Here is a 62860-nt window from a genome sequence, read left to right as displayed (position 1 = left end):
AAAAGATCAGGAAGGAAAAAGGGACAAAAACGGTCCAGCCGCTGATCACTTACTATGTATGACTTTTGGAATGTTCCTTCATGTGTATTTTACATATATATGTGTGCGTACGTATCTATAGGCATATGTATGTATGTGCGTATTTGTGTGCCTCTACGTGATTATGGTTGCATGTGTGTGCACATGCATGTGTATGTTGGCGTACATCTGTATGTACGCATGTGTTTATTGTCGTGTAGGCAACCTCTCTAGGATAAGCAAATCTTAGATTAAAAAAAAAAACAAAAAAAACAAAGCGGGAGACCAGTACCGGCATTAAGCTGGTCTACAGTTTGACTTGTTGCTGGCTATCTTGCTCTTGCTTGTTGCTGGATGTCAATTTTTTGAACCGAGAGAGAGATTTAGCTGTCATACAAAGTTAAACCTCTGTAACATCATCTGTGTATAGATACTCCCTCAGCCATGGAAAAGTTGTGACGCGTGTCGGCCTGAAATGCTGGAAGCATGTAATAATTGATTGGTTTTGTTTTGGCTTAACGGCATATCAACCCTTTTCAGGTTATTCAATGCCAAACTCAGGATTAAAAAAAAAAAAATTATGTATTCAAAGAACTTTATGACGTCAAGTATCAATCAATTCTGTATAGTTCAATAGTTTTGTTTGTTTTAATATCTAATGATCTTTTTTTTTTTTTTTTTTTTTTTTAAGTTTTATATATCCTCATATATTCATTCATAAGGTTTAGTTGGGTTGATTCAGAGAATGATTTATATTTTTGTAAAGATCCTTGTTACTCTTAAAAAGGATAATATTTCCTCTAGACAGTTGTTTTCGAAAAGTTTCTTCATGCTGTTGTGTTTGAGGTATTGTTTTCTATCTTTATCTAGAGCTCTACATTCCACAAAAAGATGTTTAATGGTGCAAGTTTTCTGGCAGAATGGGCATTGTGGTTGTTGTTCTTGTTTTAGAATGAAGGAGTGTGTGAGTTTTGTATGGCCAATATGTATTCTAGTTATAACGACTTGTTCTTTTCTGGATTTGGGGGGAGTTTGTCTCCATTTTTCCAGTATGGGTTTGATTTGGTATAATTTGTTATTTGTGTTGTTATTCCATTGTCGTTGCCATTTTGCATGAATTAATTGATTAATTTTGGGTTTGAAGTCAGTATATGGTATGTTTGTTGTATCTGGTTTTAAGTTTAGAGCTGATTTGGCCGCTAAGTCGGCTCTGTAATAATTGATCTGCCATCATTATATGTATATATGTATGTATAGGTGTATGTATTTTCATGTACAGGTGTATGTATATCTGTGTATATGTATGTATATGTGTATATATGTATGTGTGTGTATGTATATATGTATATATATTGTTTGTATGTATGTGTATATATGCATGTGTGTGTATGTGCATATATGCATGTGTGTGTATGTGCATATATGCATGTGTGTGTGCATATATGCATGTGTGTATGTATATGTATACATGTATGTGCATGTTTGTATGAGTGCATATTCATGTATGTGTATGTATATGTAGGTAAGTATGTATATATATGTGCATATGTGTGTGTATTTATATGTACATGCGTATGTATGCGTGTGTATGTATATGTATTATGCATTGTATATGTATATATGTGTGTATGTTTACAGATGTGTGTATGTGTATATATATATATATTTGCATTTATGTATATATGTATGTATGCCATTGACCGTCTTGTGTATGTTTATGTATGTGTATTATGTATGTATGTATGCATATATGTGTGTTATATGTATGTGTATATATGTATATATGCGTGCATGTATATATATGTATGTATACTAATGATCGTCTTCAGTGTCATGTCTGTTTGAGCGTGTGAATTTTGCCGTTTTGAGCCTACCTGCCTACTACCATTTTTTTTTTTTTGCTCAACATACACCTCCAAAAACCCAGGCAACACCGAGCACCCAGGCTAGTCTTAAATATAATGCACCACAAAAAAAATAAAATAAAAAAAAAAGAAAAAAAAAAAAAAGAAAAAAAGAAACACAAATCAAATCTATTTCTGTTTTTTTTTTTTAAGATTTATTTTATATTTATATTAAATTTTCCTTCATTCATTTATTCATTCTTGGTTATTTTGAGGTGTTTTTATTCAAGAGAAGACATCATAAAATAGTAGTCGCAGGGGAGACAACTACTACCAGTATGGCAAGTTTCCATCCTCAAAACAAATTCATTCCAGCAATCATGGAGAGATAACAACAGAAATCGAAATAGAAAAGGCAGTGAAGTTAGACAAGGCAAAAAGTAAAGAGTACATAGATTAGAAAAGAGGAAGGGCAGGGGGGAAAGCTTTATATATATATATATATTTTTTTTTTTTAATATCTTGATAGTCACATAGTTCTGTCGGGTTAGGGGTGGGGGAAAGAGAAAACTATTCTGCGAGGAAAGTAGTTGCAACTTCTGTTGTTATCTCTTCTGATAAGGGCATACAAGATGTTTAGAGAAGTTATGCAATTTGTCCACGCCACGCACCTCGTCGTCCATGAGTGGTAACTGGGTGATATGAAAGTCTTCGTATAAATCAAGAATCTGGAAGCGAAATCAGAAAACAAGTCCTTTAGATTCTTCTGAGGTGAAGACAAAAACAAAAATTAACACACCAGCATTAATTCTTAATTCATAATGTGAATAAAGATTAACATTCAAAACCTTAAAAGCAGAACAGCTTAGATGTATTAAATTTAATGTTTTTTTTAATCTTAGTCATAGGAAAACTGCAATACATGGTACTTTCTGAATGACATTCAATTATACAAGAAAAATTATGCTTATTAAAATTTTAGTCCAGAATTCCCCCTACATAAAAGGAAACAAAAACAAAAATAAAGAAAAATCTGTGATGTATGTATGTATGATGAAACAAAAAATATCATATTCCAAAAATCACGTAAATTGATCAAATAGTTTTATTTTTATAAAGGAAATCGCTTAATGGGAATTCGTAGGCATTACACTATAAATCTTGTAAGTTTATGTTGAATTATCTCCCTTTGTTTTTTTTTTTTCTTAGATTGTTTTCAAAATGGCAGATAAGATGGTTCTTCAGTTATTCATAAAATTTGATTTGAAGCCAGATGTAACAGTTCATATGCAATTTGTTGGTTGGTTGTTTGTTTTTGTTTTATGGTATATCAACCCTTTACAGGTCATTTAATGCCGAATCCAGTGATTTTGAAGAAAAATTTTTTAATAGAATATGTTTTTTTTTTTTTTCAAGTCAGTTTCTATTAAACCTAACAGGTACTACCACTCTGGGTCAGAATGGACCTGGGAGCAATGGCAATTAAAGGGTGGCTCCACACTCCCCAAAGCCTGCAAGCTGGGGCCTCATCATCAAATATAGTTTAAGGTCATATCCAGGACCGCATATGCAGTTTGAGAGAGAGGTAGAGTAGCATATACAACAGAAGAAAGGGGGGAACGTTTTTTTTTTAAGGAGAAGGTTAGAGGATTTATCTTAAGGGCAAAACTTGGTTTAACATCTTAATTTATTTAATTCTATGCAATTTAAACAATTTTCCAAGAACAAAGATATATTTATTGCTCAAGTTTGTATAGAAATAAAACTGATTAAAAATAAATAAATATAAGACACTTTGTTATTGAATAAGGAAAATTGCTTTCAGGCGCAAATGCCAACATTTGCTCATAGGCTGGTCAAAATTTATGGCTGTTACCAGCCTGTTGGCCAGAATTTACAGACTTTTATTTTACAAATAGGTAAAAATGAATCATAGCATATAAAACCATTTAGAAGAAATTGTCTTAAAAAGGATCATCATTGCAAATATTCAAACATTTTTATAGATCAACTTACTTGGTCTATATATTTGGATTGGATTTTATGGCGTGCTTTGCACATGCTACACGTCTGTTCGTCCTTCGGTACAAACAGCAGTTGGTTTACAATGATGTTATGCGTATCGATACCATAACGAGTGAGTTCCTGAACCAAGCGTTCGGTTTCATACAAAGATAAAAACTCTGCAATACAGACGCACACAAATGTCGTCTGATCCTGAAATTAAATAAAATAAAAAGATTTAGTAAAATAAAATAATAAATAAAAATAATAGGTGCTCATTTGTTATTAGAATGAAATTCAAAAACCGAAACACTGAATTTCAAGGAAAACCAATGGTATCTACTTAATTGTCATGTCACAGTAATGAAAATATCCAAAAATTACTAAAAAGGTAGAAAATTAATTATTAATAGAAAATAGTTTTCGAAAACAATTAGCAAAAATTGAATTTTGTGAAATAAAGAAAATGGAGAGTGTGAATCGTAGCAAGGGAGGTAATTATTTTCTGAAAACTGAAATCTTAGGCCAATTTAGCAAAACTCAATTTTCTCTAATTGTCTTCGAAAACTGTTTCATAAGCTCTGTCAATCGTGAAGCAAATCAGCAGAAGAAATTCAGGATAAGACACTTCATACCTAGGACAGTAGTGACCACTAATCCGACTGAATATCTTGTGCCGTGGAAAGAACGCTTCACCAATTACAAAGGTAGAGGTGGTACAACATGTACATAGTGCTTCTATTTCAGTATGGACAACTGAGGCCATCCCTGCTAACCAAACTGAAGCAATCATCTTCCGCAAAAAATTCTTGCACAAAAAGAAGAGAGTCCAGAAACTGTTCAAATTACATGTCATGTGATCGTGAAAGCATTTGCAGTTCTTTTGAAAAGGTTTCAAAAAGCTTGTGATCTCCATACATGCCTAACCAAGAGCAACTTCAATCTTTATTGCATCCTTTAACAACCAATTGTCGTATGATTCATCGATTTTGCAGCAGCCTTAGACTCCATTGCTGGCAGATAATGTTCTTGCAAAGCTTCCGTTTCTCATTCAATGCTACTACAAGTCAGCACAAGTTTGGTATGAGGATATAGCAATTAGTCAGACTTTTAAGGTTAAGAATGAACATTTGACAGGGATGTTCACTAACTTTTCAATTGACTACATCTTTGATCATGCTCTTCAGAACTATCAGGGGGTGACAGTTGGATGGGAGGTGAGCATGTTGGACCTTGCTTACTTACGCCAATAACATTGTATTACTGGAGTCTGCACTTTGCATGAGTATGTATATTAATACATCAACAACTAAGATTCTCTCTTTCTGAGTTTGGCAACTGCTATCTCTGGATGGTGTATTGGAGGACATGGAGTCATTTGTTTACCTTGTGTCCATTATTCCATCTGGACAGAGTGCGGGTCATTCAGAATTGGAGCTGCTAGATCCACTTTTGTATGCCGCCAGTGGTTTTTCTGTGGGTGTAGTGAGATTTCAATATTGAGAAAAATCTGGTCGACTTTCATTTATGGCTGTCAAACATGGCCAATCGACGGGAGCTGGGAGTCTTTAACAATGATTGTCTCCATCGCATCTTGCATTGCTGACAAGCTGATTAAGTCTGAACTGCTGTTCTCTAACAACACCTCTATCTTTGCCAGCTGTCCTGTTGCAGCAATGTCTTTGATGGTTTTGGCATGCAATTCATCACCTCGAAGAGAAACAATTTCTCTGTATAATCTTTCCTACCTTTTTGGCTGGCAGCACAAGTGTATTAGTGAACAGATGAGGACCTGAACATCAACCGTTGTGCGATCTTGCTTAGGATTTTTGTACGTGGGCAGTCATGATAATTAATGTGGTGTGGGTAAGAGGGAAATCCGACCAGGGGGAACACTGTTGTAACAAGATATACTGAAACAAAGAACTTACAGGATTTTTAAACTGGATGTTAACATTTCTGATTGTTTCAAGCATTTCATCGAGACGTTTTGTCATTTCATCTGCATTCAAATCTTGCATTCCTAACATTCCTGCGACCTAAACGAAAAAAAAAAAAAAAAAATTGAAAAGTTCAGGTGTTAAGATTTAAGGAGGTCAGTTTTAACAAATTAAAAAAAAAAACAGTTGTAAGAAAAAAAAAAATATTCAAATCAAAAAACTGCCTTGAAATTTTTTATTTTGTTTCTGATCTTTGACAGAATAATGTTAAGGATAAAAATTGTTTAAAGTATTGAAAAGTATTCAAATTTATTATGTCTTTTTAAAAATACTATGATATACATTATTTACATATTCAATACATGAAGCGTTATCAAAATTATGATACTAAAAAATTGACAAGATTTTTTATCTAGCTCATTGTTCATTTCACTTTCAACTATTTCCCATCTCCTGCTCTTTCTATTTATCTTTTATGGATCTTTTGCTCATTATTAGGATACAAAAGTCAGTGACATGCAACAGGTGAGGCCATTTACTACTGTTGGGACGATTAATTAGAATTGTGAAAAAAAAAAAAAAAAAAATCAAAACCTTTTGAGGTATTGAAATCGGTATCAGAATCGGAAAAATTTGTGCCTATTTTCTTATGCCCAAAACGATTCTTTTAAACAAGAGCAGTGAGTTTTATTATTTTTATTCCTAGATCCTCATAAGCTAAGAACTCATCTTGCTTGGAGAGGCACACAAATCCAACTGACTCTCAAATGTCTGACTCTGACCATCTCAGACTTCCAGAGAGCCGGATCTAACTAGACTCTTCTCCATTTCCTGAAATATATGTACCTTCGGTCAAAAATTTTAAACATCTGATCTTGATATCCAGCTCCATTTGACAACCTAGAGATCGATCCACTCAAAAGGACTTATCTTCACATAATTCAGGATCATTACTTTTTTCAAATGGTGGTCTCAGCAGGAACCATGGTTTAATGAAGCACAAATTGTATTTCAAAGGAAAAACAATTTCTGAGTAGTCTAACTCACAGATATTTTCAATTTCTTCTGCCCCCCCCCATCTCATCTGCTGCAAGTCTACAATTCACATGCAACACTAAACATGCAACCTAGTGCATGTTTACACTTCAGTTGTTAACCGAAATATTGATGGTTCAAACACACACAACCTTAATTTCCTTTATAATTTACTAACTATACCTAGAAAAAAATAATGAAAACACAAAAATGTGAACTCAATAATTTTGGTAAAAATGGAGCTTTTTATTTTTCAGCTTGTATTTCAAAAAAGTTACGGATGAGTTTTAGTAATTTAAAAACTAAGTCTTCAATCAATTTATATTTTTATAAATATTCTATTTTTATAGCAAAATCTAAAATGCAATTTTTTGTGGGCATAGCTAATAAAAGCCCAGGGAAACAAACAATTAGCGTCTCTCCATTAACATGCTAATTTAAAAATAAGTACCAGAGATGCTGAATTTATCCTGAATTAGTATGTTACTGGAGAGATGCTGTTTATTTCCCTAGGCTTTCATTATACATAATTACACGTAATTAAAAAACAATAATATAGATACATTTTTATGATGTACATACTCGTCATGGAACAAAGATGTCATGTTCCAAAAATCATATAAATTGATCAAGTACAGGGTGGAACGATAAAATTGTCGCCCCCTAGAAAAAAAAAACATGATTCCATTTCTGTTTGATGAAAACCGGTTTTCTTCTTTTTTTTTTTTTTTGTTGCAGACCATTTACTAGTTGGCCAATTGTGTACAAATCCCAAGAGCGATATGAACCTTCTATCATGTCTGAAAGTGATACAATGTTCGCCGAACGAGATCAGAGATGTGCTAATGTCCTCTACCGATCCAAGTTATGACAACAAGACCATTGCCAGCACCCTCAAAATGCAAATCCAGATGGTTCTACAGTTGAGGGCACAACTCAACGAAATTTCCGGCCAGAGTGTTATGGTCTTTGATGTGGTTTCAAGTGAGGGCCACATCATGCCACCTCACATCTTTGTAATAGACTTGAAAGTTAATACCAAAGTGTACCTGGATGTGCTGAAGAAGTGTGGTAATCTGGTGTAATCATTTTTTGACCCCTTGAAAACTATTTTAACTGGCTAAAGACCCATAAAAGAATGGTCGATAAAAAATCAAATCATTTGAGACCCCTAGCGCCACTCTGTGACTTTTAGTTTTGGAAGAGATAGAGTTTGAAAATATGGAGACAGACGGACAGACATATAGCCTTTTATATATTAGATTTTAATAAACTACAGGGAAAATTGTCTTTCGGTGGATTTGAACTGACAGAGCTGACAAATATTTTGCATATTCAGTTGTTCAAAGTAAATACCATTTTAACTCCCTGTAAAATAATAATTTAAAGGATAAAAACATATTCGGAAAGATTTTAATTTCTTTTCAACCAAATTTTTTAAATTGGACAAGGATAAGCAAGAAATTGCCAGTAAAACAAATTAAGATACAACTTCATCAATGTCACATAATAATGGCTGATAGGCTAGTAAGGCACACATTCACAATTTAAATCAATTAGAAAACTAATTGATGATGGCATTCGAATGATATTAATTTCAACATTTATTTCTGTTGAATAACAGAACAAAGTAGAAAAGGAAAAAAGAAGGAAGTGAAAATAAAACTTTGTGAAGAAGACAAAAAGGTTTTAAACGTACCTGGGAGATAAAAGGATTAAAGTGGCTACGGATTCGTAGTAATTTCCCCAGACCCTTTTCAACAACACTGGGGAAGGAGAGGAGGCGTAAGGTATGCCCAGTTGGAGCCGTATCAAACACAACACAGGAGAAATTCATGCCTTTTACCAACCTAAAATTAGAAAGAGGATATACATCTGAAGAAATTTATTTCTAAAAAAAAAAAAAAAAGAGCGAGGGGGGGGACAAATATTGACAACTTAAAAATTCTGGAGGAAAAAAATATCAATTTAATTTGAGAAATGTACAATTCAATTGAAAAAGAAAGGGTATACATAAATTAATACTAAAATATGATTTAAAATACAATAATTTAAAAAAGTTTTTTTTTTAAATAAAATAAAACGGTCACAAAACTGGTTTGTCTAGCTCATGAGTTGATACAAATAGATGACAGAAAGCCATTTTCAGGGTTATTACAGAACCAGGAAAATAGCAGGAATGTTCATAAATATATTTTCAAAATACTAAATAAAACATGTGGGTGCTTGTACAGATTGACACTTATGGCAGCATTTAAAATTAAAGAAAATACCGAAATGTCTGTATGATATGCGTACTAGTCAAGGGACAAGGATGAAAAAATAAAAATAAGAAGTCACATAATTTGATCAAGCAGTTTTATTTTTATTAAAGAAAATCAAACTTTACTCTGTTTCGAATGAGGATGAAAAAAAAGCATCCTATGAATCAGTGGACAAGGGCAGACAACCCTAATGTACGTAGAAAATGTTAAAACAATCATTAATTATTTTCTCTTATTATGTTCTCTTGTAAAACATAGCCTCGTCTGTCACTTATCGGTAAAAAATGGCAAATTTGTTTTTTGTACATAAAAAAAAAAGACACTTGATTTTTGAAATATAAAATCTTCATTCTGTGACAAGAAGATACAATATAAAAATTTTTCTTCATTTTTGTTTGTCATTAGTGCCAATCTGAATAAGCACCCGAATTTGTGTTTAAAAACATGAAAATGCAAAATCATGCTTTTTTTTTTTTTGTAGACTAATAATACAAAACTAAAAATTATCTATTAAACACTTCTAGCAAATATTCAAATGAAATGGATACTCTAAAAACACCAAATACCATCAGAAGACTTTCCAGAAAACTGCTGTAACACACCATCTCTAACACCCGTTTCTTAAAATTAACACACTTAGCATAATCTTAACCATATATAAAGCCATTTAAATGAAATGTTAGACATCCAACAAACACTCCGAGCCAACATATATTCAAACTCAGGATATCAACTCACAATGATTCTTGCAAATTACATTATAAGTAAGACAGCCCTATGTAGCTACACAAATACAGCATAGTAAATACAATGCGTAAAATGCAATTAATTCTACATCAATACATATACACATCAAAGAACACACAACAATTAAGATGACATGATCTCCAAGCATATCTCATCTAACTAAAAGCCATCAAAGTAAAAATACTTGCTCCTGGAAGAAACTTGGGTTACCTTAGAATTAAAGAGTCACTATTGATAAACAAACATAACCCCACAATAAATAGCAGAGCAGAATTTAATTTACTTTGTTTTTAATATGATCACATATGACAGACAAATAATAATAAACAAATTACATATATAAACATACATACACACATGTACACTCATGAACAAAAAAAATGGGCCAAGAGCGAAAAAAAGAAGAAATCAATTTTTCAATATTTTTCCATGAATTTTTGTTAATTTTAACTGAAAATTTCTATTTTGCAGATCATTATTATTATAGCATATAATAATGAGTGAAAAAATTAATCCTAAGGTTCAAAGTCGAACGCTTGGTAAAAGGGAAATCTTGATCTGGTTGCCCTAGAGCATTTACTTTGAAGGATGACCACAGGCTTAAATTAAACGTTTTGAAGGATTGAAAGAAAACTTATGTTGACCATAGCAAAGAATTTAAAACTGGCTGGAAATTCTCTTTCTAGATATACAATATCTAGACGAATGAAAGAAATGGGATTTTCTTCTAAAAGGTGTGCAAAGAAGCCATTTTTATCTAAGAAGAACATCGATGATAGAAAGAGATTTTTTTCGTGTTATGGCAAGAAAGATACAGACTGGTTCAGGAATGTTTTCTGGTTAGATCAATCAAGATTTTGTCTTGTTAGTGATGCTCCTGAAGGGGGCAATTGAAGAACTGGAGAAAGATTTTCGCCAAGTTGAATAAAAACGACAGTTAAATACGGGAATGGAGGGGTAATGGTATGGGGAACTTTTACTGCAGCAGGAGTTGGGGAACTTATTAGATGTGAGAAGTCAATCAATGCAAAGGAATACATTCGAATATTAGAAACAGGACTGTTACCAAGTATCCAGAAGCTGGGAATATCCCAGAACATTATTTTTCAACGTGATAATGTCCCTGCACACACTGCTAAAGTCACAAGAAAATGGTTTTCTCATAATTCAATTAATGTGATATTTTGGCCAGGTCAAAGCCCCAATTTAAAACCAATTGAGAATATTTGGTCCATAATATATCGTGCATTGACTGGAAGAACTTTATCGAATAATGACAAACTGTGGGAAGCTGTGCAAAGCAAATGGAATAGCACCTTCTCTCCGCAGTGTTCCACTTTGGTTTCAAACATATCTAAAAGGATTAATCTTTTAAAGAAATCAAAAGGAAAAAAAATAAAAATAAAAAAATAAAAAATATATATATACAAAAGAGAAAGCCTCAAACCACATTATCTCCTCCTAACAAGCCCCCTTACAATCATAGTTGCTTACACTGCATGAGCTCTACTCAACCCCTTTATCCAGTAACAATGAAATAACAATGTCCCTAATCCACTTTGAGGAGTGTAACTATTTAGCAGATATAACCTCTACAAACTAACCCAATAACATTAACTAACCACGCGGGGTCGCAGAAATACCTGGATTAGAACCCAGGCGCGGAGCAAACCCTCTCAGTGGTGACGGACCCAGTAGATCTTTCCAGATCATCCGTCTAGGAGAAGGAAAACTCTGAAACTAAACCAAAGAGGAGGGAGGCCTCTTCAGTCTTGGATGACAACCTTCCTAGAGCTGGTGACTCAATCAAATTACCAGTTTGCAAACCTAAAATGCTTAAGGAGTAGATAGGTCCTGCCTATCGCCCGGCTTCCATACTCCTTCTTTGCCTATTAGTCAGGCGCAGAGATACTATCACAATGATTTGACAGAAACACCCAGTGGTAGATCTTGTTTCTTGTCTAGGGCAATGAACGCCGTTTCCCCACTCCCGACACACCCCACCCCTAAAGCTGGGCACTTGAGAATGCTTGAGTACCACATATGCCTGAGCAATTAGATTGGGTTGACCTTCCTCTGATGGGTTGAGGGTACAGGATTGATAGTTATTGGCTGCTATTTCCGACTGGTAGTACAGGTGCCCTAACTCTTTGGTAGCGCTTAGAGCGGCTGCTCCATCAACAGTTGAATAATATCGGGATGTTTTCAGTGCCATGGCGCGCATGGAAAGGGACCCTGCACTCATCCCCGGTGGGCTTTCCTGAGGCCACAGTCCTAGTTGATGGAGGGTCAGCTGATGGTCTACTTGTGATGCATGTGTGATATTCTACATAACCTCCTGTTCGGCTTCCCCTAACCCAACTGAAACTCGTTAAAAAACATGATGACAGTACAATCTAAAAATAAGCTTAAACCAGGCTTAGGGTCAAACAAATCCAACTTGCCTCCTCCCTTGAGGCTTGCATTCACAAATATCCGTGGGCTTAGAACTAATTTAGCTGATGTTGAAGCATTTCTTCTAACAAATACCCCGGATATCTTAGCACTAAGTGAGACTAACCTACACTCCTCCATCCCCTCTAACTACTTTAACATGCCTGGATATCTCCCACTCTGCCGTAAGGACTCTGACAGACATATGCACGGACTTGGAGTTTACATTCGTAATACCCTTCCCATGACTAGAGAAACAAACCTAGAAACGGATGATCAAGCCTTTATGTGCTTTAGACTAATCATGCAACACAACATTAGCTACTTTTACTTCCTCTACCGCTCTCCCTCGACCCAAGACTGCACCATAATAAACAAAGTATCTGACAGCATAGACACAGCACTCTCCTTCGACACTAGCGCCCAAGTACATGTATTTGGCGACTTTAATGTCCATCACAAAAACTGGCTTGGATTCTCTACTTACACAGATGCAGCAGGCAGCGCAACTCATAGCTTCTCTGTATCTCACTCCCTATCGCAAATTGTTACTTTTCCAACCCGCTTCCGTGATCAGGAAGAACAACACGCATCACTATTAGATCTGTTTTTGACCACAGTTCCTGATGATTGTGTAACGAAAGCCGACAGCCCACTTCGGAACGCTGATCATGCGGTGATAATGGTTGAAATCGCCCTAAACTCTAGAACCAAAACTGAAGAGCCAGTGCTCAAAACAACGAGATCTTATAAAAAGGCTGACTGGGAAGCTATCAGAGATCTTATCAGAGACGTCCCATGGGGAAATATTTTTTCTCTTCCTGCTGAACAGTGTGCAACCGAGACCACTGAATGGTTCAAAACTGCAATCGAAGCGCATGTTCCCATGCGGAAATTCTATAGCAAGCCCCACTCTCCCCAATGGTTTACTTCGACTTGCGCAACTGCCATTGCTCAAAGGCAGCATGCATTCCGCAGGTTTAATCGACATAAGTCCAGTTCAAACAGACAGAAGTACATAGAAGCTAGAAGTAACGTTAAGAAAGAAATAGCGACAGCTAAGAGGGAATTTACGGAAACCACTAAAAAACGCATCGAAGCACAAAAACTAGGAACTCGTGACTTCTGGAAAATCTACAACAGTGTAGTAAATAATGGGCAATCAACAATTCCCCCACTAACCAACAATCACGAGGTTGTCTCCTCAGCAACCGACAAGGCTAACATGCTTGCCAGTCGGTTTGCCTCAAACTCCACACTGGACCCTCTAAACCACCCCCTACCTCAATTTCCTATGCGGACAGACGCCACGCTAGACGATCTGAAAATCACCCCTGCTCAGGTGCATGCTATCATAAAAAACCTTGACACTTCCAAAGCATGTGGACCCGACCTCATCCCAGCTGTGCTATTAAAAAAGTGCTCAGCCGAAGTAGCTCCAGTTCTCTCCAAACTCTACAACAAATGCCTTAATGAATCTTGCTTTCCGAGCTGTTGGAAAACTGCTTCTGTAGTACCAGTATTCAAGAATTCTGGCGAAAGAACTGACCCATTAAATTATCGCCCTATTAGCCTTCTCCCACTTTTTGCCAAAATATTTGAGACCTTAATTAACCATGCTCTAGTCCAGCACCTTACAGATGCTAAACTTCTGACCGACCATCAATATGGATTTAGACAAGCCCGTTCCACGGCAGACATCCTCACTGTAATCTCTGAACGCATATACCATTCACTGGACAAAGCGGGAGAGGGCAGAGCGGTAGCTCTAGATATATCTAAGGCTTTTGACAGGGTATGACATGAGGGTCTCCTCAGGAAGATTAGATCTTACGGTATCACTGGTAGAATACTTAACATAATTAAATCCTTCTTAGATAAGAGAAAAATCCAGGTTGTCCTCGACGGTCGTACATCTAAACAATATGGTATAAATGCGGGAGTGCCCCAGGGATCTATCCTTGGACCTCTGCTGTTCCTGATATTCATAAATGACCTCCCCGACAAAATTGCCTCTGAGATGGGTATATATGCTGATGACACCATACTCTATAACAGGCACGACAGGAAAACAAATGAACATATATCTAAAGTAATGGCAGAAACACTAGAGGATGACCTCCAATCAGTAGTGGAATGGGGACAAAAATGGATGGTAACGTTCAATGCCACCAAGACAAAACTGGTTTCATTCAATAATTACAAGAAACCTTCTCTACCACCTATAGCAATGGCCAACGACTCTTTATCTGAGAGTACGTCTCTCAAGCTCCTTGGCCTAACGTTCACAGGAAACATGAGTTGGAACAATTACATCGAGGGCATTGCCAGGGCCGCTGCAAGGAAGGTGGGCTCTCTCTACCGTGCTAGAAAACTTCTAACACCCGAAAGTATCCTGTACCTCTATAAGGCCATGTATGGAGTATTGCTGTCATATTTGGGCCGGTGCATCGGCTACTAGTCTCTCGCTCCTTGACAGGGTTCAAAAGAGAGTCGCAAATCTGATAGGCTCTAAACTGGCATCTAAACTTCAGCCTCTGTCCCATCGTCGAAACGTTGCATCCCTCTGCCTGTTCTACAAGTATTATAATGGTTAATGCTCTGAAGAACTGCAAGCACTTGTGCCCCCACGACGTGAACACCCTCGACAGACCCGACAAGCTGCAAAATCCCACCCCCACACTGTAGAGATCCCTAGATGTAAAAGATCTTTCTATTCCAGTAGTTTCTTCCCCAGAACTGCTAGACTTTGGAATTCCATTCTAGGTCACTGCTTCCCCAACTGTACTGACATGCAGAAGTTCAAGTGCAACGTGAACCAACATCTCGCTGCCCTAATCCCTACATAGTACCCCAGTAGATGTTTCCCCTGATAGTAGCCCCCTACACCAAAGTGGCAATGTGCCTTGTTTGGGGTGAAAATGTAATAAAAAAAAAATTTTTTTAAAAAATGCAATTCCATACTAAGTATTTATTAAAGTAAATGTCTTGTTCTGTGCTATTAGTCTCGTTTAAGTTTCCTTGTTCAACTGTTCTTTGTTCAATATAGCTTTTAGTGCAATAAAATGTATAAAGTTTGTGTGGCCCATTTTTTTTGTTCACGAGTGTATATACAAGTATGTATAACATACCTGGCCCATCTTTGGTCTTGTTTTGATGGAAAGCTGCAAAGAAGATTCATCCCAAGAAACCAACAAATCTTGGGTTGTATTTCAGCAACTTTATTTCAGATGTTTCCCAATTGGCACTGGGGCATGCTGAGCAACGCTGAGCCTACATTTCTAACATTTGATAGGTGTTGGACTCACAACTTCCCCAGGTTTTCAGTGTCATTATGACCAACTGGCTTGACTGTCTGTCTTCAATAACGACCAAATTAACCAAAACTGTACATCTCTCAAAATCTATCTTCCTTTCATTACGTAGCATTAAAGATCACCTGATGTTTTTACATAATTTATAATGTTTATCTAGAAATTCTTAAATTTGTTAGCTAAAATTCTTGTTTCATAACATTCCAAAGTTATTGTAAAGAAATATTTTATTATAAAATGTCTATTTTAGCTGACATTCCATTTAGACTATGAAACACGATCATAATCGACCAGCACACCTAGTGTTGCCCTGGAACCAACAATACAACATAATTACAAAGATTTTTTCACTTATTGAAGCTTTTAACTTCAGTTATACACTGCTTAAGGTGACTTTGTATTCAGTATCACACAAAACGCAATGTCCAACTAACATTCGATGACCATAATTCATGTATTAATTGAGATACAAAGATGAATTTGGTATTTTTTTAAAACATGTTGTAGCATTATAAATGTATACCTACAAAGTCTTTTGGTATCTGGGAAAAAAAAAAAAAAAAAAAAAAGAAATTCAGTTTAAGGTACTTATTCTGAAATGAGTCTTTTTCAAACCACCAAGACAATGCTTGTATTTCAACAAAATAACTTTTTCGATTGGTGACTACTTTTGATTAGGATAGACTAATCATAGTCAAAGAATATTCCATTTTGTTTTATTTTACTTCAGTCGAAGTTCTCAGAAATCAAGGGGCCCACAACCTGGGGCTAACACTTAAACTCTATATGAGATACATAGATATTCGAATGTTCCATTAAACTTCCTTATCTCTCAAACACTGAGTTAGTAAAGAAATTGAGAACATAATTTTCCTCTCCCCAATTAATCATTTTCATATATTATATCTTTTATTTTGGTCTCTTGTTCTTACTGAATTCCAGGACAAGAATTTATCTAGTCTGGTGGAGTATCCAGCTTCATGCTATTACTTGAGGTAATATCACTTGGAGAAGGTGCACCATCAGAATCATTTCTTTTGTGTATCATAAAGTGAAAGCTTTCAACTTACTTGATGACCTCTGCAAAACTCATGGCTTCATCAATGCCAGGAAATGCTCCAAGTAGTTCTTGCATCATCGTCTTACCCATACTCATCATGTCTGCTATAAGAGACAAAAACAATGTCTAATCATACAGAGGAACAATTTATACTAAAAAAAACAAGGAAGATGAAATGTGGCATTAAAATCTTGTTTTGCTCCAGAATTTTATCCTCATCAATGTTCATACTTCAGATAACAATTTAGCAATAGAGATGAAAAAATTGTAACTGCTTAAAATATCTCTATAATACCATTCACAGAAATAACTTTGATCTAGAAAAGAATATTTAAATTTAAAAAATCTGACGGAAAATAAGTTATGGCTATTTTTGTGTCTTGCACAGTTGGATATTTTTCCCTGTGTTTTGTGATTTTTTTTTTTACACTACTTTTTAGTAAAAATGTCATATCTTTGTTAAGACAGAAGATTAAGTAATGTGATTTGCCATATGAATATACTTTTGTGCAAGGAATCAGAATATTCCCTGAAAATATCCAGAGATTTATATTTTCCAAGTAATCTGCATTACCTTAAAAATTCCAGGGATCTTTTTAAAATCAAGTTGGAGAATTCAAAATTGAATTCTAATACATTTTATGTATCAGAAACTGAAATCTAATACTAAGACTGTTTAAAAATTAATATATTGCTAGATGTCTTTGGATATAATTGTAGATTAACACCTTTTGCTATCCTAACCGTCCAATATGAAATTCTACCTTTTTTTAAGGTATTATGTGTGAACATCTGAAAAACTTGACAGAAAGAAAAAAATCCAAATATTTTATAATTTAAAATGCAGGATTAGTTTCATATGTAAAATCATCTCCTATTTCTGTGTCTTTCTAGCGTTTTAGGACAATAAAGAAAAATTGCCACTTGGTTACAGCTATGTGACTATTGTTGCTTCTACTACATCCAGTTTTAAAAGACATTCCAAACTTATGGTTGATCTTCACACATGAACTGGTTTTATATAGATTGTGAACATAAATTCTTTTCACCAAGTTGACCATATAGAGGTGCAACATGCGCCACATGAGTGAAACCTGGACATTAAAATGCAATGATTCGTCGATACAATGGCGATTATTAATTATGATCCATAAATATAATCGTTCACTGCATTCGAAAACCCTCAAACGTTTAAATTTGAAGAAGAGAAAAACATTTCTGCTTTAAAATGAAATGCACTCTCAGGTAAGTTTTATTTTTGGTTTCGTTTGAAGTTATTAGCTGGAGAGAGAACACACAAATTCATACTTTCTTCAAGAGTACAAAAGTGACCCAACAGAACTCTAACACAACGGCAAATCAAGTCAGTTCAGTGCCAATAACAATGGCAATGTGGTCACTTCCACACATAACTCAACTTGAAGCACTTGCTTGTTTAGCCACACTACAGAGATGTGATGCAGTTAAACAATGAGTACGAATCGTTACATATAAGTATTACAAAACTAATCTATATTTAATGAAAACATAGAAAGTAAAACTATTTAATTCTTGATAGATTCAGTGGAATTTTGTCAATTTATATCACTCCAGTTCCTGGTATTTTTTGCTGATTGCAATAATAATACAAGTTGATGGATGACATTGTTAGGAAATTATCTATCTTTGTGCATGTGTGAGTTTGTTCTTTATAGGCTCCAAAATGGCTGGTCCATTCTTTTTGAAATTTCACACAAAGGTACTTGATCTATTTGAAAGTGTTCCTACATAGGTTTTGTATCGGAATGCGTCTTGTAAGTATCAAAAGTCGATAGTCAAAAAATTCCAATTAAAAAAAGAGAGTATGATTTTGACCAAAGTTAACACTTTTATAAAACTTATCACAAGTACATTTGAGAAGTTTTATCGCCGCACAAGCAGAAAGGCCCAGCTTATAAAATCAGCAGCAGATTCTTTCATAAAAGGCGCATTTGAAATGTTTCTTTTTAGAGCACAATTGAACCATGATACTTGACTTTTGAAACGTTTAACTTGAATTCAAGTGATTATGTAAAAATAATCTCATATCAGCAGTTGATTCTTTGATAAGACAGAGGTGCGTTTGAAATAAATGTTTCTGTTTAGAGCACAACTAACCCATGATATTTAACTTTTATTATTTTAAACTTAAATTCAAGGCAATATCATCGCACAAGCATTTTAAACTAAGTGAAGCCATTATTTGTAAATAATAATTTTATAAAATCAACAGATTCTCAGTGCAATCTAGACTACAATGAATTGTGGACTAATTCACTGCGGAGAGGCATGTGAAGCTTCTTTCTGGTACACTGCGGGGGATATATGGCATAATCACGTTGACACACCGGTTCCCATTAGATCACCTAAGTTAAGCAACGTTGAGCCTGGTTATTACTAAAATGGGTGACCGATTTGGGAATTCCAGGCACTGTATGTCGGAGAACGTTGACACCTGCCTACAAAAATTGGAAGAAAAAAAAAAACAGTCCTTAGTAACGGGGATATACATGTGACTAGGGACCGCTTGTGAATTTCATACTCCCATGAAACTTTCTCCTTTGGAGGAAACCAGTTAAACCCGAATAGGATTAATGCCGACCAACACACTGCGGAGGGGGGGGGTCCCTAAGTAAAGCAGGCAATCAATCAATTTGATTAAAAAATGGTCAATTTCACAGATTTCGATGACAAAAGTATGGAAGGGTGGAACATTTGTTGATCCTCATTCAATTCCAGACAACATCGGGTCTTCTTGCAAGTATAATTATAATGAGATGTAGTTTAAATTATTAAACATTTATACAAGTAACGCAAGATGTTGAATAGATACCTTCTTCAAAGTATTCTTCTGGTAATTCCGATAATCCTAAGTTTGGATCAATCTCCTGAAAGAAAGAAAAAAAATAAAAACAAGTGAAAATTGAATGTTTGATTCGATTAATTTGTAAGATCGAAAATATAAACACAATAATTTTTCGACACCTTTTTGTGCTAAAACTTTTGTTCATATCAACATTGATATGTCACCACAAATGAGCCCTTTGGACTTTTTCAGATATTTTTTGCTCTCTGTATTTAAATAGCGTTGCTGATCATTATTTGCACGCTAACTTTTCAACATATTTAAAGCCAATAAGTATTTTTTACAGGCAATTTTAAATTCATGAACAATCATATTTAGAGTGACATAAGCAATCAAACGATGGAGAATGGGACACAAACGTTCATATAAAAGCATTATCTTTACAGATTTATTATTTAATTATTTAGTCATTTAATTATTTAGTTATTTAGTTATTTAATTATTTAGTTATTTAATTATTTAGCTATTTAATTATTTATCTTTTCATATTGACTTCACATTCATGTGAAGTCAACTGATCATGATGCCACCGGAGTCTCCAAAGTATGACCTGTAATCCAGATTCGGCCCACCAAGGTCTTTAATCCGACCTGCAGAGTTCTTATGCAAAGCGTGAAAAAGATTAAAAGAATGAGGTTTTGGAGCACCAGTTTCATTAAAAAGCAAAACAGCATTAAACACATCCTCTTGTATCGGTACAGTGTGTCTTTTTCTTCATCTTGGCTCTCTGTTGCCGATCCTTGTTTTCATTTGTCTTTTGTGCCTGCGCATTTCATCCAAGACAAATTTCTCTTTTTAAAAAATGGTTGGGGTATACTTAATAAAGTTGATAAACCACTGTGTAACCCCCCCGTGTGTGGCTCCTCGACATCAGATCACCGACCCCCAATGTCGTGTACCGTGAATTTTTCGTTTGACTGTTCTTCTTATGGCCGGATCGTCCATTTTCCGTTGGTGACTGTCGATGAGAACACACGCAGTTCACAAAATAGAAATATGAACAAAGGAAAAACACAAACGCCAATGTTCACATATAAATTGACTGTTGGACTTGTGAGTGTGTGTGTGTGTGTCTTCCCCTGTTCTATCGATGTTACATTTGTCTATCTGTTTCACAATCAACTCTAAATGTCACACTGTAGTCGTTATCAACTCCCATCCAACGTCTAGCGCATCTAGTTGTCAACTGTCACTGTCCAACTTCCATCCGCCCCTAGCGCATCTAGATCTCAACTGTCACTGTCCAACTTCCATCCGCTGCGATGGGCATCTAGATGTCAACTGACTGTCCCCTCTATGTTGGTATCACAGGTCGCCCACCCCACCCTGGCTACCGGAAGCTGCCATTCCCTGTTTTATCAGTAGGTTTCTATTGTTATGGTTGATTGTAGGATATTTCCGATTTCTTTGTTTATTCTAAGCTATTTCCTCTTCTTTTGTCTATCCCCCCCCCCCTCTTAGCACTTAGTGGCTCAAATCCACCCCAGGGCCACTATATAGTATCACAAATGCAATAATACATTTGTGAAAGACCACCACCTCCCGCTCCACCCTTATTATGTCAGAAATGCATCAATTACATGATTATGAATTTGATACTAACGAATAATCATAAAGTTGAAATAATTTTTGAATGTTAATTTTTTTACAGAAAATTCTGTACTGATTCAAACTTGGGAAATTTAAAAATTTTTTTTTTTTTTTTTTATTACATTTTCACCCCAAACAAGACACATTGCCACTTTGGTATAGGGGCTACTATTAGGCGCAACAACTACTGGGGTACTATGTTGGGATTTGGGCAGCAAGATGTTGGTTCACGTTACACTTAAACTTCTGCATGTCAGTACAGTTGGAGAAGCAGGGACCTGGAATGGAATTACAGAATCTAGCGGTTCTGGGAAAGAAACTACTGGAGTAGAAAGATCTTTTACATCTAGGGATCTCTACTATGTGGGGGTGGGATTTAACTGCCTGTTGGGTTTGCGGAGGGTGTCTACGTCGTGGGGGCACAAGTGTCTGCAGTTCGCCAGAGCTTTCACCATTAAAATACTTGTAGAACAGGCAGAGGGATGCAACATTTCGTTGATGGGACAGTGGCTGAAGCTAAGATACCAGTTCAGGTCCTATCAGATTGGCGAAGATGCCAGTTCAGGGCCTATCAGATTTTGAACCTTGTCTAGGAGTGAGAGACTAGTAGCAGATGCACCAGCCCAAATGTGACAGTAATACTCCATACATGGGCGAATGGTGGCCTTATAGAGGTACAGGATACTTTCGAGTGTTAGTAGTTTTCTAGCACAGTAGAGAGAGCCTACCTTCTTCACAGCGGCCCTGGCAATGCTTTCAATATAATTGTTCCAACCCATGTTTCCTGTGAACGTTAGGCCAAGCAGTTTGAAAGATGTACTCTCAGATAAAGAGTCACTGGCCATTGCTATTGGTGATAGAGAAGGTTTCTTGTAATTATTGAAGGAAACCAGTTTAGTCTTGGCAGCATTGAATGTGACCATTCATTTTTGTCCCCATTCCACTACAGACTGGAGGTCATCCTCTAGTGTTTTTGCCATTTCTTTAGATATGTGTTCATTTGTTTTCCTGTCATGCCTGTTATAGAGTATGGTGTCATCAGCATATATACCCATCTCACAGACAATTTTGTCAGGGAGGTCATTAATGAATATTAGGAACAATAGAGGTCCAAGGATAGACCCCTGAGGCACTCCCGCATTTATATCATATTGTTTAGATGTACGACCGTTGAGGACAACCTGGATTTTTCTCTTATCTAAGAAGGATTTAATTATGTTAAGTATTCTACTAGTGATACCGTATGATCTAATTTTCCTGAGGAGACCCTCATGCCATACCCTGTCAAAAGCCTTAGATATATCTAGAGCTACCGCTCTGCCCTCCCCCACTTTATATAAATAAATGGCTAATCCTGTTTTATAATTATTCATTCACTGTTTATTGGTTGATTTTTTAATTCTAAAAAGTAAGCAATATGCCCTCCACCTCAACTCCCTTCAAAAACTTTGGAGACCCTTGGTCTAGCACATGTGCAGTGTTGTCTTTAAGAAAATAGATGAAGGATTAATGTGCTTCAATCAAGAGAGTTTTAGGCAAGTGCATTTGTTTAAAGATTTTGTTGTTGTTGTTGCTAGGGTAGTGGTTAAGTGTTGAGACATTATGTTGAACAAAGATGACGGTAGTAAATCAAATTGACAAAGAATCAATACAGTCACGATCTCGAGTGTTGAGTTATTCTTAACAAAGATTAAGGTGAAGACTCAATGTAGTCACGATCTGGAGTGTTAAGTAATTCTTAATAACAAAGATGGTGGCGAAGAATCAATGCAGTCACGATTTCAAGTGTTGAGTAATTTTTAATAACGAAGATGGCGGTGAAGAAGCAATGTAGTCTGGTTCAGCCGTTTCAAGGTGGCGACTGACTTCCATCCAAAATTTGATATTTTTATAAAGAGGTCGGAGGCTTCTCACTGGTTGATTGTCCTAACGTGTAGTTATAAATAAGATTGTGCAAATCATTGGAGTCATACCCTCAATATTAACCAAAAACATTTTAACAGTAGTGATCCCATTGTTATTCTCATTGCCTCTTACGAAGAAACGCAATTTAAAAATAATTTTTCTTTTCACCTTTCGGCTGCTTGTTGTGATGAGGATTCACTTAGCAAACATCTTTCTCGCTAGTGAATGCATGCCGTTGTGAGAACAAATGCACCATTTTATTACACTTAACTTTCACCGATAAATTTTACGTCCATTAGAAATGATTTTAGAAATGACAGTTGAAATTAGCTTAAAAATAAGTTTTGAATTTTTCATGGTGATTATGACAATCCTTTTTTCATCTACAACAATTAAAAGATTTATACATTAACACTTGAAAATGATTTAAATTGGCAAATAGAAAATAATTTCTGGTTAGAATGAAAGTTTATAAGTCAATGTTGAGCATTATGATTCAGTTGTATTTTTAAAACAAAAGAGAGATAGTATTTCTTGAAGGAAACACTATTTTATGGAACATTTGTTTATAGTCTATATATCTATAAAGGTGAGAATGTGTGTGTGAGGACATATATACTCAACAAATTTTTGATCTACAAGCTTGAAATTTGGTATATAGGATATTCAGACATATGGAAAACTTTTTAATCAGTTTCCATCAGGAAAAAGGGGCTAAGGGGTCAAAATTTAAAAAATGATACTTGGGGGTCATTGGATTTTTATCTGTTTGTCAACTGTTTCAGAAGCTGCCTTAATGGTTATCGTACTTGACTCACTGTCAATTTTGATCTCAACTTGAGTATTTTTTTTTTTTTAACTTACAAGAAGTGAACCGTTTTTTTTTTTTACTCACGTTCACTCCCAACAAGGCATATCACCACTTTGACATAAGGGCTACTATTTGGGGCCATGCCTAGGAAAGATTAACAAGATATTGGTTTACGTTACATTTAACCTTCTGCATATCAGTACAGCCAGGGAAGCAGGTAGCAGGAAGAAAATTCCAAAGTCTAGCTGTTCAAGGGAAGAAACTATTAGAGTAGAAAACTTTCTGGCATTTAGGGACCTAAACAGTGAAGGGGTAAGATTTTGTTGCTAAGCGCATTCCATTAAAATATTTGTAAAACAGGCACAGAGATGCAACATTGCAGCAATGGGACAGAGGTTGGAGCTTAGTTGATAAAGTGGGACATATTAGATTGGAAACTCTTATTTTGGACCCTATCCAAGAGAGAGAGACGAGTGGTAGATGCACCAACCCAGATGTGGCAACAATACTCCATGCATGGGCGAATGGTGACCTTGTAAAGGTACAGGATACTTTCAGGTATGAGTAGTCTTCTAGCTCAATAGAGGGAACTCACCTTCTTTGCAGCAGCCTTTGCAATGTCCTCAATGTATTTGTTCCAGTTCATATTGCCCGTGAATGTTAGGCCAAGGAGTTTGAAGGAAGAATTCTCAGGGAGGATGTTATTTGTCATTGATATCGGTGGTTGGAGAGGCGTCTTGTAATTGTTGAAGGAGAGCAGCTTAGTCTTACTAGCATTAAAAGTTACCATCCATTTGCGGCCCCATTCCACTATAGTCTGGAGGTCATTTTCTAACGATTCTGCCATTGTCTTGGATTTATGTACATCTGTTATTCCCTCGTGCATATTATGGAGCATTGTATCATCAGCAAATATACCCATCTCGGATATAATATTTTCATGGAAAAGTCATTTATAAATATCAGGAATAATAATGGTTCAAGGATCGACCCAAGGCATTCCCGCATTAATGTTATGCTGCTCAGATGTATGTCTATCAATGAAAACCTGGATGGTCCTATTGTCTAAGGATCTAATTGCATTTAGTGTACGTCCAGTTATACTGTACAGTTTAATTTTCATTAGCAGCCCTTCATGCCAGATTTTGTTAAAGGCTTTGGATATGTCAAGGGCTATAGCCCTGGCTTCACCCACTTTATCCAGTACATGGTATATATGTTCAGAGATGACTGCAAATATATCTGCAGTAGAATGACATTTGCCTTTAGAAAAAAACATAATACTCGCATGCACATGTTTCAGTTTCTTTCTGTTTCTTTACTTCATTTTTTTTTTTTTTAAAGGAGTTTAACATTACATTTAATACCGGGCAACACCGGGTACATCTGCTAGTTCTTTTAAAATTTTACCAAAATGTTCAACACAAAACAACTTTTTATTCCAAACATACATACTGCCTGAAAGTGTTAGTGTCATTCAATAATTTTGATATTTAAATATTTTTTTAAGTTTTTGTTTAGCCTTAAACAAAAACTTAAAAAAATATTTAAATATCAAAAAAAAAATGAAGAAAATTAATATCCCCAAAAAAGAAGAAATGAAATCATCCCCAAAAAGTAGAATCTTAAATCAAAGATGTTAGAAAAAACAAAAAAAAACTGACCATAGCAAATAAATTATCAAATCCCTGCACTTGACTTGGTATCTTGGAAAACTTCTGGTTAAAAGCATCAGAAATGTTGTGTGCTGGATCAGTAGAGATGATCAACACAGTCTCACGGACTTTGGCTAATTCTATAGCGAGGCAGCAACTGGAGGGAAAAAAGAAAATCAAACATTATAAGTTAGGATCAAATACAATTTAAAAAGCAATTCAAATACGATGTTAACCAAACTACATTTTTTTATAACAAAGTTAATTCCATCATTCCATGACATTTTATTATTAAATAAAAAGGTCATAGTAAAATGAAGAAATCAATTTACTTCATCAAAAAATAACAACTTTGCAGTTCAATAAGATGCACCCAAAGAAGGTCGGAGGTTATGCTGGCCAAAGCATGAGAATAACACCCAAGAAGAGAACAGTAGATAGAGCAATCCACATTAAGTATTTTTTAATTTTCTGGAACCTGTGTCAACTACTGTTGTGATTCCTGACCAGATTTTATTGAGCCAATATCGTTTGCCATAGGGCTGATCTATAAAAAGAACCAGGATTTAAAAAACAAAAAAAAACAAAAAAAAAAACAGACTACTTTTTGGGAATGATTACATGTAAACAGGCTGAAAAAAGTATATATATATATATATATATATATATATATATATATTAGTGTTGGGGCGATTAATCGGAATCGCAAAATTTGAGGGGTATCGGAATTGGAAAAATTGAGGCTTATTTTCCGATGCCAAACCAATTTTTTTTAATTGTATTTTTTTTTTTTTAATGTAATTTTGTCTAAAGCAAAATCTACCATTGCTGGTAATAATGATCAAATAATAAATATTTATTGATTTTAAATTACCAGCAAAGCTAAAATCGATAGATCATCCCACACAAGTGTATTTCAATGTTTAGGAAAATTTCTGTATATTTAACATGTGTTTTTATGAAAATCAGAGGAAATAACTATCTTATAGTTAAATAATTAGAGATTTATAAAAAATCGGAATCAGTAATTGTATCGGAATCAGAAAAAATATTGGAATCGTCCCATCACTTATTATATATATATATATATTTTTTTTTTTCTCAGCAATGGATATCCCATAAATATAATAAAAACTACTATTGAACGTAAAATTTCTACATTTAATAGTGTTAAACGTATTGGTCCATCACGTTGTCCTATTTATTTAAAATTACCATGGTTAGGTCCTGATGGCCTTCATATTGTTGAAAAGATTTCTTCTGCTACTCAATGTTGTTTTCCAGCTACTATGCTTAGAGTAGTTTACACAACTCAAACCTTTTTCTCTTCTTTTCGTAAAGATGTTTTGCCAACCATTCAAAAGAATTCTGTTGTTTATAAATTTGTTTGTCAGTGTGGAGCATCCCAAAGATTGGAAATGAGAATATCCCAACACATCCCTCGGGATATTCGATTACACCAGGTTTCGAGAGCATCCGGGCACTCCCAAGCTCATGAGTCCGCCATCGGTAATCATCTGATTAGTATAAATAGGTGTTCTGACCAATATTCCGATGGTTAGTTTTCTGTTTTATACAGTGCTGGGTCGAACTATCATCTCAATATCATTGAGGCGTTAGTCATTAATAACTCTCGACCTAGCCTGTGTAGACAAAAGATTTTGAAACATCAGTTGGAAATATTTACTGATTTAAAACCACCTGAACAGTGAGGATTATATATATATATATATATATATATTTTTTTTTTTTTCTCTCACTGGTTTTCCAACTGAAACCAATTTCCCTCTTTCCTCATTCGATTCTTAGCTTTTAATTTATCATTCTGACGTTTCCTCTTAGAGGGTCAGACGATAAGGCCTTAAGGAAATTTTAACAATTCCACCTGCCCGTTTTTTTTTTTTGTTTCTTTGATCTTTTTATTTAAATTAAATTATGTTTCCTCTGAAATTTCTCCTTCCATTTTGCTGTACCAAGAATTTACTTAGACACACATATATATATATATATATATATATATATATATATATATATATGAACAAATGATTAATAAGACATGTTAAAAGACATCTTGAAAAAAAATATATATATATATAATGATTGTATAAATTGGTTTCTTAGAGGTAAATTCAATGAAACCCATGTGATTATTAAAGAGTGCTCAATGGAGGACAGAGCTGGTATATAGTCTGTTTATTATACAAACATTATTGGTTACATATATACATGTTTTAGTGGAATCTTAATTCAAGGAGACCCCCTCATCAGACCAAAAAAAGGAGCGATATTGAAAAGAGAGTTAAGACTACATTTGTTTTTTTACATGGAGTTCACCACTTATCAAGGCCCAATGGCCACTCAGGGATAAGGGTTATTGTGTGTACAGTAATCAAAGGAATAGTGTAGTAATAGTATTGGAGAATTGGTAAGGTGTCATTACTTAGGGGGGTGCGGTTCATCAGGAATTTGTTTGTGTTGGACTTGAAGACATCCAGGTTGAAGTCGGGAGGGAAACCGGCAAGCGGAACAGAGTTCCACAGGCGTGCAGTTCTAAGAAAGAAGCTTTGTTCATGGTATCTACGTTTTGATTTAGGCACAAATAGGGAGCGAGGAAAATTATTGACAGTGGTTTCAGCTAGTCGGGTGTTTTTTGAGAAAGATTGGCAAGGGGGGACCAGAGAATGGAGCTCAAACGAGCACCTGCCATGGAAATAACGATAGAACAATGACAGGCTCGCTACGTCTCTTCTGTGAGAAAGAGGTTGCAGGGTAGAGAAAAGGGCATCCCCCACCAAGCCACGGAGTCTATTTTGTACCCTGTCAAGGCAGGATAGGCTGTTTTTAGCAGCCCCCACCCAGATGTGGCAGCAGTACTCCATCTTTGGACGTACTTGGCTCTTATATAGATAGAGAATTGCATCATTAGTGAGATATCTTCTGGAGCGGTAGAAGGATCCCACCATTTTCCCAGCGACCTTGGCCACAGACTTGATGTATGTGTTCCATTTAAGATCAGGTGTAAAGGTCAAACCCAGGAGCTTATCAAAGCCTGGGGCCTCCCTTAGACGAGAGCCATCCATTTCAATTGATGCCAGATGGGGATCAGAGCGTTTATGATGTAGAGATAGGAGCTTGGTCTTAGATGCATTAAAGGTAACCAGCCACCTCTTTCCCCACTGTACCACGCGTTCAAGATCAGAGGAGAGAGAGTCAGAGAAAACATCATCATTTACGGCCTTTGATGTGTTGCCATAGATGGTCGTGTCATCAGCATAGATGTCAACAAAAGATTTTAGTATGTGTTTTGGGAGATCATTGATGTAGATCAGGAAGAGAGTTGAGCCCAGTATGGACCCCTGAGGGACTCCAGCATTAATACTGTGGGCCTCTGATTTCTGCCCATTAACAACTACTCTTATGAGCCTATCTGAGAAAAATGACTTAATAATAGAGAAAACATTTCCTTCATAGGATATTCGGGTGTGGTTTCCCCTTTGGAAGAAAATGGAATGTCTACTTTGTGAATGTGAGCAGTAGGGTTTTGGAAGGAGATGTGGTGAAGAAATGGAGTAGTGGTGAGACGGGGGAGGTGAGGGAAGATGGGGGAAGTACGATTTCACATGGTCAAGTTGTAGCAGTGGGGTGGGGGATATTGGTATTATTTTAACTTGGTGGTTATTTATTGGCCTACATTTTCACTTTGATCTGAACTAATATTATGTCTCATCACTGTTAACTTCCCTATCTTTGATTTTTATGATTGCTTTCTTTTCTGGCGATGACTACATTATCTATTTTATTGTTAAGTTATATTTATTTATTTTATTCCTCGCTTTTTTTTTTTTTATTTGTTCATTTTCAAATTATTTATAAGATATATGTCCATATGATTAAATTAACAGCCAGTGAACAGATATACAAGCTTATTTATATGATTTAAATAAAGGTGATATACCAGGAGTTATATTTCCCACTACCGTGGTGTCAAAAGTAATTACAGCAGCAAAGGTTTTTAAATCTATATATAAACTTGATTTTGATGGTTGTCATTCTTTCATTTGGGTTGTTTATCTTTTCCTTAATACTAGAGTATAAATATATTTTATAGGTTTATATGCTTTGCTATAGAGATAGGTTTTCCAGGCAATATACATGCAAATGGGTACATAATAGCATTTATTTGTCAATATTGGTGGAGTATTCTGTTCCCAAGGCCCTCTAGTTAGAGTACTTAGCTATCATTTGGGATCAATTATGTGGGTTGTTTTCTTTATGCAATGTTGCTTTACGATAATACTTCCCATAGCTACGTATCAACATTCCAATTACAAGTGTGCTAGATCCTTAGATTATTTTAGTTAATCGTTTTTAGGTGTTTAATTATAAATTATGCAAAGTGCACTCACCTTTATCCATTGGTGACATATTGTGTTTCTGCTCGTTTAGCTTAGAATTAAATGGTACTACTTGAGATGATGTTGAGAGGTAACAAGTGAATGGTTCCTTCCTTAATTTAGCTGTTATTTATGCTAGCCTATTCTTCGAAGCTTTTCAGTGGGTGTAGTTATTAATTAATTAGATGTGTCGGTTTGTAGTAAGTATAGTTATTAATTTGCATTGTATCGGGAATACTTTGTATCCTTTCAACTCTCCCCTTGGTTATATTATTAATTAAGATCTTGGGAGTAAGGGGTTATGATTTGTAGTATTACTGGTATGATGAGGTCATTATTAATTTTTTTTTTACATCTTATTTAAAGTGTAACCTCTAAAGTGTTTGCAGCTTATAGTTGAATGGAAAATTCTTAGGAAAGCAAAAACATGTAGTTCATTCACTTCATCCTGTTACCTTTGTTTAGCAGAGAAATATGAGATTATTAGTTTTAAGGATATGAAAAATTATTAATATAAAAGTAGACTTGGCTACAAGCTGTAAACATTTTGCAGTAATGCACAGTTGCTCTCTTTTTTTCTTTTTTTTACACAAAATCATTGTAATTATCATATATTCTCAATCTAATATTTTCTAATTTAAAATAGGGAAAGTTAAGTGAAAACAAGAGAGATAAGTCAGTTTGTCATTCTTGGTTAAAAAATGCATTTTTCAATAAATTTTATTTTTGCTTATAATTATTTTTCTACTTGATCATTTAGATTTTTTTAAAATTAATTTTGACACAACACATGACATAATAGTGTTTTGGTTTTCCTGTAGCAGATGTCTCCCCATTCGCTCACATGTCCTATTCAAAATTCATAGCAGCAGCCCAACATCAGTGGACATTTTTTTTCTACCAAAACATTAACAATGTCTTTTTTTTTTTAATGTTTAACATTTTTCAAACGGATATAAATTATTGCACAATAAAAATAATTAAATTAAAACAAAAATCATTTTTCTTACTTCAAATTTTTTAATCAAGTAAAATTCCAATTTTATTTGATTACCAAATTTAAAAGTTATTCTTTTCATAGTATTTTCAAAATAAATTCAGTTTTTATATTTTTGTTTATTAAATTATTAGATAATTTGCTAGAATAACTTTTTAAATTTCAGTAATCAAGTAGAAAAAATTGAGTTTTTACTTGATTAAATAATTTGAAATAAAAAATTTTAATTATTTTTATTGTGTAATGTGAGAAATTTAATTTCACATCATTTATAACTACTAATAGAGAGAAATTGATACAATAAATGAAAGGCAAACATACCCGGTATGATAAAAACCAGTCATCTTTCTTTTGGGTTGCAAAATCATTGCGTCATTTTGCATCTTGGCTGAGTTTGGTAGGTGATACTTTGTAAGAAGTGTTAGTTAAATTTTTACCGAGTAGAGTTTGAATGTGCTTGGTAAATGGATCCATTTAATAATGATTCCAAAGGAAAAGGGATCGGTTAGTTCTGCCGAATAGTTAATTTCAATATCAACATTCTTAGCACATTTAAAGCAGACGATATTATGTCAAGGAATGAAACCTAATTAGTTAGGTAGAATAGTCTCACTGAGGAGAGAATAGAGGATTCCAATCACCCTTAAATTAATGAGTCCATGAATGCTTGAAGGAGAGACACAAATGTGGTCCATCCTTTGAGAAATATATAAACGAACTGAACTTTTTGGTTTGAACATCCTGCATGCAGGGTTCAAATTTAAATCAACCAATCAAAAGGCTGTAATAAAACATGACATCAAATTCTTATCAACCAATGAAAGTTTGCATTTCAAGTCATGCAATTTCTTACATACTGTCAAAGGAGGAAGGAAAGAAAAAGTAATGGGTATCCATTACTTTTTTCTAAATATTAAATACAAGGTAACTATGTTAATTAATCGACAAGTAAATAATTCTATTGGTCACAAGGACTTAACTAACCATTGTAGATTTTATTATATATATTTTATTTTATTGTCTGCTTATGGTGAATGAATTTACAACCAATAAATCTAGCTTATCTAGATTACCAATATTAATAATAATAATAAGAACGATAACTTGAACATAAGTCAAATGACATCTTAATAAATACAGAGTTTAAAGAAAGATTGCAAGGAGTTTAGGGATTTCCTTTTTCCGAACAATTCAGACTATTCCATTCCCCGAAAGTATTTTGCTGACTCATCCGAACACAGTCAAAATGGTACCAACTGTCAAAGTAGATGATCCGTTACTTGTGACGGAACAAGTCAGACAGAAAATGGGACCACCTTCTTTCATAAATTCTGTAGAAGACAGTGCTGAAACGGCCTTTAAATCCTGGGGAAATAAATGTTTTAAAGAATGAACCTGTTCGCAACCGTCCCTTAATACACAGGCCGAACAAACTTTATCATCGTTCCCATTGATGAGTCTAAGTAATTTGCCTAGACCAAAAGGATTGAGTTTTATTTACAGCTTTAATTAGCATGATTTCTCCTACCGACACCTTTTGAGGGTGATTACCCATTATATTAGCATCAGTCTTTCTCAAGAACAACAAGTAATCGTTGTGCCAAATCTTTCAAAATTTTTCGATATAGCTGTGTCTCAATTCCAGAGACTGCAAAAGTTTTGCATGACTGGGAGGATCAGGACACCAAGAAGGTCTTTGCAATGTCCAAATAAATGTGTAGGAAGACCCAACAGATTGGTGAACCTAATAAATGCTAATATAAAGGATCCAATGCTCATATCTGATAAAAGCTCTATGCAGGAGAATAACAAGACATACATTTTCACATCTTCGTCATTGTGATTTACCAAAAACTTAACAGTAAAGTCAACACCCACTCGTTGAAATGGGTGAACAAAATTTGCCTAATGAGTGGGCAGTTGAGAACCCGAGGGGGCTTTATATGGCATCAAATTATTTTTTTTGCAAATAATACAATTGCATAGAATTTTCTTCACTGATTACTTCCCTTGGGGAATCCAAAATCCAAATAACTTCACCTTTAAAAGAGTTGAATTGGTTCCTAGATGGCAACAATTTAAATGTGTCTCTTTGATTACTAATTTGGTCAAATGTTTCCCTAGAAGTATAGGGAATTTAACATCAAAAGGATGGAATTCTGAATACGATCCTTTGTTCACACCAGATCATCCTTATCGTTAAACAAGCCAAGAGCAGATACCTTTGGAAGAACAGCTTTATTAGTGGGTTGGCTCAAGTATTCCAATTCATAGGGAAATTCTTTCCTTTGCATAATCTTCAGGGAAGGCACGTAATTAGAGTGTACCCGAGCCAACTTTTCATCATACAAAGACATTCTAGCATTTTCATTGATTCCAATGGAATCAAGAGAAAGAAAATTCTCTATACTGCATTCTACTGAAGATTCTTCAAAAAATGGAGCAAGAGTGCCTAAATAAGAGGGGATAGAATTTAATATGCTTTCCACCAAATATGAAAAACAAGCAAGTAATGATTGACAAACTTGATGAAAGGGAGGCAACTCATTTTTATTTTTCTTATTTGATTTCAGCTTCAAAAAATTACTCCCCGTCCCCAAAAGGGATAATTCTATTTGAATTTTCTCGTTAAGACATTTAACTACATGGAAATTTTTTATATGCTGGAGTAAGTCTAGGCCAACGAGACCATGAAGGATGTTACCATTTAAATCCTTATATCCATGACAGACAAAAACCTACCTCAGTTATGTTAGCAGTAATCTCATCAAACTTGTCAACTTGAAATTTCAAGTTAAGGTTGTTCGTGAACAGAGTAGCGAAAAGAAAGGGTTTCTGTGAAGCCAATTTTATGGAGACATTGAGGTTGATAGACCTCGTTCATATAAATGTATTCACAGGCATTATTACAGGTCTAGATACTAATTTTTCCCTAAATTTCAGTTCCTGTAAAATAGTTTGGGAGAAAAAAAGATTTTTGACTCCCAGTGTCCAAAATGCAATGGAAAAACTCTGAGAGTCCTTTTCCTCACAAGAACACTGATAACAGGAAATATACAATTATTCCTACAAAGAACTTTGATGTCTTGGGACACATTACAGAAAAATGAAGGGATTTCCTTACTCATGCACAAATAGTGCATGGGTAAGGAAACCTTTCGCTTCCCCTTACATTTTTGTTCTGAGTGGCTACCAAGACACTTAATACATAATTGAAGCTCTTTGGTTCGTAAAACTTTTGAATCATAAGAATATTTGGAGCAGTCCTTAACAGTATGGTCAGCTAATTTACACAATTTACAAGTTTTATACTGATCACCAGTATTATTAATAAGTTTTCAGCTCCTTTTATGATTAACGGTTTTATTACTGGAGCTGGCCGCCATCTTCTGTTGAACTTCAGACAAAGAAGAAGAAAATGGCGTTTTGGTAGGGGAACTTTCCCGCTTTTTTATATTCAGAGGCGCTGCCAGTATAAAAGTAGAAATTATATTATGTCAAAAAAGTTAGACATGATAGTTAAGAATGAAGGATAACATTCTTTTGTTCATGACATTAAGTCCCTTCTAACACTAATAGTAGCATTACAAGTTGATTTTTCTTTTAGATAATTGTTATTTTATAAACTTGCATGAAAAGAGCTATGTAAAAGATGCTTAAAACCGTTTGAATTATGCAAATACCATCAGTAGTTTAAAAGTTATGAGAATTTTAAGTGCCAAAATTTAGGCTTTTCCGTGGACATTTTTCTTTAGAAAAGGTAGGCTAAATTACTGACCTCAACATTTCAAGAAATTCGGTAATTTCGCCACAATTTATTTATTTTTCAAGCTATTCTCATAAAACTTGCCACTCTCATGTAAAATTGTGTGCCCTTTCTGATTATGCAGTCAAATGTGATGTATCTCTTTACCATAGTCCATGAATTATAAATTCAGATGTACAAATTTCATTTTTTTTAAAACTGGCGCATGGTATCATACAGTGGATATCTATTCATGAACAAAACTAAGTATTATACTGGTATTTAAATATAGCTTTATTGGGAGCAGGTAATTTTCTGCCTCCTTGCTAAAGGAGAGTTTAATCTGGGGTGTAGCCATTGAATGCCTAAAAAGCATACATGGGCGGTATTTACAACTCCTCTCAAAGAAAAAAACTTGAGTAAATATAAATTAATCTCAGAAATAAATATCACAAAATTTTTCATATAGATTTTGGATTTCTGTAAAAGATGTAAATTCCCATAGTCGACCAGAACTTATGCATTTTGGGACCAGTCCAATTTTCAATTTTGTAAATCCTATCTGGCCCAAAATATACCCCTATTTTCTGAGATGCAACCATAAATCATACCCTACATGAGTCCTTGATGTAGCTTTCACAGTACAAGGATACCAGGAATTCTGATAAGCAACAACTATATATTCACCAGTTGATGATAATTTTTGCCATTTCTATTTTGTTGTTTTACTGAACATTCAACTATGTAAACAAAGAAATAAAAAGGTAATTTTTTACCTTGTTTCCACCTTAACATTTAAAATGATTGCTTTGATAGGTTTTAGGGTATGCTGAAAACGAATATCACATTTAAATTTTCTGCAAATAAGTAGTTTTTCGGATATTAAGCAATGTCATTTCTTATGTTATTGATGGTGGCCATCTTGGAATGCACGGGTGTACAAACGTAACCCCAAGAAACTATGCACAAACGCACGTACAAAGATGGTCACCAGCAATAACATAAGAAATCACATTGCTTAATATCCGGAAAGCTACTTATTTACAGAAAATGTAAATGGGATATTCGTTTTCAGCATACCCGATAACCTTAACAGAAAAATGTAATGGTGGAAACAAGGTAAAAATTTACAAAATGCATCACAATTAAATTCTTTATCAAACCGCCTAATTAATATTATTATTTAGATATCCTCAATTAAAAAAAAACGAGTTTGTTTTACAGCTTCGAAAAAATGGTCTTCACAATGAGTTAAAAATAAATTCAAGTTTCATGATATATTTTATTTAATTGGTAGGCGAAAGTACAGAATAGTTAAAACACCCTTTCTTCCCCATGTTAAGAATGGGTTTCTAAATAATAACATTATTATTTTAGCATGGTAGCATAAGTGCACAAGTACCTTTTATTTGTTATATATTTGTTTGTTTTTTTGTTTATTTGTTTTTTTTACCACTAAAAAACACAATTAAGTACACGTAAGAAGTTATAAATACAATGATAACAGAAACGCATGTACTTAGTAGATTTTGTTGTTTTTTTACGCTTTTAGTACATGTGTACTAAAAGCGTTAAAAACAGCAAAATAGTATTGTTTGGAAATCAAATTTGAAAAACTTGAAAATAATTTTTTTAAATTGACGAACTCAGAAAAAATGAAACTGATTTTTCTGCTTTCGTTTTGAAAGCAGAAAAAACAGTTTTCTATTTTTGATAGAATACAAACTAAATTCGTTAATATGCTAACTGTAGGCAGCTCAGCACATAGCGAGCTGTTTAAGCGGATTTGAATTTCTATAAAAGATAACATTTTAAAGAAATTTCCACACAATAATTATCAAATATTTACATATTATACATGAAAATAATTCTGAAACTATTATCTATATGAAAATGGATCATATATGCCGATTTATCTTATCAATTTTGAAATATTCTTCGTCAACTTTGCTCAGTCGTAACTTTGCTTTCTGTGGTCGTAAAAATATAAATCGAAGTCCAGTAGAAATGGACTTCTATGCTTATATAGCCTGTAAAATTTCAGCCATATCCAATCAAATTTAACTCCACGCACATGTATCCAAACGTAATGTATAAAATGTAAACATTGAAAAAACAATTTCCTTTTTTGTTGTCGTCATGTTTTACTGTTTTTCTTTTTTTCATTTTTAACTTGGTGCAGAAAAAACATTGAACGCATAAAAGAAATATAAATTATCATTGGAATGCTTATTCTATTCTCTTTCCAGCAATGTAATTCTTTTAAAAATTGATCCACAAATAAAAAAGATATGATTTGTTGAAGCAAATTAGATATGTAATATTGCCAATGTCCATGAAAATACAGCATACACTTGTAATGTTACTTATAGGGAATTTATGGAACAGTACATGAGCAACCATTGTGCCAGAAGTAGAGCTTTCTGTAAAAAAGTCTGTTCCGAAAGACTTATCTAATTCAGACAAGTCCAGTTTAACTTGTTCAACAAAGCTTTGGAGTTCCTCCAATTTGTTATCTGCACCGCTGGGGGAATTATTTCCTCCAATATTCAATCTTTGATAAGAGGATTCAGAAATTTCTCCCTCAAACAATCTAAGGTAACAATATAATTGTCGGGGGTGACATCCATATTAGAGATTAAGTCATAGGCCTTCCCCTTCAACTTAGAGAAGCAATTTATCCACTTTCCCGAAATTGGTTATACAGAAATCAAATCTTCTGAGGAAAGTTTTAAATCGAAACTTGTTGGCCAATGGAGACCCACTAAAACTTGGGACATCGCAAATCCAACCTTAAAGGCTGAAGAGATACAGGTTTTTCAACCTCATGACCAGACTTCAATTTATGTAATACTTTCCTAATATCGGAAGAAAATATTTCAGAATCTTGATAAAGTGTCACCCTCTCCTTCTGGGGAAATTTTAAGATAATTTGGTCAAATAAATTGTCCAATTTGTTTAACCACCTTTCTATGTCCATTACTCTCAACTCAAACGAAGTCAGTGAGAAATCTTCTTTTAGTCTTTTCACCATGTTCGAAATTCGACACTTCTTAGCCTCAATTTTGGCAAATAAGTCCTTAGCGGCTGACATTGTGAAATTAAAATCTCACGCAGGCTGAGAACAAATGCAAATTACTGATAAAAAAATTAACATAGGGAATAAAGGTAATAAAAGGACCGTTTCTAAACAAAACCCTTCGATATGCAAGACATAACGAGAAAATAAAAGACGGGAATAAAAATTAAACAAATTTAAATTTCAAATAAACAAGGCTATTAATTTATAATTGAAAAAACAACGAAAAAATTTATTTACGAGAAATCAATCCTGTTCTCTAAATATTCAATTACAGTTCTGCATTAAACGTCTGCAAAGCTAAGAATCTCTTGAAATCCAAGATGGCACGTAAATCTAAGTGGTGGAATCTAATTCCGATATTGGCTTAAAACCAAGTTTTAGCGAACATGTTTAACTTAAACACATTAGGAACATATCCTAGTCAGCAATGAGAATCGTGGTTTTAATCTGGAAATTCGCCCCTTTGGCAATATTAAATTAAGTAAATATTGCATTCAATGGAGGTTATTACATAAGTGGTGTAATAATCTGCTAAATTAACACCCACGCTTTTGTTTTGGCTACTAATAGGCAAAGTTAAAAGCAGTAATTATCTTATTTCGTTACTAAACCGAAATTAAAACTAACTAAAATTACGAATTCAGTCTACAATTTTAGTGAGCTCAAATATTTGATTTGACCAACGTTAGTAATTAACGCAACCTTGTACTCAAGGGCAAACTCAAAATAAGGTCATAAACTGCGATTTACAAATTTTGCAAAATTAAACTATTCAAGCGCAAAACCAAAATCCACAAATTATCGATTTTGCAAAAATAAACTATGTGAAAAATTTAATCTCATCTAATTTAGAACTACTGACAGAGAGAAAATGACAACAAACGGAAGGCAAACGGACCTGGTATGCTAAAAACCAGTCGTCTTTCTTCTGGGTTGCAGAATTGTTGCATCATTTTGCATTTACCCTAATAAACGAAGTCTCAGACAGCATAGATATAGCACTCTCCCTCGATACTAGCGCACAAATACATGTATTTGGTGACTTCAATGTCCACCACAGTAACTGGTTAGGATTCTCAAATCACACAGACGTAGCTGGTAGCGCAACTCATAGCTTCTCTATATCTCATTCCCTATCTCAGTTGGTTACATTTCCGACACGTTTCCCAGACCAGCACGATCAACATGCCTCACTTCTAGATCTCTTTCTGACAACGGTTCCCAATGACTGTTCAACAAATGCCCACAGCCCACTCGGGAATGCTGATCACGCTGTGATAATGGTAGAAATCAGCCTAAATTCTCGCCCTAAAACTGAAGACCCACTTCTCAAAACAACGAGGTATTACAAAAAGGCTGATTGGGAAGCCATCAGGGAGCTCATCAGAGATGCCCCATGGCAAAATATCTTTACTCTTCCAGCGGAACAGTGTGCAAATGAGACAACTGAATGGTTCAAAACTGCTATTGAAGCACATGTTCCCGCACGGAAATACTATAGCAAGCCCCACTCTCCCCAATGGTTTACTTCTGCTTGTGCAGCTGCCATTTGTCAAAGGCAGCATGCGTTCCGCAGATTCAACCGACATAAGTCCAGCTCAAATAAACAGAAGTTTATAGAAGCTAGAAATAATTGTAAGAGAGTGATAGACACAGCTAAGACAGATTACTCTGAAACCACCAGAAAGCGCATCGAAGCACAGAAATTAGAAACCCGGGATTTTTGGAAAATCTACAACAGCGTAGTTAATAATGGACAGTCAATTATTCCCCCACTAACAAACAATCATGAGGTTGCTTGCACGGCAACTGACAAGGCTAATCTGCTTGCCAGTCGGTTTGCCTCAAACTCCACACTGAACTCGGTACACCACTCACTCCCTGATTTTCCTCTGCGAACAGACGCCACACTTGACGATTTGAAAATCACCCCTTCTCAGGTACATGCTATTATAAAAAACCTAGACACCTCAAAAGCATGTGGACCAGATCTCATCCCGGCTGTGCTATTAAGAAAATGCTCTGCCGAGGTTGCTCCAGTTCTGTCCAAACTTTACAATAAATGCCTTAACGAATCTTGTTTTCCCGACTGCTGGAAAACCGCCTCTGTGGTACCAGTCTTCAAGAATTCTGGTGAAAGAACTAACCCACTAAATTATCGCCCCATTAGCCTCCTCCCGCTTTTCGCCAAAATATTTGAGTCCTTAGTTAATCAAGCCCTAGTCCAGCACCTAACAGCTGCTAAACTCCTGACTGACAAACAATATGGATTCAGGCAAGCCCGTTCAACAGCAGATATCTTAACTGTAGTTTCTGAACGTATATACCGTTCATTGGATAAAACAAGGGAGGGTAGAGCGGTGGCCCTTGATATATCTAAGGCTTTTGACAGGGTATGGCACGATGGTCTTCTAAGGAAAATTAGATCATATGGAATCACTGGAAGAATTCATAATGTAATTAAATCCTTCTTAAGTAATAGAAAAATCAAAGTTGTCCTCGACGGACATACATCCAAACAATATGACATAAATGCGGGAGTACCTCAGGGGTCCATCCTTGGACCTCTATTATTCCTGATATTCATAAACGACCTCCCTGATAATATTGTTTCGGAGATGGGTATATTTGCCGATGACACCACTCTCTATAACAGATATGAGGGGAAAACAAATGAACACATATCCAAGGAAATGGCAGAAACACTAGAGGACGACCTCCAATCCGTAGTGGAATGGGGACAAAAATGGTTGGTCACATTCAATGCTGCTAAGACTAAGCTTGTTTCCTTCAATAACTACAAGAAACCTTCTCTACCACCAATAGCAATGGCCAAGAACACATTGCCTGAAAGTACTTCTTTTAGACTCCTCGGCCTAACGTTTACAGGGAATATGAACTGGAATAGATACATTGAGAGCATTGCCAAGGCTGCTGCAAGGAAGGTTGGCTCCCTCTACCGTGCTAGAAAACTACTTACGCCTGCCAGTATCCTATACCTCTATAAGGCAACCATTCGCCCATGTATGGAGTACTGTTGTCACATCTGGGCTGGTGCATCTGCTGCTTGTCTCTCGCTTCTGGACAGGGTTCAAAAAAGAGTCGCCAACCTGATAGGTCCTGAACTGTCATCTAGGCTTCAACCTCTGTCCCATTGACGAGATGTTGCATCCCTCTGCCTGTTCTACAAATACTTTAATGGTGAATGCTCTGACGAACTGCAAACACTTGTACCTCCCCGACGTAACTAACCCCCACAAACCCGACAAGCTACTAAGTCTCATCCCTTTACAGTAGAGATCCCTAGGTGCAAGAAAGCCTTTTACTCCAATAGTTTCTTCCCCAGAACTGCGGGTCTTTGGAACTCCCTTCCGGGATTCTGCTTTCCCAACTGCAATGATATGCAGAAGCTCAAGTGTAATGTTAACAAACATCTTTCTACTCTTCTCCCTTCATAATGACCCCGCTAATTAATTCCCTAATAGTAGCCCCCTGCTTCAAAGTGGCACTGTGCCTTGTTTGGGGTGAAAATTGAATAAAAAAAAAATTTTGGCAGAGTCTGGTAGGTTATACTTTGTAAGAAGTATTAGTTAAATTTCTACCGAATAAAGTTTGGATGATCTAGGTAAATGGATCTATTTAATAATGATTCCAAAGGAAAGGGTTCGGTTAGTTACACCAAATAGTTAATTTTAATATCAACATTCTTAGCTGATTTAAAGGATACGATATTATGTCAAGGAATGAAACCTAATTAGTTAGGTAGAATAGTCTCACTGAGGAGAGAAGAGAGGGTTCCAATCGCCCTTAAATTAATGAGTCCATGAATGCTTGAAGGAGAGACACAAACATGGTCTCTCCTTTAAGAAATATATACACGAACTGAACTTTACGGTTTAAATATCCTGTGCACGCGGGGTTCAAATTTAAATCAACCAATCAAAAGGCATGGCATCAAATTCTTATCAACCAATGAAAGTTCGCATTTCAAGTCATGCAATTTCTGGCAGTACTAATTTATATTAGTTTGAAATATGTTAAGAATTTAAAAAAAAAAAAATCAAAATTAAAAAAACATGGTTAATGATCATTTTGGTAGAGAAAAAAAAAAATGTCCACTGATGTCGGCCCGCTGCTACGAATTCGGAATAGAGACATGTAAACGAGAAAAAACGAAAGTGGGATCAGGGAGACATCTGCTACGGGAGAATCAATGAAAATGCATTTTTTTTATATCCAATTATAATGCATGAACAATAAACATATTTAAAAATATGGTCACACGTTTACATTTATCAATTAACCAGGAAACTGGTGCTCATTTTGAAAGTGATACTTTTTTTCAGGTTGTTTACATCCAATCACATATAAAGAACCCGAAAAAAAAAAAAAAAAAAAAAAAAAGCAGAATCTGATTAGGGGGTGGAGGGTTAAAGTACGACGGATGTAAAAAAAAAAAAAAATACCAGAGTTGGATTATCGTGAATGGAAAAGATTAATCGAAGATTTAAAATATCTGACCTGGAAACACAACGTTATAATCGATCTTTGTCAGTTAAGATGTTTGTTTTATAATAAAAATGCTTGATAAATAAAAACTAAAAGTAAAAACATTTATTTTGTCCAAAAAATAAAGGATTAATTTTGTTATTTGAAAATATTCTCTTTTTTATAGTGGAAATTAATTTGTGAAAGATTGATAATAATTAATTTGTGTAAGATTAAAAATTAAGTTCAGTAAATTTAATTGGAACTGGATGCTTGTCCAGAATTCAACCTAAAATGGTTCTTTTAATGTGTTAATGAAATTCGCTAAACAAAAATACGGAAACATCTTTATGATGTACGTACCCGTCACCGACCGAAAATGTAATCTTATAAAAATTACGTAAATTAATCAAGTTTTTTAAACAAAAAAAAAAAAAAGCAAATTTTATGAAGAAAATGAAATGAAAGGAGATAACTCAATTCAAACTACCGAGATTAAAATCAGCCTTGTAAAAATCACTAAAAATCGTAAACGATTAAAAAAAAAAAAGAAAAGATTTTTTATATAAAAAAAAATGATCAATTTACGTAATTTTTGGAGTATGACATTTCGTTTCGTGACGGGTACGTACATCATATAGATATTTTGCATTTTTTTTTTTTAATAGAAATTAGTTTGTGAAAATTAAGATTAAAAAGTACTCTTAGTAAATTTAATTAAAAACATTGAATAATTATGAATCATAATAAATTTTAAAATCCTAAACGAAAGGTTCAACTGTACTTTAGGGACCATTTCGTACATTTCGCGTGATAGTCGTCCAAACGTTGAATACAAACGATCCTCGGAAATATTGAATTCTCTTTATTTCAAAACTAAAAAATAAACTGGAAGTTTATGTTATGTCAAAAGGTGTGTTTTGTGTTAAGAAAAAAAAAAGATTCTAAAATGGTAAAAAATGTTTGCTGGGGGGGGGGGACAAAAAAAAACGAACAAACAAACAAACAAACAAAAAAAAAACGTGATTGTCAAGCGATTAAAACATTCGATTGATTTTCGACATTAGAAAAAGGGAAATTAAAAAATGTATTTCAGAGCAACAAACAATTTTTGACCAACACTCAATTTTAGACAAAATTTGGCCGAAAAAAAAAAAAAATAAAATAAAAAGATAAATAAATAAAGATATTACAACTGTCTTTAAAGTACAATTGAACCGTATGCTATGCTTCTCGTACTATTAAGACTTAAAATCTCGACCGATTTTAAACTTTTCAACGGTGAATTAAAATAAATATTAAATTCCCTATTTACTTTTTGCGTTCTTATTTTCTGTTAAAAAAAATAATTCCGAAGGTAAGACAATTAAATTCAGATGAAACGAATTTGAAGAAATATGAAAATGTAATACAATCTTTCTCATATTTTAGAAATTTAAGAAAACCTCCCCATGTTAAGAACGGCTTTCAGTATACCCCCCCAAAAGCCATTAACATGGGGAGGTGGGGGGGTATTCCGAAATCCGTTCTTAACATGGAGAGGTTTCTGGGGCACGTCGTAAAAATTGACCCTTAAGTTTTTTTTAAATACAGACAAATCTTTATGACGTACCCATCATTAAACGGAGATGTCATACTCCAAAAATTACGTAAATTGATCAAGTCGCTTTTTTTTTTTTTAACGGTGCTAGTGCAGAGAGTGCACTGCCGCGTGCCGCGCTATTTTTTTTAAATCGTATTTCCAAGTTTAATTAAAATTTTATGATATGTTTTTTTATTCAATTGTAAGGTTGAAGTACAGAATAGGTACAAAACACCCTCCCCTCCCCATGTTAATAATGGCTTTTTAAATAATAACGTTATTATTTACGTCCGGATCATTCTCTGCACTAGTACCTTTTAAACTAAGAAAATCAAATTTTATTACAAAGCGAGGAGCTATTTTTTGATCTGCCATTATTTATAAATAAGGGGGGGATAATTCAATTCGAACTATCTTGATCAAAATCAAATCAGTCTTGTAAGGAATACAATTTGCTCTTAAAATCGTATATATATATATATATATATATATATATTATATATATAAAAATGATTGTTTATCATAAAACAAAACTAACTACTTGATCAAGTTACGTAATTTTTGGAATAGGACATCTTCGTTCCGTGCTTACATCAAAGATTTTTCCGTGTTTATTTATTTTAATAAGTGGAATTCTATATAAAAACCGAAATTTAAATTAACACATTTCATTTACTTTTGAGTTTCAAGTGTCCATATTTCACATTTTACAATAGTAAAACACATTTTTGGAAATATTTAATCTACAAAACAGCTTACGTATGTCTAATGAAAAGAAATTACTAAATGGGTAGAGGATTATTTAAAAGACAAATCTTAATTTCATCTACTTTGCTAAATATTTAAATTGTACACGTGTAGGTGTTAAAAAGTACACGTGTAGGTGTTAAAAAGTAACTACATTAGTGTGTGTGTGTGTGTGTGTGTATATATATATATGCAGTTATGAGAATCAGTAATATTGTGTTCACACACATATACAAGTAATGCATTCGATGCACGAGAAAGGTTGGGAAGATGTCGAAATGCCATTTTCGCCTACTACTACTACTAAGCAACATGGAGAAAAATGTTTCTTTTTCGCCAATACTACAACGCGTAAAAAAACAACAAAAAAAAGTAAAGATGCCTGCCAAGAATTGGGTCTAATTAGGTTTCAAACAAGTTTTATTGTCTCATTCATACTCACCTGGTTGTAGTCTTGCCGACCCCCCCTTTGCCACCAACAAAAACCCATTTCAATGACTGTTGTTCAATGATATTTCGGACAGAAGGTTCATATTCTATCTCGTCAACAGAAGTAGCCATGATTGCTGAATCGGTGTAAAAGGAAAAATAGTCCCGTCTTACAAAAAGTACCGTGGCTTTAGCGCGTTGGCGGAGGTTTTTCCCATTTGTTTCGTCTGTGGTCAGGAGAGATTGTTACAGGGGTCACTCACTAGTGATAGATCTGATAACTATGAAAGAGGCAAAGATAAAAATAGCAAAAAAAAAAAAAAAAAAAAATGACAAACGCTGGTGAACTATGTAAAAGTAAAGACCTTTTATAAAAGTAAAGATCGTTTATTACACCGATAAGAATAAAAAGAAAGACTGGAGATACTAAAGTACATGGCTGGGAATTGGATAGTAGGGTGATGTCACAGAAGCTGGACAGAAAACACAGGCAGAATGGCATGACATAGAGATTGGTGTGTACGTCCCTGAGGTATAACGAATGTGTGTCTCAGGTAGGTCCAACCCGTACAGATGTGGCCAAGAGTTGGATCAGCAGGAGGGTGTTGCCAAGGAAATAGAAAAAGCAGGTCAAGAATATTGGCGTTAACTAGCAAAGGCAATTTATCAATGGAAACTGGCAAGACGGGACGTTGATGAGAACTGTAAAAAGGAGGCCATCAATAAAATCTGGAAAGGCAAAACGTTGCCAAGGGCATGTAGACATCAGCAGAAGTTGCAGAAGATTACCACTAAGTGCAGAAGGACGCTAACAGGTGCAGGAGAACTTAAGTGGTTACAGGAGATGCAAGGGGACATCAGCAGGTGCAGAATGACGTTAACAAGAGCATCAGATGTAAAAGTGTGCCAACAAATACAAGAGATGCAGGATGATGTCAACAGGAGCAAGAGTTCGAGAGGCAGGCAGAAATCAGGAGGATGTAGAATCGCTGTAGTGGTTCAGATGCTTGTTGGAGATAACCATTCTGTAGAAACGGCCGTGTCTGTATTCATCTGACTAAACTTGCTGGAAATGGAAAAAAAAATCACTAGAATGACATATGAAAAATGTCAATATCTTTTCTGCAATTAAATCCACATTATTTAACAGATTTGTCAAAGAGCCTTTCATGGACATACAGAAACGCTCGCACCCATTTTGCCTTTTATAACATTTACATAACAATTTTTGTAACAAATTAGGTACAAGGCCAATAAATTTAGGAGGGGGATGCTGATCTATAACCAGAAAAGGTTAGTAACACAAGTACAGGTTTGGTTTGGTTTGGTTTGGTTTGGTTTGGTTTGCAGGCATTAGAGAAATGGGCTTGACTCTCATCAGTTATACTGAGAGACAATGCTGGAAATATACGTAGCTGAAACCAATGTCAATAATTTCCTCCACTCTTTATCTGTGCCTAAACCTAAACATAGATTCCATAAACAAAGCTTATTTCATAGAACTGCATGCCTGTGGAACTCTCTTCTGTTTTCCTGTTTTCCAGCTGACTTCAATTTGGTAGTCTTCAAGTCCAACGTAAACAAATTCTTGATGAATCGTCTCCTTAAGTAATCCAATTTACCAAATCCCCACTACTAACGATTAATATGACATGTTCCCCTTGACCGTTGGTCACTCTTTAACCCTTATCCTCGAGTGGCCTCCAGGCCTTGATAAGTAGTGACTCTTTTGTAAAAAAACAAACAAAAAATATGTATGTTTACATTAGCATCTTCACTGGAACTAATCATACTTGGTGGAAATGTAAAAATCTAAGCATGTGCAGAAATGTCCTAAAGGCCTGATGTTTTTCTACGTGAATTTGGATATGCCTGCTTGAGTCAACCAAACCACATGCTTATCACGACGTGGAAAATTACATATAAATACAAAAGGAAATAGATCACAATCATGTGACTGTTATAAGTGCATTTCAAGCAGCAGCAGCAGCAGCAAAGAATAAATGCTTAGACACATTCTAGTTCTGAGAAAAAGGTGCTCGAAAAAGGGCAGTTTGCTCACATTTATTTAGCTCACAGAAAGGTTTCCCTCAACAGTTTCTTTACTGCTGCTGCTGCTTGTTTGTTTATGTGTTCGTTTGTTTGTTTGTTGAACATTATTCATGATGATGATGATGATTTTTTTTGGCATTCATTTCCCCAATATCTTTTTAATAGGAATTCTTTCTTGAAGGGTATCAGGTACTTACAGGAGGGAATACGTGAAGGTTGCAAGCGTTACTAAGTGTTTCTGTGGCACAACTGGCTTTGAACTTGGCACACCAAAGTTGTTTGGCCGTATTGTTAATTACTGAGCAACCACCACTCCCCTGCTACTGCTGCTGTCTTCTGCTTCTGAACTCAACAACTAAACAAAAGGCTGGATTACTGGGAGTTTCCTAACTCCTAGTTTGAATTGATAATTGATTATATTTATTCATTACTAGCCTGGGTGCCTGGTAATTCCCGGGTGTTTGGAGGTGTGTGTTAAGCAAAAAAAAAAAAAAAAGAAAAAAAAAAAAGTGATAGTAGGTAGGCTTGAATCCATGACATGAAGGCAGAAAAGAAAGTGAAAGAAAACCTGACGTTTTATCGCTACTCCATGACGTGACTGGAACGTTGTCATTGCAGAAATGGCATTTCTTTTAAACCTCCCACGAAAGCAATTTAGACACAAGGTCATTTTTAATGCGGGGAGATAACCAGCTCCCTCAAAAAGGGAGCACTCTGGCAGTATCTTAAAAAATAGTAATTGTCTCAGTATGACGGGTTTCCCCTAATTCGTAGAAGTCAGAAGAATTTTATTTACGTAATATACTTAATATCTACAATTACCTTATGCTCGCTAGTATTAATAAAGAGGCCTTGTTTATTTCTCTATCAAACCTCTGGATATAGCTTATAATTAACTGTATTAAAATTGTAACTGAAATCTACAGTGATCTTAGCTGCGTCACTAGGACTTTCTTCTGAATAGATACAATTGTTTTGTCCTCAACCCTAACGACTGCCTATAAATATGAATTTCGAATCACGACGAAATAATTGTTTCTCTTTACCTCCAAGACGACTGCCTATGTCTAAACTGCATGCAAAATAGGGGAAAGACGGGAAGATTTTATTCCTTTCTCCCAAGCTGTAAGTTCTGTAAGTTAATAACCCCGACCCTTGAAAGCTAACAATCTGCCCCCCCTCTAGCTACCACTAAAACCCTACATTATACATACACCTTAGTAGTGGAATCCTTAGCCTCAAGCTCCTAAATCATAAAATTAAATCATACGGTATCACTGGTAGAATACTTAACATAATTAAATCCTTCTTAGATAAGAGAAAAATCCAGGTTGTCCTCAATGGTCGTACATCTAAACAGTGTGATATAAATGCGGGAGCGCCCCAGGGGTCTATCCTTGGGCCTCTATTGTTCCTAATATTTATTAATGACCACCCCGACAAAACTGCCTCTGAGATGGGTATATATGCTGATGACACCACACTCTATAACAGGCATGACAGGAAAACAAATGAACACATAACTAAAGAAATGGGAAAAACACTAGAGGATGACCTCCAGTCTGTAGTGGAATGGGGACAAAAATGGATGGTCACATTCAATGCTGCCAAGGCTAAACTGGTTTCCTTCAATAATTACAAGAAACCTTCTCTGCCACCAATAGCAATGGCCAGTGACTCCCTGTCTGAGAGTGCATCTTTCAAACTGCTTGGCCTAACATTCACAGGAAACATGAGTTGGAACAATTATATTGAAAACATTGCCAGGGCCGCTGCGAAGAAGGTAGGCTCTCTCTACCGTGCTAGAAAACTACTGACACCTGAAAGTATCCTGTACCTCTATAAGGCCACCATTCGCCCATGTATGTCACATTTGGGCTGGTGCATCTGCTACTAGTCTCTCGCTCCTAGACAAGGTTCAAAAGAGAGTCGCCAATCTGATAGGCCCTGAACTGGCTTCTAAGCTTCAGCCTCTGTTCTATCGACGAAACGTTGCATCCCTCTGCCTGTTCTACAAGTATTTTAATGGTGAATGCTCTGACGAACTGCAGACACTTGTGCCCCCCCCGACGTAGACACCCTCGACAAACCCGACAGGCAGCTAAATCCCACCCCCACACAGTAGAGATCCCTAGATGTAAAAGATCTTTCTACTCCAGTAGTTTTTTCCCCAGAACCGCTAGACTTTGGAATTCCATTTCAGGTCCCTGCTTCCCTAACTGTACTGACATGCAGAAGTTCAAGTGTAACGTGAACCAACATCTTGCTGCCCAAATCCCAACATAGTGCCCCAGCAGTTGCTGCCCCTGATAGTAGCCCCCTACACCAAAGTGGCAATGTGCCTTGTTTGGGGTGAAAATGTAATTAAAAAAAAAAAAAAATTGATCAAGGACAAATTACAGAACAGATACTACCCAGTCCGAAGGCCAGGTGGTTGCGTTCCAATAGTTTCGTTAAATTTATATGAAAAAGACAAACAAACACCGGAGATGACGGCATGATGGGAATTTTGTTTAACTCGATCAATACAAAAAAATAGAGACAATGTCCGTTTGTGAATGTGAGATATTATGATCTGGGGAGTATGCGAAAACTTCTAGCGGAATCTAACCAACGTGAGAATGTCGATGTAAAAAGCCTTTCGTGGGCATATACAAACGCTCGCACACATTTTGCCTTTTACCTATTTCATAACATTTACATAACAATTTTGTAACAAATTAGGTACAAGGCCAATAAATTTAGGAGGGAGATGCTGATCTATAATCTTCTCTTAAACTAGACACTTTTACCATAATAGCAAAAGACAAAAAGAAAAAAAAAGAAAAAAAAAGAAAACAAATAAAATGAAATAAAAAGATAGTTTAATAAGCTCCTCTGTTGCCCAATTAATTCTACTTTTAAACCTCTTACTTTTTTCTGGTTTGTCTAGCAGATAGATATGCACATGAGGATGGCATTTGAAATGGGAAGAGAAGACAAAACGAGTTTGACTGGAGAAGTGGATGGTGTCCTTCCAAGATAAAAACGATTTAGAGAGGCCAGCAGCAAAATAAATGTGTGGAGCTGACATCTTGGAGGATTTCTAATACCAGAAACAGAGATGGGATTCATTTACTCAACTAGCTAAGAATCTATTTCAAACGAGCTGGGTTTCAGGGAACATCTAACTCATATCTTCCCCCTCTTCTAATGCACAAACTTTTAATGCGAAGTTATCTTCTATAAAATTTCTAGATTACAAACTTTTTCTATCACATCCAATTTTAATCTTAAGCTGATGCTTGAAGCAGGAATTCAGATCATAATCATACAAAGATCTATTTCTATGTACTTTGTGTAGGCATGTCGTCTCTCTCATCAGTCCACCCATGCCTAGAATCTGCCAAAATATTTGTTTCTACCTTGACCATGAAAATCTTTTATTGTAGATAATGTGAGCTACATCCAAGTATACCAACTAATCAGGGATCATGCAAGTCATCATCTCATTGACATACTTCCAAAATTTATGGAGCTTGTTGTAAGTGAAGAAGCCATGCTAGACCATTTCTTTTTCTTCAGCATTTAAATCACCTTTAGACAGCATGTTATTGAAAGGAAGTACATTCTATACCAATTGCCGGTACTCAGTATTATTGAAGTATTTATAGTGAAATTTTCTCCATCGACCATCTTACTTGCTCCACAAGCAAATCTGAAGTGGAATCCACAACTAGCTCCTATACGAGGTTGCTGGACTCAGGCAGCATTTTAAGAATGGATTAACATTCTTTGAAAAACTATGATTCCTTCCTCAACCTATGCCGGCATTCAAATGGACCATAATTAATTAGCTAGTAGAACGTGAAACATGATAAGAAATTTATATTTCCTCCACAAAGTAACATATTATTCAAATAAATATTTAGACAGGAAAGCAGACCAGAAGTTCATATCCATACCTCCTTCTTCTGGTGGCCATCATGAAATCTGTAGACAAGATCGCATATAGGCGTCTTACTTACCTATCCGTTCTGATAGACCATCCAATCTGATCTATGTTGGGGTCGTGGATGGCATTCTAATCCACCATTAATGAATCTGCAAGGAACATTTCAAACTGCTGAAAAAAGGAAACCTTCTTGCCAAGCTGATGATATCATTAAATATTAACTAGTATTAATTCCTGGTGTATAGGATTATGATTTAATTTAGCTGGTGTTGGCTACCCATACTACCATTAATATCAACAAGTGTTTTTTTTTTTTTTTTTTTTTTTTTTTTTGCATGGTGAAAAAATATATTGAAAAGTCTTATTCTCGAGGGATCTGTGACTAACAAAAATTAAAAAAATCTCCTCCATTTTGAAAGGAGAAATATCAGAAGCAGTCACTTGTTTTAGAGACGTGGCTTAATGCTCATGCTTTGAAGAATAGTAACTGAAGACTTGTAAACAAGATCGCCAAGAAAAGATTTAAAGATTATTTTCAGACACAAATGGCAGTATTCCCCATGCTGAACCTTTGCCCAAAAATGATGAACTTCAGCGTATGGAAATCGAGGAAACTGAAACACTCCTTGGACATACTATATTTAGAAGACCTGATTGTCAGTATATGAGCTTTTGTGCATGCCCGTATTGATGAAGGGACTTAATGAGAGTGTCACCAAATAAGGGAAGTAATTCGGGGGTATGAACTTATAGAAATATTTCACCATCATGTTAATTAAATACACGGAAATTAAGGTAACATTGCAATGATAAAAGTTTGCTGTATGTTTGAGTGTGGTCGATATGATTAGCAGACGTGAATATCTACAGCAAGATTAAGTGTATCTGGCTATAGTAGGACGTATGTGTGACTCTCCATAGTAGCATATAAGTATGAAACGATTATGTGATTAAAAAGCAAATAAAAAAAAAGCACACTTGATGCTTGATGTTATTAAGGTGAAATACAGAAACGTACTCTCTCGTTGAAATTCTACTGGTTTAACTTTGGAATTTTGTCACATTTTATAATTTTTGTATTTTGATGAAAACATTTTTGATTGAGCTAAAAATTATTGGGAATTTCCCAACTATATATGGTAACAAAATATTGTGATATCGACAAGAAGAAAAAATGTTATAAAAACGTGTCTTTATAAGAAAGAGAGGAAATAGAAGAAAGGAAGAATATTTCCTTGCAGAAACAGTCATGTTTTGCAGAATTTATCTGTTAAGATTTGTCTTGTTAATGGTGTATGCTTCCTGTGTCGTTTTGGCTGGGTTGAGGATAAAAAAAAGGAAGCCTTGAGTTATTCTTTGCTTCAGTTGTCGAAAATCCTTGCACAGGTCAGGTGTTAAAATGACGGGGAGAGCTGACGGGGATGTGTTATTTTTGAGGGCCCAACAAGCAAAAGAACAAGGGAATTTGTAAAAAACGCTCTCGTGGGTACTGGTGAGGTTCTGAAAAGGAAGCCTGTGATTGGTTGTTTTTCATCTAATCACAGGGCACTTAGTTAATGGCTCCTTAATAATTTCAATATTCTCTCCCAAAACAAAAATGCAATATAAAATCTTGGCAACATAATTCTTTACAGAGTTGCAGGTTGTTTGTTTTTGAGGTAGAGAGCAGTTAAAACTGAAAGTTTGTAGAAAACTATCAAACGTATAGTGTTCATTTCCAAAGCAAGAATAGCCAAAGATAAAATTTTCACAGGAAAGTTTTGTTTTTTTTAAGGCAAAAATAAAACTCATTTTTTAAGCAAATACAGTCAGAAATGAGTTTATAGAAAATTTAATTTTTTTAAGGCAAAATATTAGCCAAAGATGAATATATTCAGAAAATTGATTTTTTTAAAAACTTTTAAGGCAAATATACACTATTCACGGAATATGTATATTTTTAAGGCGAAAATAGCCAAGGACGAAAAGTTCTCAGAAAATAGTTTTTTTTTTTTAAGTAAATACAGCTAAAAATGAGTTCTCAGAAAATGTAATGTCTCCCCTCCCTTTTTAAAAACTTCGAATTAGAAAGTAGAAGGGGTGGAGATTTGTTTTCACAAGCAAGTCCAAAGTTTGAAATAAGTGAGTGCCGTATTTTAATTTATATGTGAAGAAATTCTCATTTGGTGTACAAACAGAATTATAGAAATTTCATCCTTTCAATAATAAAGTAGGATATCATTAACACTTATTTTCTTTGTTCAGCAATCTGTACCCTATAAGCTAAGGTATATGAAGCCCATAAGTTTTTGATAAAACTGAATTTAGTGATATACATAAAGGTTATTGGGAGAGTTATTACTACCTTTTAAATGTTTAGTCCTCTTTCGGCGTTGTTTTATTGGGACAGATGCACTCTTAGTATCTGGTATATCATTAGAGACTTCTGATTTTGCAACATCAGTTTTCTTATCACACACTCCCTTTGAGTCTGAAATAATTCTAGGATGTTGGGCATAATAATTGCATTGAAAATCTTTATTTTGTACTTTTTTTAGAGGTACTTTGATTTTTATATAAAAAATGTTGGCTGTTACTTAACAGAGAAATGCCTGTATGAAACTCGCAAGCAGAACCCTTTATGCAATCCACCATTTTGATGTTCTTCATAAATTGAATTACATCGATGCCTAAAGACCATGAACCCTAATATCATTTTTTCCATGCAAAAAGGCTAATTTGTAATTTAATTTAAGTAAATTATGCTTAATAGATTTAAAATGATTGAATCTTAAGTTGATATTGAATTCATCATTGATAAGAACAGGTATGGGCAAGACTATCCTTATTAACTTCAATCCCCACTAAAAATTGATTCCATTTTTTTTAGACTCTAAAAAGGTCTTTATATCATATTCTACTGGAGTGAGGAAAAATCTATGGCACCCTAATCTTTCAAGAGCCTTAATATAATGCTATGAAATTTTCATAGCATTATTCTCCCAAGTTGGAGATGTATTGGAATTTATTTGTCTCCCCTTCCCCTCACTGATTAGTTGTTGCCTTGTCCCTTTAAGGCCCGTGAATTGGTTAGCAGGAATTCTGACCACTACTCCCTTAGGGGTCGCATGAGCCAGTCTATAAAAACCCTTGCATGTTGCATTTCGGGCTCTTTTTCGACCCCAGCAGGACAATGGCTGAACTTTGGTGACACAACCCTTGACGGCAGTCACAGAAAGCCATCACCTTGATCTTCGCTATTATCACATTGAACAGTGACTACTTCTCGACACAACCCCTAACGGCAGCAGAAAGATGGCCATTATTTATCCTCGAATTCCCACTTACATTGCAACTAAGGCCAAGAAGCAGAATAAATTTACATTCACACGAAAAGAGCCAGAATTGAGGGATGCACACGTGCAACCTATTACTCAAACTCTTCACCCAGATAAATTCCTGCAAAGCACGTATTCGCAAACCTAACAATCTTCCTAGTTTCTGAAGATTCACTTTTTTGGTATTATACATCATTTTTGCTCACCCAGTAAAATTGCTTTAAATATTATATGCATTTGTTGTGTTCCTTCTCACAAAAGCTGTCGCCATATTTCTATTTCAGAACTTAACCACATAATTATTACCGCATTCTCACACTTGAACTCTTTTTTCAGGGTAAAATTAATCTCAACAGAATAAACAGTTTGTTTTTATTGATTTTATTGAAAATTTTGTGTGGAGCCTCCATACTGTATACAGGCCATTTTCAAATACATTTTATTTGGACATCACAGTGTTGACATTTGGTTCCCTGTACATCACTACAGACGTTTTCATAAATGTTTACTTTATGTTCCTATTGTGGTTGCATATTAAAAAAAAACAAAACATATTGATCCAAGATGTCTCACACTACAACAAATAAACGTTCCCAGTAATGCATTTAACCATATGCAACATATCTCCTCTTTTAGATTGATACCACAAATCACTAGTTCATTGTGTGTACAACATAGCTTTTAGGGTATTGTGGCTTAGTGTACTGCCTGTATGTGGATATCTCATCATAAGCTTGTAGCAGTGATAAACATTAACATTTCTTTCCTCTCATTAAGAGCAGCTCTAGCGAGGCTGTTTGATTACACAATGATCAATCAGCCTCCTGGGCAAATTAATTTCCATTGAATCTTTGAAGGATCCAGATTCTTTATAATTTTCAGGTTGGTCTTCTCTCAGATATGACATCCACATCACCATTTAGACTGCAACCGGGATTGCAAGAAATACTAATTGTCTCGCTCTGTCCCATGTAGGCTTGACTTTGTCAATTATGTAAGATATGTTTAGTGGCAGAGGTTGCTTGAAATTAATATGAGCTGTCACTTTATTGACGTACCACAGAGCCGCCAGAGGTATATATAAAATGATGACTAACCCTAGTAATACCTAGCCTGATGAATAAGACAGTGGTACATAAAATAAAGAACAACACAGTTATCTATATAAAGCAGTATCTACTATCCTTAAGACATTTGCACACATACTCATTAGAGGGCATTTCAGACTTGTGTTATCTCCCCTTTCGTGATCGTTGGAGGGGCACTTATATTCATGCTAGAAAAAGTGCTGCACGGGAAATTCAGCCTCCTTAATCGATGTCTGGTCTGACAAATAAACCTTACCAGATCCTCTGTTTCTTTTTCACCCAGTTTGAGCTATGACTAACACACCTCACTAAACCGTCTTTTTTTCCGTCAAACTGGTCGTTGATAATCACATCACTAACACATATGTGCTTGGCAAACATGCTTAACAATATGTAAGACGTTTCCTCTCAACTTAGGCACACATATGCACACATATATATACATTCTCTTGGATAGAATTTCAAAGTGAACCCTGTTCTCAGCCAGCCAGTATTACTCACCCTAGGCAGCTTGAACCAGACTCCTCTGAAGGCAGAAGTGTCAAAGGAATATTAAATTCACAAGCAAAGTCGTCATCTCACCTTATCGGGATATAATATCCCGATAACGTGAGATGACGACTTTGGGTTTTTGCACTTCTTGCAAGAAAGTGCCGAGATCCTCCTACATACATGGTATTCCCAAATGTTCACTCATCTGGTACCAACCAGATTCAATGCTGCTAAACTTTGGTGATCTAATGAGAACTGGTGTGTCGATGTGGTTATGCCATATAACGTGCTGGGTGCATGAAGAATAATTATTTTTTATATACTTTATTGTTTCTGAATTGTTACTTTGTTTTCATTGGTAAACGTTTGTATTCAAACACATTATCGTTTTTGTAACACTCTCACATAGAATTATGAGCAAGACAATTATGCATAAAATGATGAACAACAATTAAGGTTATCGATTGTTACAATAGTTTTTATTGTTTGCATAAAGTGCATAAAAATGAAATAAAACAGTAAAACAGTTTAAATTTATACAAATTGTTAATAAATCAAAGTTATAACCTTTCTGAATTCAATCACGGTATCTTTTCATATGTACTCAGCTCATTTGATCTTCTATTGCATGCATTTTGAAGTTTGAAAATTGCAGGAATATAACGTACTCGTTGTTATAAATTAATATTACATTCATATAATAGTGCTTTAAGGTTCAAATAACATTATTTGCAATGTCTTATATTTATGATTTAAATTAACTACACAAGATATCAGAGTTAAACATTCTATATTTATGCTTCACTAAATTAATCAATTTATGACCACTCCTCTCTCTCTCTCTCTCTCTCTCTCTCTCTCTCTCTATATATATATATATATATATATATATATATATATATATATATATATATATATTTCTTGCATCAATCTATGATAATAATAAATTAAACTATTATTTGTATTTACTATTAATCGAATATTTATTGAGATAAAAATGCAATATTGTAGAATATAATGAAAATTTTCTCTTTTTTTATTTTAAAAAAATATTTAATTACGAAATTAAATCTACCAGAATATATTTCAGCTTATTTGTAAACAAGTTTGCCATTTTTTATATTTCGTTAATAGTTGCTCTTCGAAATTTGAAAGGAATTTGGAAGCATTCATACTGGCTTTAAACTTTAAAACATTGTAACTGTTGAAATTTATTTACATCCAATAATTCTATAATGATTAAACATGACCTTAACAATATTACTTATAGTTTTATAACAATTTGGTTCAATTAATAATGTACCGGACAGACGATACTGTTATAGTTAAATTTAAAATTAAAAATCCTATTAAAAATTAATAATTTGGTAAAAATAATTTGATTTAAAAAAAATTATATATATATATATATATATATATATATATATATATATATATATATATATATATATATATATATATATATAGATAGATAGATAGATAGATAGCCAGTGGGATTTTCCAACAACGGCTTTAAAAATAATGCAATAAAAATATTATTTCAATTAAAATTCAGTAGTTAATATTTACATGTATATCTAAATGGAAAATTATGTACTGAATTTTAATTATACTATAAGATATTTTGCAATTAAAATGTTGTATTATAACTCGATAATACTTACTTTTTGATTTTAAGGTACGTATGCAAAATAAGAACCATGCTATCGTCGGAATTTCCCGGCCAGTTTACGTAAAATGCTGAAAGATGTTGACCGAAAATTTTCAAACATTTTTTTTTTTTTGCATAAACGTTGGCCAATTTTTTTCAATAAAAAATATATTATTTCTGTTATTACAAAGAAAATTCAATGAAAATTGATTGAAAAATGAAAGCAATATTTTTGTTGTTGTTACAAAGAAAATACAATGAATAATTATTAGACAAGAAAAAAAGAAAAACATTCATTGTAAGGTAAGTTTCATGAATAAATATTTATAGCAAATAAAAAAGAATTTTTTATTTTTTATGAATTTTTTTTTTCAAATCCAGATAAATATTTAGGTTTTTTAATATACAATAAGCCAATGATAACAAATAAATGTTTTATTGAATCACATTAACTGTTGCAATTCCATTGTTTTACCACTTGTTGACGTTTTATTTAAACTGTTTGGAAAATTCCGATGATAGCATGATCTTCATTCCGCATGATTACCAATTTTAACATTGAATCAATTGTATTAAATAAAATAAATGATATTTATCTTCTATTAAGTGCGGTCTATTTGCATTACTATCGCATCGTGCATCAGAACTACTGCTGAATTTATGTACTCAAATCAATTTCAAAATTTGTTGCGAAAAAGAAGTAAGAAAACTACAAAATTATTCTAACCCCAGCCCTACACAATTTAAAAATTATTTGTGTTGTATTTCTAAGTGTGTCAATTATCTAATACCCAAAATTCTACTCCTTATTACTGATACTCAAATTATCATTATTATTAATATTATTATTAAACTAACCATTGTTAATATTTTTAATTATATTAGTGTCATAACATTGGAGTTGTGAGTAGAAGTGATAGTAATAGTTGTCTAAAGAAAGGTCTTCCAGTTCCAGATTCATAAATAATAGCCGATATAAACAGAAGAAAAGCATGATTATATATGCATCTCTGTATTCCAAGCATTTGGTGAGTGCCCATTGCCACCACCACCAGCAGTAGCAGCATCACATGCCGGTTCAACATGGATTGTTTGTATTTCCGGCGTGTTTTCTCCTTTTTTCTGTTTCCTCTCGTGCACCTTTTCCATTACTTTCTCCTGGTGTTGCACTTTGCTCTTGTCCAACCTATCAAAATCGAAAGAAAACTTGCATTCAATATGACATTTAAATAAGAAATTAATGGACGAAAAAAAAACCCCAAAAAACAACAACAACAACAAAAAAAAAAATGTGCTACAATCGCTTGTGTTGATATTACAAGAAAAATACAAACTTTTGTAACAGGCCAATATTTAAATTATCCAGAGATACAGCATGTATTGCAGTCAAAGCTGGTACCCATCATATCCATCAGTGGCACATGTAAACCAAGATACAGCCTAAACTGACAGAAGAAAGCAGCATCAACTGTTAGTGCATCCTGCCCCGGCCGACTACTGTATAATGATAGACAGAAACTTAGGAAAGTCCTTTTTAATAGACAGTGGGGCACAGGTGTCTGTCGTTCCTGTAACTGCAGTGACAAGAAATCTCCTCCCTGTAATCTACACCATGGGTTATAAATTGCTCATTGATACACATGTATGGGGAAAAGTCTATGGACCTTAACTTAGGTTTGCATTGATCATTTACCCACATTTTTATAGTGATGATGTAAACTGCTACTTTAGATACTGACTTTTTGCAAATGTTTGGAGTAGTTGTAGATATAACAGGTCAATATTTAAGAGATCCAGAAACGCAAATTAGAGCATGTGATGTCATCAAAGCTGGTATTCTGTTATGTTCAGCAATGGTACATGCAAACCAGGATGATATTTTCTTTAGATTTTTAAATGAATAGTCTTCAATTTCTGTCCTTTCTTTTTGTGACGAAGTATTGCCACACTCCCATAACATGCTACAGAGACAAATAGTCCATCCGTCCATAGCAAAACTAGACACTTAGTATCTAAAAAGATAATAGCTGCTAAAGCAAAATTTAAACAGATGATAAAGTTAGGAAAAGTTCTCTCTTCAAAGATCAAATAGGTTTCACCTCTTCATTTTGTGGCCAAAATACCTAACACATAGTATGCAAATGGAGGCTATAAAGCACTAAATGCTGTTACCAAACCTGATAAGTACCCCGTACCACATATTCAAGACATAACAGCAGTGATTCAAATTATTAAGTTTTTATTAAAATTGAATAGAATTTGAGTATATCACCAAATACTTGCGAAATACAGAACAAACATTCCAGAGATTTATAGAACAGACTTTGCACAATTTGCCGTTTGACTATATATATATATATATATATATATATATATATATATATAGGTAGATAGATAAATAGATGATTGCAACGTCTTGTCAGACGAGTGCCACTCCCTCAGACATTTAAAATCCATGAGCCCAAATGCCTGAGGGAGTATCTACACAAAGATGATGTTACAGAGTCTTAGCTTTGTACGACAGCTAAGTCTCTCTCTTGGTTCAAAATGTTGAGATCCAGCAACAAGCAAGAGCAAGATAGCCAGCAACAAATTAAACTGCAGACCAGCTTAATGCGGGTACTGGTCTCCCGTTTTATGCTTTTTTAAATCAGAGATTTGCTTCTCCTAGAAAGGTTGCCTTCAACACGGCTTACAGGAGCCCTCTCCACCCCATAGATAGATAGATAGATAGATAGATACATACATACATACATACATACATACATACATACCTACATACATACATACATACATAGATGATGTCCTCATTCCCAGCCAGAATATACATAAGCACATTGACCATGGACGGCAATATTTGAATGCTTGAAGCAATATGGTGTCCTTAATCTAATAAAGTGTGTTTTCAATCAATCTGAAGTCACATTTTTGGGGAACCATATCTCAGAGGATGGAATTTCCTCATGGTCAGAGGCAGTGAAGTCCATTCGAGATTTTTCCATTCCCATTATTCTTAAACCTAGTAAACTTTTACCGAAGGTTCCTCCCTTTCTGTGCCCCAAAACTTTTATCATTAACAAATACAAAGAACTGCAATATTTCATTATCAGAGTATGCGATAACGGCGTTCAATAAGGTAAAGTTCATGTTGAAGGGGACGGTCAAGTTGTCACATTCAACCGTGAATTCTTCCTGGCAGTAGATGTGTCTGCAATTTGTATTGGAACTGTCTTGTGACAAAAATGTTACATGGACTGGAAACCAATTTTCTTTTTTCCCCAGAAAATTGATGGAGACAGAATGCTATAGTATATTTTCCAGAAAATTATTAGGTTCATTTCCTGCAACACTCCATTTCTGTCAACTCCTAGAAGATGATAATTAGGCATCTTGCAGTCTTTTTCAGACAAATAAACTTACTGAAGAGATTTGCCAGATGAATTACCTCGTCCAGTTCTGTTGTATTCAGAGAAATGTGACGTCAAGATTGCTGGATATGATAATGATAAGTATACAGGCTTATTTTTATTTTAACCCATTTCATTCATGGTAGAAACATTAAATTATTTACAAGACAATATTAAGTGTCCAGGCGTGTCGTAGTCTTGCTATTCTCTTCATATTTAGAACTCTCCAGTCGTCAAAGGCCATAATCCAGAGGAAGGGTGATCACTCTTAACTTTCTTTATTTAGAGTTATGTGCCTTTTTATCGCTATAACAAGTTCATATCTGACATAAGACATGTTAAGAGAGTAGAAAAATTACAGCAGACATATTGTCATGCAAAATTAATTCCTTCCTGTTGAAACCTCCAATTGACATTTGAGGAACAACAAGATGTAGCAAAAGGCAGACATGTGAAATGGCCTACCCATTTAAGAATTTTATTTCTATGGAAATGCAAAAAAAATCTTTTTTATTTCCTTGTTTGTGTTCATTTTCAGATACTTTGTATTTTGGGGTGGGAAGTATTGTAAATAAACAAAGGAGAATGACTGTTTGCTTAGGACATTGGTGGGTTATTCCCCTTTGAACAGAAAGGCTCAGACTACTAAATGAGAGAGAAAGGTGTCCACCATCTTGGACAGGATTTTACATGATTGAATATAAAGTAACTCTGTCGTAGACTTGAAGCCTATCATGTATGAGCACTGTGCTTGGTGAGTAACAAGCCTTTTTCTTGTATTTTCTTGTATGTTATTTTGCATGTCTACATTTGTCAATATGTACATAAAATGTGCATATTGTATTTGAGTATATTTTCTCCTTTTGTGTTCTTCATTGCATTGATTATAGTATATGATTTCCCTTACAAAGCAATAAAGGTAATGAAACTTTTAAAAAAAAATTTTGCTCACCCTAAACAAGGCATATTGCCACTGAAAGTGTAACAGGCTACTGTGATAGGGACCAAATTTATATGAGGACAACCTGACTGGAAAGTTGGGAAGCAAGATTTTTGTTCATATTATATTTAATTTTGTGCATATTGGTATAATCGGAGAAACAGTGAACAGTATGGGAATTCCAAAGGGAAGTGGTCTAAGAAAAGAAGTTACCAGAGTAAAACTCTTTCGGCATCTACGGACCTATACAGTGAAAGGATGAGATTTTGCTGTTAGTTGAGTAAGTCACGGGATGTTAGGTACAACTTAAATATAATAGTTATTTCTGTTAGACTGAAGTAGAAAGAGTTATCGCCCTTGGACAAAAGGCGATTCGCCATGTGAGTTTGAGAGGTAAACAAATGTTTCTCGCATAACAGACTTTAATTATCAAGCATTTAGCTGCTTCTACCTTACTATTTTGCTCTGTAAGTTGTTGAATAAATCTGTTGACGGTTAGTCAATGTAAACAATGTGTATATAAGTTTGCCTTATTTTGTCAGTGTGTGAATATGTGTGGCATCTATGTAAGGAAATTGATAACAATTTATATTCTTCCTTTTCTTCCCAGCTACTAATATTGTGCTCTATAGTTCAATACAAATAATCAACTCAAAGCATAAGAGGCAATCTTTAATTTGGTCCTTAAATCCAGCACCTGACGGCAGACAAAGTTAATTTTTTTTCATCCTGTTTCTTTGGAATGTAGCATTTTGCTGACTTCTTTCTTTGGTAATGAAGAATTACTGCACATCCAAATTATTTCTTTCTCACGTCATTACAACAATGACCATATTATTATGATTAATTATCAATAACAAACATATATTATTATTATAATGATATTAAAAAATGAGGCTACATGAAAGGGAGGTCATTCTTCCCTCATGCACGTTATAGAGCATCGTATCATCAGCAAATATATCCATCTCAGACACAATATCATCAGGGAGGTCGTTTATGAATACCAGG

The 62860-nt window shown here is 34.7% G+C and overlaps 2 protein-coding genes and 1 pseudogene across 3 annotated transcripts in view; 1 reads left to right on the top strand and 2 right to left on the bottom strand.

Moving 5' to 3' along the window:
* Positions 1–2123: 2123 nt before the first annotated feature.
* LOC145259079 (ATPase ASNA1 homolog) lies at positions 2124–45135 on the bottom strand. Its single transcript, XM_080116716.1, has 8 exons — positions 44982–45135; positions 25514–25661; positions 19511–19565; positions 16670–16763; positions 8541–8691; positions 5798–5905; positions 3879–4079; positions 2124–2590 (listed from the first exon to the last, which is right to left on the bottom strand). The coding sequence occupies exons 1-8, from the start codon at positions 45098–45100 to the stop codon at positions 2468–2470; spliced, it is 999 nt and encodes a 332-aa protein (XP_079972842.1). The 5' UTR covers positions 45101–45135; the 3' UTR covers positions 2124–2467.
* LOC145265637 (5S ribosomal RNA) lies at positions 18999–19117 on the top strand (annotated as a pseudogene).
* Positions 45136–56308: 11173 nt separating the features above from the next.
* The window catches only part of LOC145259068 (uncharacterized), a 126542-nt gene continuing 119990 nt past the window's right edge, over positions 56309–62860 (bottom strand). For both annotated transcript variants that reach the window (XM_080116705.1, XM_080116697.1), the window contains exon 5: positions 56309–58688. In XM_080116705.1, the coding sequence (XP_079972831.1) occupies positions 58499–58688 (190 nt within the window). In that variant the 3' untranslated portion in view covers positions 56309–58498. The remainder of the gene's footprint in view (positions 58689–62860) is intronic.

Source organism: Euprymna scolopes, chromosome 3 (genome assembly GCF_053919585.1).
Source record: "Euprymna scolopes isolate OS-2025 chromosome 3, ASM5391958v1, whole genome shotgun sequence".
Taxonomy (NCBI): domain Eukaryota; kingdom Metazoa; phylum Mollusca; class Cephalopoda; order Sepiida; family Sepiolidae; genus Euprymna; species Euprymna scolopes.
This window is presented reverse-complemented; position numbering and strand designations above follow the sequence as displayed.

What these genes read in the sequence shown, in the direction of transcription:
- LOC145259079 (XM_080116716.1), bottom strand. Translation starts at nt 45,100, where the DNA reads ATGGCTACTTCTGTTGACGAGATAGAATATGAACCTTCTGTCCGAAAT. An exon ending in GTCGGCAAGACTACAACCAG is followed by an intron (nt 25,662 to 44,981) that starts GTGAGTATGAAT and finishes TTTTCCCTCCAG; the next exon opens with TTGCTGCCTCGCTATAGAAT. An exon ending in AATCCAAATATATAGACCAA is followed by an intron (nt 2,591 to 3,878) that starts GTAAGTTGATCT and finishes TTTCGCTTCCAG; the next exon opens with ATTCTTGATTTATACGAAGA.